Genomic DNA, 70814 nt, shown 5'->3' with positions numbered 1-70814 from the left:
TTTTTTTACATAGCGCCATATCACAAAAGCAGTTGCCCCAGGGTGCTTTTATTGTAAGGTAAAGACCCTGCAGTAATACAGGGAAAAGCCAGAGTTAGGGGAGGGAGATAGGACAAAAAACACAAAACATAGTCACAGTTTCAGACTTCCGTTAAAACAATACCCACATCCACTCTGTGCTGGGGTGAATGACAGAAAGCACAGTGTTTGCTAGTTCCATTGTTTCAAGCTGCAGACCCTGAAGAAAGAGTGCACATTTACCTTGTTTGCAGGTAACCAGTTTCCACTGATTGAGTATAAATGCTGCTATTAGCAGCCTTTGTATACCCGCAGTCATGTGGAGTTTGACTCTCAAAAGAAGGCTTATCTCTAATGTCTTTGGTGGACTAAAAACACCCTACGAACCTGACATATGCTGATATTCCAAAAGAAGACACCCATCTTTTGTTATTCTCCTGTCGCAGTTTGGGGATTTGCTTTCTTTGCCTTCTTCTATAGTGCTTCAGTTTCTTGCTGACACACATTTGACTGCCACAGAACTGCAGTATGCTGCTATTTGTTAATGTTTATGCCCATGGGAGTGCAGAGGGTCTGCGAGAGATTTAATGAGTGTTTCCACAGATGAACAGAGTGACAGCTGTTGCAAAGCATTGTGAAGAGCAGTATCCTCCAAGCAGAGTAACAGAAGTTGATTGGATTCACCTCTCCTTGACATGCTGTTGCTGTGAGTCAACCTAATAAAAAGTCATTAATGAAAATGCTTAAAAATATATACGTTTTATTCATACTGCATCTCTTAGATTCTGAATGACACTTTTGAACTTTACTTCTCCAGTTGTCTTTTCCCTTTGGACGGGTATAGTTAAAGTAAAGCTTGCATGTTTTATTAAACAAAAACCAGCTAAATGCATTTGGAACACAAAGCAAGCCTGGTTTTAAAAGGAAACTCTACCAAGTTTTCAATGTCAGTCGGGTTTAGAAAGAAGTGAGCTTTTCCAGCTCCACCAAGGCTCACAGACTGAAGCTACATTGGCTGCTACTAGAGCGGTCTTGCTTTAAAGACTTGAGCATTTTAGCTGTCATCGTCATGTTTTTCTAAACCATGCATCTTTTTGCAGCCCCTTGCAAATCACACAATAGCCAATGATATCCATAGCCCATTAGCTACCACTTGAACTAGCAACTGAGACCAACTCATTAAACTCATTAGGAGAGGAAAGACTTCAGTACAGCTGGACTTCTACTTGCAAGAAGAGCAGTTTCCCCCTGCTGGCCATTAAAAAGAATGCAGTTTTAAAGCTTGGAAAGGGTGATAGCAATGCAATGCATCACAGAAACTCAAGCAGGGATCATTCTAAGGGTAAGGATTGATTTGGAAACTTGCATATAAAAGAATGCGAGAGAGAGAAAGAGGAGGCCTACTGAGCAAACTGGAGCTCTAACACATTAAGCTGTTTTAGAAATACCTTAACCTTTGCAGGCTTTAAAGGAGAGCCCTCACTTCACCTTATATCACCCAGAAAAGCTTTACTGCCAGCAGTACAGATGTCTATGCTGCTGATCTCAGACTGTGCACTCCTTCTTTTGAACAGCTTTTGTGCTTCTGGAAATGAAAGAGTATCCTATTGTCATGGTCAGCCGGATCACAACTCAAATAACAGTGACCTGAAGGTTGGGCAGTAACCTATTTCTTGGCTCACTCCTAGACGATTTAAGACCGGTCTCTGTAAATCTCATTGTGTTCTTGCAAAAGAATATGAGAGGAATGAAATATGAGAAATACAATATTTAAAATGAGGCCAAAGGGGGATATTGCAAGGGAATAGTGGAGATAGTGGAGATGTTGGCTATGGGAGCTGTTGAAGAGTCTCACAGCAGATGGGCTTGCTTGGTTTCTAATGCAGACGCTTTAATAATGTTTTCGCAAGACTTCAAGAGTTAAGAGTTGATCAGTCTGATCATCGTAGATAGGCATAATATAATACTGCGGGATTTTGGAAGGAATGCCTTGTCTAAACTCCTAAAATCCCAAGGCATGACCTTGTTGATTCGAACAGTGCAGACACAAATTGTACTGGTGACTCTGCAGGTGAAACTTTTCTAATTTTGTCTTCTTTTTCTTTTTAAGAAGAAAAAAAAACGTTCTAGACTTCAGTGCGGTGCTGTAGCTGCAACTTTGCACTAAAGATGACATCCATATCCAGTCTTTGTCTTGTTTGCCCGTATTCACAAAATATAATCTAACACTAACACCGATGTGGCAGCCAGAAATCACAAACTGTCAACGAAATTCAGCGGTATGACGGTTTGACAGCCAAAATAACAGAGATATGAAGTGCGTAGGTTAAACTTTCCTCATCTTAGAGGCAAGTGATTTAAGTGACTATCAATTGGAGCAACGGACAGAGTTGACTGACAAGGAAGTGGTGTTAAAGACATTTGACAATGTCCACTGTCAGATACAAATCTCAGTAGAACTCAATATAATAAACAGATCTCACCCTGAGAGCTGGTGTAGAAATTTTACATAAGAGCAGCAAAGGTAAGATGCAACATGTAATACTACATGCATCAGCAGGGACCTAATTTTGATGGCCCAGAAGGAAGGACCATTGACAAGAATGTCGCAGGAAACCCTACAGTACTAACTCCTGGATTGCCAATTCCCTCTTGACACTGATGGCGCTCCAGCAGCCTTGGTGTCAGCAAACAAACAGACAACTGCAGATTGGGAGCCAGACATAATCCGTGTCCCAGAGGGACGTGGCTGAGCTTGTTAGCTAGGGCTTACTGGTATGAGTGTGGAATGAAGAGGATGTCAGTGCTTTATAGGAATTGCTTTATATCTTCTTGAACCTGTCTTGACTTCAGCTGAGCTCTAATGCTGGTTCATCATTGAAGCTGCATACTTATCCAAAGTTATGTAAAAAAGCACAAAAACGGAAGCTTTTTGTTGTTGTTTTAAACATCTTACACCATGCTCATTTTTGCAGTTACCCTGTGACTTTAATTTATTTAGCTAATAATGCTTTAGATGTTTTATTACTGCACGATGATCTTACAGCAATATTACATTAACTCACTCATGTTGTTCTCATCTGTTTCAAGGTTTCAGCGGCAGTCGCTCAAGATGCTCAAACGTTCTGCATTATTTCCTTTCCTTGCTACTATTAAGCTTGCATTCTTTTTAATTAGCTAATGTGGGAGATAAATGGAGACATAATGTCTGTGCGTAGGTGTGAGAGATTTACTTCAGGAGTGGATTTAAGCGGAGCATTATCAAAGACAAATTTGCTGCAGAGCAAATCTACTGTAGGTAGCATAACATCTGTTTGAGATGAGCTATTTATTCTGGAGTGGTAGTAATCACTGTGATGTGGCTCAAATTACTGAGGTGCTGCTCCAGAATGGAATAAAATTACATTTCGCCAACCAATTTAGCGTGGCTGTTTTACAATTAGAACAGGAGGATATCACTGACACAGTTGTTCTATATGGAGGTCGATAGTAAATACATTCTATAGCAGCCACTTAATAAAACTAATACAATTACAAAAACGTATATGTGCATACTGAGGAATTTGTGCAACTTGGAGAGATTAAGTTTTTGGCCTTTCTTTATGAAAAACACCCTGCTTAATAGGGACTGGACCTGATGTGGGCAGGTGCAGGCAGGCAGTCAGACTATATTTGCCTGAGTGTGTGAGCCAGTGCACTGGATTTTGTTTTAAGTGCACAAATGAAGAAAACCTTTATATTTTTTCAAAATTTCTAGGAAACTGGGATTTTTATATATTTTTTTTGTAGCAAGGATGCTATTGTGTGATTCACTATATCCTTTACAGGATGAGCTTTGTTCCCCCCAAAAATGACAATTATTTTGAAAATGACACTTAAAACTCAGCAGTCAGAGGTCATTGTTGATGAAATTCAAGGTGAGTAAATGACGCTTTCATTGTTTTAGCTTGTTTGATGGCCATTTTAGCATCTATTAGTGTTCAGTCATCTGTAGCATATTAGCAGCAATGCTCCTGAAATATTACAGAATCCTCAGCGGTTCTTTCTGTTCTAACATGCTAAACTAAGATTGTAAGTAAGGGCTTGTATTGAGTTATGCTATACATCAGCATGCTAGCACTGTACTTATGCATGTTAGCATGCTGTTAGGATTTAGCCCAAAGGCTCCTGGCTGGTGACCACAAACTGGTAATTGTGGTCACATCACTGTTTAATCTTAATGACAGCTGGGAAAGTGAATTTTTCCTAAAGTTGCAATGTAGCTGAACTGATGCTAACAAGCAGTGAATTTTTGACCTTTCAGACTCACCACCACCATCATCACAGTATAACATTAGTCTTGTTAAAAGATAGCTGCTTTCCTCTGTAGCTTACTAAGTTATTATTATAGACATCTTCTATATGCTCAGTCATTTATTGTTTTTTCATCTCTAATTTCTGTCACATTGTTTATGTGATTTCTTGATATTGCTTGTGTTGGCTTCTACAGAATAATTAATTTCTCTGCTAATCTCATTAAGACAGGTGACTTAAAATCTGCTTCATTAATGACCAATGAATGCCAGGGATGTAAGCACAGAAATTAAAAACAAACCATTTTTCAATTTTATAATTTAAATTATTTTTTATTTATTAAATGACAACTTTAGGAAGCACATTTTCTATTTGATGGCCTGAATATATATCAAAGAAACCTGTGATGGAACCACGTAAATATTCCCTTTTTCAACAACAATCTGTAAATTTCTGGAAACTCAGGAGAGCAGCTTCTGGAGATTTCGGAGAGGAATGTTGTCCCATTCCTGTCTGATATAGGACTCTAGCTGCTCAACAGTCTGGGGTCTTCTTTTGCCATATTTTTCATTTCATGATGTGATAAAACTTTTCAGTTGGTGAAAAGGTTGTGACTGCAGACATGCCAACTTCTGCACATTATTCCAGCCCCAGACTCTGAATGAGAGTATATATTGCTTGGAAACCTGTATATACCTTTCACACCTTCATGTATCTTTAAACACTGATGGTGCCTTTCCAGCTGCCAGTACCACAGGCACTGATGCACCCCCATACCATCAAAGATGCTGGGTTTTCAGCTGAATGCTGATAACAAGCCAGATGGTCCCTCTCTTCTTTAGTCCAGAGCCGTATGGCTACAGAACAGTTTTCCACTGTGCCACAATCCATTTTAAATGAGCTTTGGCCCAGGGAAGACAACAGCCTTTCTGGATCACATACACATATGGCTTCTTCTTTGCATCACAGAGCTTTAACCTTCATTTGTGGATGGCACTGCGAGCTGTGTTCACAGACAGTGATGCAGTGATTTCAGTGACAGAATCATTCCTGTTTTTAAAGCAGTGCCACCAGAGGCCTGAAGATTACAGGTGTCCAATATTGATCTTTGGCTCTGTCGCTTGTGAATGTAGATTTCTCCAGATTCTTTGAATCTTTTGATCATATTATGCGCTGTAGATGATGAGATATTAAATTTCACAATTTTACATTGAGGAGCATTATTCTGAAACTCTTCCACAATTTGTAGACACAGTTTTTTGCAGTTTGGTAAATCCCAGCCTGTCTTTACTTCTGGGATGCTCTTTTTATACCCAATCGTGTTACTGACCCCAAAAAGTTGATTCTGTTCATCTGGATGTAGCGTTTTCAGTGGGAGAAACATTTCATTGCGGATCCAAGTGACTTTGTCAAAAGTGACTTCAAAAAAGTCACTTCGAAGTTTATTTTCATAAAATAGGGAAATGTCTTATTTTAAACTTTTGTTAGCTTTCTATGTTCTACATTTGAATTCTATTTTTATTTACATTTCACACAGCATCCCAGCTTTATTGGAATTGCTGGACTCCAATTGTATGCCCCTAAAGAGCAGATGGTTTCTCTCAAATCCCAGTCCTGGTCTGATCCCAGACCAGGACTGGGATTTGAGATATTATGAAGCTGAAAAGGCGGAAAGAGAGACTCAGATGCAGTTCCCTCATGGCTTTTACTGAAGGCCATAGAGACAAATCTGTCATACTGAATGAGTGACTTGTACCTTGGCTGAAACTGGTATTAACAATCTACTAGTGTAATAAAGTTGATGTGTCGTAGTGTCTTCCTTAGTGTACCTTAGTGTTTGAACTCAAAGGCCATGTGATGCAGTTTGCTCAGTAGCTATCAATAGTTATTTTTCTTGACTTATGACATTCAGCTCATCCCTTAACACTTTTATAGCTCAAATAAAAGGCAAATGTTATTTTGATACAACACATAGTGTCACACAAACAGGAAGTAACTCTTTTGCTAAACAAATGAATTGTGTCCCCACAAAAAAAGAGTTCTTTTGCCCATCCTTAATGTCAGTTTCTACAGTATAGCCTCCCAGTTGCTTTCACAGTGATGGACATTTCCATGTCAGCCCAGCTCTTAACACCATTCTGTTCCCTTTAACCATTAAGTTCCTCATTATACACTCACGTGTAAATATCTACTTTCTCTCTTGCTACATACATTTGATATAATTCATGTTTGGCTGTCACATTTATATTTAAAGATACAGCCGTAACAAAGAGTGTAGTGTGGGCTGAAACATGTTGGCAGTGGGTGTTTCTCTGCTGTGGTAAGAATAAAAGTATGATAGCCTCAGGAGCTGAAAAGCTTTATCTGGTTCTTTAGACGGCCTTACCAACATTTAGGAAGGTCTGTCTGTCAGTTTTATCTTTTGGCCATGAGTCAGAGAAACAGTTGTGACAAATTGACAGTGACTACTTACCTTTTTTATCATGAGTTATTATCAATCCATGACACATCCTGGGGAGTGTTCAGTTTTAATTATTTGAGACTTGACTGGTGCCCTGATATTGTCAACAAAGCCATTCTGATCAAGCACCTCGAAGATGGGTGATACTGACACATCACTTTAATGATTCACCTAATTCTGCTCTGAATGAACATATCCATTATACTCATTAAATCACTGACACCAGCTGTGCAAAAGGAAAAAAAAGAAAAACTCTCTCTTCTCAGGTTTGACTCGTATCCATTAGTCTTTATTTTTCTCATCAACAGAAGGTGTGGCTGGTGATTGTTAACTGTGCTTTCACATCGAACGGTTAAGTGCAATTTGATATTGATTACAGTAAGTCACAGATGCCTCATCAACTCACAGACATACACTGGTAATACACTACGCTGTGATGTATTGAAATCGTGAAGCACTCAAAGGATTCCTCTGCTCAACCAGGCACATGCACAGGCCCGTCTTACATTTGCCAGTGAGCATCTAAATGATTCAGAGTAGGTTTGGGAGAAAGTGTTGTGGCCAGATAAAATCAAAATCGAGCTCTTTGTGAGTATAACCCAAAGACCACTATCCCAACAGTCTAGCACAGAGGTGGAAACATAATGCTTTGAGGCTGTTTTTCTGCCAGGGATACAGGATGACTTCACCGCATTGAGGTGCCAAAGGACGGACTTGGATGTACTGTACTTGAAGCTCTTTCCTTCAGCCAGAACACTGAAGATTGGTTGTTGATGGGTCTTCCAGTATAACAGTGATACCAAATATACGGCCAAGACCACAAAGAAGTGGCTAAAGAAGAAGCACATTAAGGTCATGGAGTGGCCTAGACTCCAGACCTCAGTCTTATAGAAAATCTGTGGAGGGAGCTGAAGCTTCAAGCAGCAGCCAAGAAACTTACAGACTTTAGAGAGTTTCTGTAAAGAGGAGTGGACTAAAATCTGTCCTGAGACGTGTGCAAACCAACATCTGAAACATCTCCAGCCTGGGGATCAAATACATACTTCACTCAATGAAGTGCAAATCAGTTCATAAGTTTTATGTATTGAGTTTTTAAAAACTTTTTGGTTGATATTCTGTGTCTCCCTATTAGAATAAAACTACAATAAAACATTAGAGACTATTCATGTCTTTTTAAGAGAGAGAAAACTCTTCAGCAGAGGATCAGATAATGAATTCCTTCATTCATTTCCTCCACAGTATGTTTTTGGCACTTCTGTGTTGGCTTCATTTTTCAGGTCTGGAGGTTGATGCTAAGTCATAACATGAATCAAAATCCCGCATTCTCCTCCTATCTCAAAATATGATCAGTGTAACAGCAACACTCTGCTTCTTCTCCAAGCATAAACAACATTTGTGGTGCAGGATTTGGTAGACTGGGTTCAAACATTCAGCCCAGTGGTGAGCAGAGGATGCTAATCGCAGGTCAAGCACACAAGTTTCCAGAGAATGAGGCAGCACAGCCCTTAGGCAACAGTATAATCAGACATCACTGAGTAATTCTGTCTCAGTAAAAAGGACGGCCATCTGTCTGTCTCAGTGGAAAAGGAAAAAATGGCTGAACAAAGGATTTCAAAGCCAACTTTTAATGGCATTCTTCAAAGATATATTCACTGCATTTTATGGTGCAAAAAAATCTTTGGAAAAAGTGATGGACTTCTTAACCAGAGTTCTAGCAACATAAGATACTCTTTTCAACTTCAGTCGTCAACAGCTAGATACAGAGATATGATATGTGAGTCATCTGGCCTGGCGTAGGAACTCTGGTCTGTTTTTCTAAGCTTCTGTACACCCTGTGTTCTCTGTGGGCCTCAACTTGTATAACTCCAGTGTGAAAATACTAAAAATCAAGTACCTTACTGTCAATTCTTGCCGGGTAAGTTGCTTGATGTGTCACAGACATCGGTGTGGTGATGAGCTGCCGATTTATCATCATGCCATAATCAGGTCTTTGTGACATTTTGTGACATCCTGCTCAAGGTCTCTAGCATTTCTTGTCCATCACAAGAGCCTCAAGCTTTATCGCATACTCACCAGGATCTCCCACCGAGGAGTGTCAATTTAATTTACTGTCTCATAAAGCTGAGCCCTTTGAGACTTTAATGGTGATTACAGGCTATTCAGAGAACCAATAACAGCTGAGAGCCAGGATGGGGAGGGTACCTTGGTCCTCTCCACACCTCCACTCCCCTTCAGCCAGGGCATTTAATCTTTACACGCTCTCTGTCTTCACGGCTGAAGCCAAACATCAGCCTTTACTTCATCAGATCCAGTTTGCTTTCCTGGTGTCTTATCTTGATTTCACAGAGTTTCTCTGTATTTACCTGTAGAGCCAACATCTCTGCTTTTATCTGCTATTTGAAGAGATCTGCATAATGTGGTGCAATGTGCTAATGTTGCACTCTGGATTTGCGTAGTGCTGGCGTTCCTTTAATTGGTTGAAGATGAGTTTTTTTTTTCTCCTAAACACTGCTGGTGATGGTGGGGGTAATAATAGTGCTGATGAGAGATTCCTTGGTGAAATACATTGCTTTTTTAGCTGATACATGGAACTCTGAGGAATTTGCTGCCGCTCAGAGCAGTATAGAGAATGCAGCAGGCATCTGTCAAAAAAGATTACTCCTTGGAAAATGTCTTTTCTCTGTCAGCCTCTGTGTGTTTTCTTCACTGTGAGCGAGTGGGAGAGAATGTCGAGCAGCCAGACAAAGAAAAAGAGAATCACACAATATTAAACCGTCCATTTTTATTTGTTCTTTGCAATGATTTTGCCCAATAAAGTGTGCTCTATTTGCTAAACCGCATTAAACACATGGGAAGGATTTGTGCAACCAGTCTTAGTATATGCATTGCATGCCTGACCTGAGTCATTTTTGCAGCAGTGATGTTCTATGTTTCCTACTTTCCTCACTCAGCTCAGTGATGAGAACAGTCTAAGTGCTCGGGACCTCTCCGTCTTTTATAAGATTATGGGGTCCAAAATTAAATAGAGGCATGTGCAAAGGTTAAAGGGCCGGGGAAGAGTCAGGCAGGGTTGAGGTAATGTCACTGTCGCTCTGTTGCTTTATTGAGAAGAGCACAGACAGAACCTCCATCCCCTCCCTCCAAACAGCACACACACACATTCAAACACATGCATTTCCCTGTATTGATTAGTTGGGGGGGGGGGGAAGAAGGTTTAAGGTCAGCAGGCATATGTCTAAATTTCTTTGTCTCTCACACTCCATTTGTCTCTGTCAGGTTCAATCCTCTCCTTCCCTCATCAGGGGCCCGTGCTTCATCCATATATCTGCGACTCCCCTCCCCCGACCCGCTCCCTCACACTCTGCGGTTTCTTTGTGTCCATCTCTTTGCCCTTCACTTGACATACATAAATCAATCAGTCAGTCCAATTTCATTCAGAGCAAAGCCTGATGGATTTGCTTCTGAGCCGCCGTCCTGATAAAGTAACAGTATCCAGAGTGTAATTATGTTCTGAATTAGATGACGTGATTATGTGACCATGGATTCGATTTTGCGTCATTTTCACTAATCACGCGCACATAGAGAAAATACAAGCACATGCAAACAGATACACAGCATTGGGAAATGCAAACATATAGCTCAAATTCAGAAATGGGATAAACAGGATTGTTTTTATCCTGGATTCACTGGAATGCTTCAAGAGGAACAAAAACAACAACTGAACGCATTGACACAAAATTGAATTCAATTCAGTAAAGTTAAATTTGCTCAGCCAATAATGTTTGCATTCTTTTTATTCACGAGCTTAAATCTATGTTCTCAAATGGATGGCAGTTTGCAGTAGTTTATATCATCTGTTATACAACATATTCATATATTCACATGTACAAACATTTACCTTTAAATACCCTAAATGTCCAACTTCACATCACTGGAAGGATTTCATTTGCATGTCTTTCATAAACAGAGCCTATGGGAAATTGTTTCCTAATGGAAAAGGTTTTACATAAGATTACAGCCCTGTGTTGAGTCACCTCTCATTTCTTTATATTTTTTTCCTTCAGACTTTCTTGTAATGTTTTAAAGTGGCCTTCAGCAATAGTTCTTCAGGCTTTCTGAAGTTTGGACATTGGTTGCTTTTTCACGCTTTTTCAGTCCTGTCTTTTTACCTGAACATTTGCAGAAGAATGTTGTTTTTGTATAGGCTCCAGCGCTCCCCGCGATCCTGAAAAGGATAAGTGGAAGCGAATGGATGGAGGGTTGGATGTTGTTTTTGTTTGTTAAGCCACTAAAGATTGATCTATAAATCTTTCAAAAAGGCACCTAAGTCAAGGGATGAACCAGTGTTGCTTCTACACCTAATAGACATCTTAGCTAAGAATCCATTTTAAATGGTATCTTTAGGCATTTTGTTACCAGCAGCCTGTCACAGAAACATATTATTTGTACTAATTCCTTTAGTCAAATCTATAAAAAATGCCAACATTTAACAGGCAAGAAAAAGCATTTTTGCACCAGGTCTAAATAACTGATCTACAGCAGATTAACAGCATCTGAAAGTCATGCCCATAAGAAACAAAATGACAAAGATCAAGCAAAGACCTTAGAGGTGCATGTGGGCCTCGTCAGAAATGGTCCCAGTGGAAGGGTGGCTGTCAAGAAGTTTAAGTAGCCAAATTACACAAGAACTGGACTGTACAGGATGTACAGCAATGTGTACACCACCACAGGAGACTGTCCTTTTTTTGTGGCTGCAGTTCAGCCAGTGGAATTGGGAATCTTAACAAAATTGATGGTATTATGAATGTAGGAAAGTGCCATTTTATTTGATCCACCATGCAATGCCATCTGAAAAGTGTCTGATTGCAAAGCCTGAATGGCTCATTTTCCTGCATGACAATGAACCCAAACACATACCTTAATAGAAAAACACACTGTGGAACACTATTAGTCATGGGCTGACTTCCCCAGAGGTCTGAACTTCATTTTACTGAAGCAGTGTGGGATCATACTGACAGAGAACGGAACAAAAGGAAGCCAACATCCAAAGAAGAGCTTTGAATTTCCTTCAAGAAGCCTGGAGAAATATTCCTGAAGCCTAGTATCCTGATGCATGCTCAACAATCATCCTGAAGCCTACTTAAAGAAATGACAAGAAAGCTACTGAAGACAGTTCAGACTGTACTGAAGAATAAAAGTGGTCATATTAAATATTGACTTTCAAGTTCATTAGAATTGCACAAACTCTGTTTTTATCGTATATATTACGTTTCCATATTTGCTTTTCACATGTTTTAATAAATAGCTGCATATTTTTTCATTTCTTTGCAAAATATAAAGAAATGAGGGGTGGCTCGAAACTTTTGCACAGTACAGTACTTGATTCTGCTTAATAAAGTGTTTTATACTTATACTGTTAAACAATGGTGTATTTATTTTGGTTCATTTTGTTGAAAAATAAGGCTAGTACCCCCATGTGAGGACATGCTTTTATTTTTTAAATTACTTTTTAAAACTTATTCTTAGTTTTTATACTTATCAAATACAACTAATCCCAATGAAGAGAAATTAACAATGCAAACAACAAACAACAATTGGCTTGGTTCTCAGGAGGATAGGGCAAGAGGTGGGGTACACCCCGGATAGATCAAGATTCATGGGGCTAATACACAGAGACAGACAACCATTCACACTGACACCTACAGACGGTGCAGAACCTGCAATTAACCTAACATGCAAGTCTTTGAACAGTGGGAGGAAGTCGGAGCCATGCAGGCTCAGGATAAACATGAAAACTCTACACAGAAAGGCTCCTGCCCACCAGTGGATTTGAAGCCAAGACCTTCTTGCTGTGAGGTGACAGTGCTAACCACTGCACCACTGTGCAATCGGCCACACAGTGTGTTATTCACAATCTAAAAATAAACTCTTTGTGATCTGCAGGGACAAGAAACAAATCCACATATTCCACAGTGCAGCTGCAAGACTTGCAATTAAGGTTAGATTTATAGTCCACTCATAATTTGGTGTACAGGAAATTGTTGTCTAGGGTCCAAGAAACTGTGACAAATCTCGAGCTCTGATGATTAAATCTTCTCTTCCACGTTACAGACCTGAACCTGCCATGCATGCTGCAGAAACAAAGCTATTTGTTCATTTAAATGGTGTTTGGATGTCTTATTGATTAGTACTTCTTTAGTAATGTAAATGTAGTAATATTTAAAATAACACAAAAGTTCACAGTGACACAGATAAATCAAACAAGCCATGCCTGAGTCTTAACACTTTCCCTCAAAGATAGGACTGATAACTGATCAATAACTGCCAGACTCGATCAATCAATGTCCCCCAGCCTCGCCCAACTAAACGCTCTTTCGCTGTTTCAGACCGAGCTGCATCAGCTCCAGGGGTGATTTGTCCTCCAGTGCCTCTGTCATTTGTCTTTAGATTTCCCTTCCATCTGATAGCTCCAATCTTTTCAAATGCCCTTTCCACATGCCCTCATACCCCCTGTCAGTGATTTATACTCGTCCCTGGTTGTCAGCAAGGGCACTACAAGTCCATACTCATTTGCACAAAGTCATTAAATCTAATTTTCATATTTTTATTTTGAAGAAATTAAGCAGCTTGCCACTCGCGGTGATACAGTCCCACATGTATCCAAAGTTGTTTAATCATGCTGCTTCAGAAAACCGCCTAGACACACAAGTGTGTGGATGAGAGTGAACTGGTCCACTTTTTTAATCTCCTTGTTGATGCAATTTCACTAAAATTAATTAGAAGAACTAAAGTTGTAAGTGAGAATTTAAAGAAAAAAGACATTTCAATTTTATGAGGAATTGTGGCTTGAGCCTTATACAGCACATGCCAGTCTCTTTCCTTGACATTTTTTACATTGTGTTTGTTTTTGGGGGGTTTTATTTTTGACTTTTCATTTTCTCATTTTACTCTCAACGCTTCCCTCTGCAGGCAATTCACATGTGCAGTGAACTGTGAAGGAAACAATTTGTATCCTCATTCTCAAATACATCCATGCCCATTTACACACGCAAGCATACATGCATTCTGTAAAGACAAAAAGTCATTATTATGCATGAGCAGGCAGCATCATGCCCGCAGAGATGTCATTACCATGCATTTAAAAGCTGCTTGTCAGGGCAGGATTGAGATCTGTCATGGTGGCCAATGTGGAAGATGTGAAGTCGCTGTACTTTTTAAAGCAGAAGCTCTGATTTTTTTTTCTTTTATTGTTATTTTTTGTTCGCAACTGATGTCCATCTGAAATTGTCAAGTATTCCACGCACGTTTGTTATTGCTGTATTTCTTTACTCCAATTTGCATTCATGATATATTACTGAACCAAACTGAAACTCAAGCTGCTGGGATCTGCAAGAGTAAATGATCACAGACATTCATTGATCAGCTATTCAGCTATTAATTGACAGAAAATGCAGGAAATCTATCTATCTATCTATCTATCTATCTATCTATCTATCATCGATGGAATACTTATATAATTAGTTGAATTGTGCAGTCAGTATTATGAAAATAGAAAAAAAGGGAAGACAAATTTAGCTCATCAGTCAGACACAAACCCCTGGAGAGCAGACTAGGAGAAAAGGGGAAAGAGAAACAAAAGGGAGGTGTGTGTGTGTGTGTGTGTGTGTGTGTGTGTGTGTGTGTGTGTGTGGGTGGGGGGTATAATGGTGTTATCGTTTCATGAAAAACATGAAAGTTGATGCTTTTAATTTACATCTCAGGTGCCGTACTCCAAGTATTCTGTATAATTCATGTGTAATTTTTGAAGAAGGAAAAAAACATGTTGGCTAGTGCCAACATTTGGCCCAGGGTCTGTAACTTATGTCTGTTTGGCATAAGCGCCAAAGAGGGTTGTGATTAGAAACAGATTTACAAAACAAAGCCTGGCTCATGCTAAGGTTTATACTTATCACTTTTATACATTTAATTACCGATAATGACAACATTCCCCTTTTTACAAATCATTCTAACGGGGTAGTCCTGTGCGCTTCGACGCAGCAGATGGCAGCATACGCCAATTGGTTTGTTTACCAAAACACACGAAGAAGAAAGAGAAGCGGAAGAGACGTGGCACATAAACAGAAGGAGGAAGGAACCAGTTTTACTGATGACAACCTCTGGAGCCGCCTTCCATGTGAATTCAGCAAGAAAGCTTAAATGACAGGCGTACCACATCACCTAAAGCGAAAGCGACTCGATTAATGTCTGTCTGACAGGTAACGTCTGTAATTATTATCTATATTTGAACTTCGTCAACTCCAACAGCTAGCTAGTTTAGCTCGCTAACGCTGCTTTACCCGATAACTTCCAGTTGAGCTAGCAGCTAGCCGCTGTTAGCTGAGTTAAATGTTGGAATTACGCTGTGGCCAGGTGTTACAGCTGTCAAGACGTGTTAGTTGATATTTAAAAAGACGTAGATGCTGAGCAGCTCGGTTTTCGAATTACTTATGGGAAGTTCCCACATCCAAACACTGCGTGCAACTATTACAGATAAAGAAATAAAAAGTAGTGACAGTAAATACAATGAGTAGCACCTATTGTCGTGTTTGAGTGGTATATTGCTCATATCTGAATTATGGCACGTTGACATAAGGTGGCGATGATTTGAAACCCCAGCCTTTAAACTGCGTTATAATATCCAAAGAGTGTTAGGTTTGTTTGGGACAGTTCATTTGCTGACTGTGACATGACAACAGGGTGACATCAGCGAAGTAGTTACGAAGACCACCCATGCTTCGGCCTTTGTACTTACTATCACCTAGCTAGGGCAAAACGCTCAGCAAACGTCACTTATATTTAACAGAATTCTAAATTCAGAAAAGCTGAAGTCAAGTTGACATCATTTGTAACTCTGTATGGAATTATGTATGAAGTACTGTAACATATCAAGATAAGATCTGTTCTTTGGAGAAATATGTGAAGAATGTGTGTTAGGTGAAAGCAGAAAATGAAATGCCTGCTATATATATATATATATACATATATATATATATATATATATATATATATATATATATATATATATATATATGTACACACACACCATTATAAACATGTAAATTTTGTCTGTTTTCAAAGCCACATACTGGCTTCATTGTGTGGTGGTTTACATTTGCCTGACCAGCAAAAGATCCACAGTTCGATCCCAAAAGGAAACAAAGATTCCTTGGGGAATATATTTGGTTCAAACCAAATGTATGTGTTTCTCTTTGTGAATAAGAGAGCAGACAAAGCTAGCTCTTTATATCATCACATACCATTATCATATTGCTGTATACTGACATATCAAGTTTCCAAGCCAAAAAAATTTAATTTGTATTAAAACCATTAAATATTTTTCATGCCAGATGTTTAATATGTTTATTTTCTTGAGCACAGCATAAGTTAAGTTAAAACTTAACTAGATTAAATGTGAGCCTTTAAAAGTCTCATGTTTTACATGCATGCTTCATGTTTGTAGCTTCTGCTCATAGTAAAATGGAATGTAGGCTTGAATTTACAGAATAATGACAATTGTGATCCTCAGTCTGAGCTCATGCTGTTTTAGCAGTCCAACACAAACTACTTGTTTGTCCTCAGCAGATCGCAGGTGGCCATGGGTCTCTGCAAGTGTCCAAAGAGAAAAGTAACCAATTTATTCTGCTTCGAACACCGTGTGAACGTGTGCGAGCATTGCCTTGTCTCCAACCACAACAAGGTTAGTGGGTGAATGCATGGTGTCGCACATATTTGTACAAAACTTGTAGCATCACAGTAACCTTTTGTGTTTTTAACATTTTCTCCTTCAGTGTATCGTGCAATCATATCTGCAATGGCTTCAGGACAGTGATTACAACCCAAACTGTACTCTGTGCAATAATCCGCTCACTGCACAGGACACTGTCAGACTGATCTGCTACGGTGAGATTCAGGTTTCTTTTCCTGTACAAGTCAACAGTTCGTTGTAAGCAGACAGCAAGGATTAATGGGCTACTTAATTTTTGTTTGTGCTCATAGCTTAAATAAATAAGATTCTGATCCTATCTCTGCAAAGTGAAACTTTTTTTTCCCCCCACAGATGTGTTTCACTGGGCATGTCTTAATAACCTGGCATCTCGACTGCCCCTCCATACGGCCCCAGCAGGATACCAGTGTCCTACCTGCCAGGGTCCAGTTTTCCCCCCTACCAACATGGCCAGCCCAGTTGCTGATGTGCTGAAAGAACAGCTGTCATCTGTTAACTGGGCTAGAGCTGGTTTGGGGCTGCCACTGGTAAGTCTTTGTTGTGTAATCTCCCTGTCGCCGTTGTATCCTGAAAACTAATCAAGTAAAAAAAAGCATACATAGTCATTCTTAGCATTTTCTGGTTGTATTTAAAAATCAAGTTTACACGTGTGATGCTGTGAGATAATGAAACGAGTGATGTTTGACTATCTCAGATTGAGGAGCCTGTCCAGGTCCTTGATGAGACTGCATCTAATGATGTCACAGATTATGCAGACTGGTCAACATTTGATTGTAAGCCTTACTCTGTTTTCTTCTCCGTTCTGTCTGGTGAAGTGTTTTCATTTATAATAAAAGTAGCAAACATCAGAGAAGATCATCTGTCTCTCTTTTTTTTTTTTTTTTTTTGTGTGTGTTTCTACAGCACAAGAACAAAGCAACATGTACCCCAGCCATTCTTACACCAGCAGCGCACCATCTAATTACATCTCACCTCCACAACAGGGAGACATTGGAGGTCCTCATAAGAATGGGGATCCAAACATGCAGGAGCACTCTATGATCAACTTTACTACTGCCACCGCCGGTGACACTATCACAATACACACAGGTACAGTGCTCAGAAAGCCCTCCCAATCTGCTCCCACTCTGTGCTGAGACCGATTTCATGAAACCTTCCACCCTTTTTGCCAAACAAAGCTAAACTTTTCATAAGCATTCTCATAAACGCCAAAATGCATTCAGAGGATGAAACATAAGTCCTTTTACCATCACTTGATTTTTTATACTCAACCTCTTCAACCCCAAGCTTCCCCAAGTGCTGTCCTAAAATGTCTTTGTACAGACAATGATTAAGATTCTAGTGGTGACAGTCCACGATGTTGTGGAGCAGTGCGTCAACCTTGATGTCCAAATTGGGCCAAGAAATTGAAATTTACAAAATTGGGCCAAGATGCCTGTCTGTTATTTCTCCCCCATTTGTCTCTGTGCTGCGTCCTCAGGGACAGCCATGATAGCAGCTGGAGGACGTGTCATAAATTTCTGCTGTCAAAACTCTATCCATCCATTTTCTTCCAGCTGTCCAATTCAGGGTCGCATGGGGGGGGGGGCTGAAGCCTGTGTTGGTTGTCAGGGTGAAATGAGTGGGTACACCTTGAACAGGTCACTAGTCCATGGCAGCGCTAAAGTAGAGAGACAGCCAACTATTCACACTCGCATTCACACCTACAGCCAGTTTAGAATCACCAGTTTACCTGGAGAGAACCTGCACACTCCACATAAAAAGATCTTAGCTGGCTAATGGGTTTGAGCCCAGAACCTTCTTGAACTCTGTAGCTCAAAATATAATATAGAAACCGTTTTCCTTTCTTGCTGAGACATGATCCTTTTCTTTCCTCCGCCAGCGTCATCACCGAGAAAGGTGTATGACACACGGGACGGTGGTCACAGCTCTGTGACACAGATCGACTTTGATGACGACAAGTATCGGCGGCGACCAGCGTTAAGTTGGTTTGCTCAAATACTCAAGTTAGTATTATATGACAGCATTTTGGAACAGACTTCTTTAATTACTGTGACAGAAAACAATATGGGAATGTTCTTATGATCTTTCCAGGAACCGCACTGGTGGAAAGCGGAGCTCTCTTTCCTGGAAACAGCGCGTCTTCATGCTTCTGCTGGTCGGAGTTCTGGGATTCTTTACGTTGATTATCATCATGGCTAAACTTGGACGCGCGTCGGCTGGCTCAGACCCAAATTTAGATCCTCTTCTTAATCCCAACATCCGTGTGGGGAAAAACTGATGACATGCAATGACCCCTTCTTTTTCTCATGCGTTACACAACGTATGCCTGTGTAGAAAAGAGCTGAAAATGGACTACTATTATAGGGTTAGCTCACCAGAGGGCGCTGTTTACCCACTGGGAAGAGGCTGTACTTTATAGTGGAGGCAATCCCTGATTTCTCTCTGTTACACAGGGCCGTGGACCTGGGGACGTGACCAAGGCTTGGTGTGTTTTGGCAAAGGATTTGGTAACTGTTGCTTTGATAAAGAGGGGGCAGTATTTGTATAATATTTGTCAGTGATCTCTCTAATTTGATTTTCTCTTTTTTTTTCTTTTTCCTCAAGTTCACTAGAAACTAAACACTGTTGATGTTGAAAGAACATCTTAAGCTGGCAGAAATGCCAGAATGTAACAAAAAAGCCACTTTTATGCAGATGTAAACAGATTCCAGTTACAGGTTTGTTTTTGAGGGTTGTGAATTTCTCATTGAGAAAATGTTGCCTTCATAACTGGAGTTGTACCCCATACATAATACACAACTATTTATAAGTGTCTGCATTACACCTGAAAACTGATTGCTTTGCTTTTAGATTTTCCATACATACTGTGTGTACATTTTTCCTGATGTTTTTGACTGGCCATTAAATAGAAATGCTCCAGAAATGCAGTATTTTTTTAATTTTATGGTGACGTATTCTTCTGCTGTGCGCAGCAAAAATCATGCGTGAGCTATGTTTGAAATTCCATTTGTATAGCTTCAGCGGGGATATGTTATATTGCACTTTATAGTGTCGTATATCAAACATATTTATTATCTTATTGCCCAGTTTTAATGAAGCTCCTGCTGACTGCTGGTGATGCAGACCAGTGATTTTAAGAGTAAATAACATCCCACATAAATGACAACATTTCTGGATGATTTCTCCAGCCTTCAAAGAGCAGGAAGAAAGGAAAAAAAACAACTGCTGTCACTCCTGCACTCCTGCAGTCTGCAGGAGTGCGTCTTCTCTTCTACAGTATCTCACTGTGACAAAACACTACATATACAGTACATCAGTTCTAATAAATGGTGACTTTGAAAGGTTTTGGAGTTTGTATCTTATTTCAGTAGGTTTTCACATTTTTCAAACAGGATTTATTTCAAAATCATGCTGGTTTTTTTTTAGTTTTTTTTTTTATTCTTCCACAGGGAGTATACATGGGCTTTAAAATGATATGTTTTGAAGGAGCTGCATGCTCGGACTTGATACATTAGGAAAAAGATACAGACAGGCCTACATGGTGTAAACAAAGCCTGATAAATAACGCGGTGCTAAACCATGTGACTGCAAGCAACTCTAACTCAACTCCCCCTGCTGGTCTCACTCAGCTCTTAAAGATCAGAGTCTGACCTCTGAACAGACTCCCAGCTCCTCTGTTTTAAAATTTATTATTATTAATTAAACACTTTATGTAGGGTTTTCCTGCATAGTTATGTACATATGACAGTAGTCAATGTTCAAAAGCATAATAGTTACAATTTGGGGCTTAAAGAACCAGAATCATATTAACTAAACCTTTTAGTCTCTTCTCGTCACACACTCACTGGCCACTTTGTTAGGAACACATTGCTAGTACTACGTTCCTCTGGTTTTGTGATATTTGGCCCATATTTACTTCATAGATCAGCAACAATGCAGCCATTAGGACATGGGTACACTGTGGTCATAAAGGACACTGACATGTCAGCAACAATACTCATGCAGGCTGTGACCTTTAAACAATACATCACCCTGAACTGTTGATACAAGGCAGGATGGATCCATGCTTTCATTTTTCAAAATTCTCACCCTACCATGTAAATGTTGCAGAAGACATTAGAACAGGCAACGTTTTCCCACTCTCCTATTATCCAATTTTGGTGAACTTGTGCAAGTTGTAGCTTCAGTTTCTTCTTCTTAGCGGAAAGAAGTGTCACCCGCTGTGGTCTTCTGTAGCCCATCTGCTACAAGGTTCAATGTGCTCTCCATTCAGAGATGCTGTTCTGCATACTTTGATTGTAATGCGTGGTTATCTGAGTTACTGTTGCTTCCTATCAACTTAAAGCAGTCTAACATTTTGTTCTGGCAACAACATTGCATTTTCTCCCAGAGATCTGCCACTCACTGGATATTCTCTCTTTTTTCCAGAACATCCTCTGTAAACCCCAGAGATGGCTGGGTGGGGAAATGCCAGTGTGGAAATGAATAACAATGAAATATTTATGTGAAAATGGCAATAGGATGCAGGAGCTTCAATTAACAGACCACAACTGGCCATTTATTAGAAACTTACAAACATACAAAGAAATTATATGACCGCAAAAGTCAGTGAACTCCTTGTATGGCAACAACTCCCGTGACTGGAGGCAACCACCAGCTGCAGTCCTAGAAGCAAACAAGGAATTAAAAGTCTACACTAAATACAGCCGCTAGAATTACTAAACAAGTCAGTGCTGTGAATGGCGTCTAAAACAATCCTTAAATAAAAGGCAGCCAGTGTTCTGCTCATTTTCTGCCTACAATTAAAAGTAACATATAAATTAGTAAATAAAAAATACACCAATACAGAAATAATAAAGCTTTACAGTTATTAAATCTACTAATAAAATATCTGTCATTTCATTTTATCTGGCAAAAGTATTAGTCAGTCCAAAGCACATGGGCAACACAGCACAGGCCAGGAAAATGACAGGAAGCAGTCCCCACAGCTGGCAGCAATCACCTGTGTGACTCACTTGTGATTGGCTCTTCCCTTGCTTGGTGTTCCCAAGCTACACTCAGACCAGCACACCTGGCACCAAGAACTGTACCACATTTAAAGTCTCTTTATTACTTCTGTTAGTTTATTATTAAAATGCCAGAGGCCCAAACAGTTGGTCTGAGATTTAGTAAGTGACCTTAAGGCATGCTTTGAATTGCTCATGTGACATACCAAGTGAACCTGCAGCACATGATAGGGCAACATACCCATACAGCAGTCATATTTTCCCCGCATAAAAAGTTTACTTAAAAGTTGTAACAATTAAATGTATCTGAAAAAGGACAATCACAGTCTTTTAGCGTGGAAAGGACAGCATTCATTACTGCCTGCGATGACTTATTGCGTGATGTAACTTTGCCACAACCTGCTTTATTGAGTCCTGTGTAGATATTAGTGTTATAAATATCCACCAATGCGCATGAGCATTATCTGACTCTCCCAGCTTTCCATTGTGCATGCTATTGATTGTCTGTGGTTCTGAGCCAGGTTACATTGATGAGGGGAGACCTGCCAGCAGTTATCAACATGCACATGTTGCAAAAATTACAAAGCAGATCACAGGTCTGCGGTATACACCAGAATACTTTCATTGTATTCTCCGACATGTTACTCGATGCATGAAAATTATATGTGGTGTTTTAACATAATCGCTTGACTGCTTTGTGAAGTCTAATGGTTTTTGTCACTCTATTGGAGTTCAATGTATTTCTCAGTAACTCTGAGTTATTAGATTGTCCATTGCACTGACATAATAGGGACATCCTGATCAATACGTCCACACTTTCTTGTTAACACGCTGCACACTTTTCCTGCACCTCGCTGCACTCCTGATGCCAATCGTAGGCGGTAAAAATGTCTTTGTAATGCACTTTTACATCTGGAGTGAGTTTTATAGGCTAGCTTGGCCTTTTTAACAGAAGAATTTTCATTTTCCCATCTCTAACACATTAACAGACAAAAAAGAGCATTTTGTGAAATGTATAATACAAGAAGATAACATCTGATACCCACCCACCACCATGCCTTGCAGTCATACAGACTCGCTTCAAAAACAGAGTTTACCTCACATTTTTTTCCCTTTGCTGTTCCTATTTTTGATGAGCCCAGCTGTACGTGCCCCTGTGCACACTGAGCAATGAATGCTGGAAGCCATTGTGTTTTTTGGCTGGCATAGCAGCTCACATCAGTGACATTATGGCTTCATTCTATCGCTGTGTCTTCAGGCCATTTCCAAAATAAAGATAGATTCTTGTGATTTTTGAGATTTCTTTGGTGATATATTGAGACAGGCAGACAAAGTTCAAATAATGCAGTGCTGCTTCGATGTCTTGCAGCTTCAGCAGAACAAAACTAGTACAAAAATCCAGAAATATATATTTTTTTTAAATGAAAGTTAATGAAAACTGCAATGAAAATTAATGTTTCAGGCTTTTTTTTAATGTACACTACAGAAATGTGTGCATGTGGCTTGAATTGATTTTGGAGTTATACTGTACATGCACAGACCAATACATTCCTCATTCAGCTGGTTATTTTTAAATTCAAAAGGTGTCATACAGAGTATTCAATAGAGTTTAATAGAGTTCAAAGTAGCTGCTCACGGCAGCTTTCCTTTCTGTCATTGGACGGTGCAGGAGTATAAATTGAAATGGGAGTGTGTGTGCTTCACATGTGCCTCCCAGTTCAATTAGAAGGCGCATCACGCAAGGGGAGCTTCTGTGAACGTCAGGGCCCGTGGAAGACTGTGAGTACAGCTCTTGTCTCTATGGCAGCTTAGTTAGTCACAAAAAAGCAACTGGAACAGTTTTTCATCCTCTCGAAAACTGCTGTTGCTTATTACATGTGAGAAATGACACTGATGTTAATGTTAATGCAATAATCTTATTAAGTTTAAGTAAGTTATTTGTTTTCATTCTGGATCTAGATTGTAGTAATCTAGAATAGATCTATGAATTTGTAATCACTGAATGTATATTATAACAGGCATTTTCAGATTTTATAGATGCAAATTTGAAGTATTGCTGTGTTCCTGTTATTATGCACACTTTGAATATGATAGAAAAATAAGCAAGACTCTGAAAGCACAAACCTCCACCAAGGCAGCTGACTCTCTTGGGGTCAGCTTCAAAGACAGGCAGATGCGAAATGTAAACGTGAGGTCGGAGGTCAAATGTGACATGATATTTGGATACAAATTATAATGTGATAGTAAGAATCGCTATCATATACCAGTTTCATTTCCTTTATTCTGCCAATGCAAACAAAGGCAACAGAATTTTAAGCATAGTTTAAGTTTAAGATGAAGTTTTATCAAAGTTTTACCTTATTTGACCTTGAAGAAGTCAGAGGTCCAAAGTAATGTGATATTTAGAATCTTCATATATCATTCACTATATACCAATATCATATCAATACAAAAATGACGATAAGAAATATAGTTTTAAATCGATCTATATATCATTATAATCACATTGAAGCAAAGGTCAGAGGTTAAATGTGACATAATATTTTAAATCTTTCTATGGTACAATAAACACCACAACTTTGTTTCTAAGTCATAAGGCATTTTGTCAATTCTTGACTAAATCATTACGTTGACCTTGAAGAATTGGTGGATGTAAGTGGATGAACTGAGTTTGTGCAAGTTTCTGAGGACTCTTGATTGCATTACCAGCTGATGGAAAAAAAAATTCAGACCTGTACATCCTCATCAGAACACCAGGGAGATCATAAGTCACAAGGCAGAAATGTGTGATCATCAAGAAAAAGAGCACAAGCACAGAAGACCACCTGGCTCAAAAGCTCCACATGTGAAGCACCACCATCAAAATCAAGGCCATCATCGTCACAATAATAAACAAAGGTCGGATGGCAACGATAGTCATGAGTAAGTCCATCCTTTTTCTAACTGTATGTTAACAGTAATTATTTAAGCAAAATCTATAGATTTTTGGGGGGGTTTACAAAATGAGGATTAATCATGTGTGGTTGGTAGTTAGGCTAACCGAGTATCAGAATTCATTCACTGTTGACAGTGTGCACTTTAACACCCATGTTTTCTTTTTGAAATAGCACTCATTCAACAGCAGAGGAGAGCATTTTGAGTGATCATCATACCAACCATCAACATCAGTCCGAATCTCACCATTACCACCACAAGCAAAACCATCGTCATGTTTCTCTTTCACAAACTTCCTCAAGTTCCTCAAGCCATTCTTCTTCATCCTCTTCATCTTCATCGACATCCTCATCTTCCTCCTTGTCCTCCTCCTCCTCCTCCTCCTCCTCTTCTTCTTCCTCCTCCCCTTCCTCTTCCTCTTCCTCTTCTACAACATCTTCCTCTTCTTCTAGTCTGTCTTCTCAGAACAGCAGCAACAGTGACACTTCAGATAGCAATCCTTTCAGGAAGCCACAGCATTCACAATCCTGGACCGATATCTCTGGAAAACACAAGTACTTTGATGAAGGAGATGACATGGCTCCTTTGATAAATAAACCAGCTAATTCAAATGAGCTACCCAACAAACAGAAACAAGAGAAAAGCAAGTCCTCTCGTTGTGGCCCCAAAAATGGAAGCTCAAAAAGCCCTAAGAAAATTACAAGAAGCTTTGAAAATGATGGAAGTTTCCGCAAAGCCAAATCAATGGAGGCTCTCACCACACCCAAAGACAAAGGAAATGGAAATGAGGATGAAAATGAATTGGAGAAGAGGGAAAATGAAGCCAGGAAGAATTTAATGAAAGAAAAAATGAAGTTCTCTGCTTTTCTTAATGAGATTACTCGGCAAGTGCTCAGCCCAATGAGGCTAACCACTCTTGGCGTGACAGATGCGCAACGACCCTGCAGTCCAGGGCAGGCCTCTCTTAGATCCAGGAAGGCAGACAGCAGGACTGACAAACCTAGACAGCAAAGTCGCCCCACCAGTGCAGACTCAATTAGCTCCAGCAAATATTCACACTCTTCGCAGTTGTCTCAGTCTAAATCTTTCCACGGTGAAAGTCGCTATTTTGAAGAGTCATCCCATCACATGCATCATAGGCCAAAAAGCTGCACAGAATTCAGTTGTTTTAGAAGACGTCATTCATGGTCTCAATCTCCTGAGCGTCACTCCCATTCTTTTAAGCACTGCCATAACCACCACAAAGGAGCCCATGAGACTTCTAGTCACCATCACCATCATCATTACCATGAAAATAGCCCAAGTCATCGCCATCATCACAGAAAGGACCACAGTCCTGTTTATCCCCATGGAGATTCACACAGCCATACTTACCACAACAAAGATCACCACACTGCATCACATCACCATCACCATGGGCAACATCGACATAGAGAACCCTATAGCCCATCCCATCATCATAGTAATGCACACCATCACCACCATGGCAAGCACTACGGTCATGTTCATCACCATCACCATCATCATGTAGACCACAATAGCCAAGGCCATCACCAAGGAGACCATGATAGTCCAGACCATCACCATCATCACAAAGACCACCATAGTCCAGACCATCACCATCATCACAAAGCCCACCATAGTCCAGACCATCACCATCATCACAAAGACCACCATAGTCCAGACCATCACCATCATCACAGAGAACACCATAGCCCAGGTCACCACCATCACCATGGAGACAACAATAGTCTAGAGCATCACCATCATCGTGGAGACCACCACAGTCCAGACCATCACCATCATCATGGAGACCACCACAGTCCAGACCATCACCATCATCATGGAGATCGCCATAGCCAAGACCATCACCATCACCATGGGGGCCACCATAGTCCAAACCATCACCATGACCATCACCATGGGGACCACAATAGCCCAGAACACCACCATCATCATGACCACCACAGTCCAGTGCATCAGCATCATGGAGACCACCACAATCTGGGGCATCCCCATCATCATCATGGAGACCACCACAGTCAAGATCATCATCACCATCATCATAGAGATCACCACCTTTCAGACCATCATCGTCATGATGGAGACCATCACAGTCCAGACCATCACTATCGTCACCGTGACCATCATAGTTCGAACATTCACCATCAACATGACCACCACAGTCTAGATCATCATCATGATGACCATCATAGTTCAGGCCATCATCACCATGAAGATCAACATAGGGAATCTCATCACCATCATGGAGACCAACACAATCCAGGCCATTGCGTACAACATGGAGACCACTACAGATCAGGTCATCACCACCATGAATCACATCCCAACCAGCACCACTCAAGAAACAATGATCTTGACCATGATGACCACCACACTCATTTGAAGGGGCATTCTGCTGGCAGTCCACCGGCACATGGGAAGACAGAGTCTCTTTCCATTAAACCAGAGTCTTCCGGGACAACAGCAAGCAAGCCCAGCAGCCACGAAGAGGAACGAACAAGTTTCATTGGTCCATCATTACATCAAGTATGGCATTATTATACTACTGAAAATGTTTTCTATTATGGTGTGCATACATACAAGTAACTACCAGGCCATTGTTTTATGTGTTTCATTAACTGGTTATGTAATGATGTTCATCTAATTTCCATTCATATTGATTTGGGGCAAAAGCTTGCACGTCATGGCAGACAATAGATCTGCAAATGACATTCACGTGTTAAAGAACAATAGATTAGTTACAGAACAATAGATTAGCTACTAAATACAAACTAATAGCAATCAATTTGACATCCTAGACTAATATTCTGTGTTCATCTTTCATTTCATTTCATTTCATTTTTCACTTTAGATAATAGAGTACCTGTTGAATGCTGTTTTTCTCATTAAATTTATGTATTTATTTCTTTAATACAGGAGAAGAAACAGGAGCTGGGTAGAATCATGTAAGTGTCATGTTATTTGTTTGGGTATTTGGATGTGAATAACATGGAAAATATGGAACTGTTCATTTAAAAAGAAAAAGAACTATGCATCTAAGCTTGAGAAAACTTGCTTTTTGTCTGTCTGTATTATAGGATAATACAGGAACAAAATGAAGGTCTGCACCACAGTTTGCTGAAGACAGCTGTGAGGATGGAGTGTTTGGGAGAGGAATTCATGAGTAGCCAAAAGCTGTTGGAGGCAGAACTTCAGAGGACACGCACAGAGCTCAGCAACCTCACGGAGAGGTTTAAGAGGTGAAGAATGCCATTTCCAGAGACTAACTGCAAATAGTGATAACAGTTATAATGTTTGCTGAGTAACTCTGTCTCTGCCTTATTTCAGACTACATGATAACTGCTCCTCCACACAGCAGACTAATAATGTTCTGGAGCAAAAGCTTCACTCAGTGGTGAGAAAGCAAGCATCGCTGTACATCTGATATAAGACATCCATTACTATAAACATATATGTGAGCTATTACATCTTGTTCCCCCATTTTCCTTCTGTTTCAGACTCAAAATATGGAAGAAGAACGACAAAGGTTGAACCGTCGTATTTCGGAGCTGACACAGCAGCTTGGTAATGTGAAATTTGCCAACTCTGGCGAAGTGTTCAGTGTAAGCTCTTTGGCATTCTTTCATTTCTAGGTCTGGAAAATATTAGTAACATTTAATTCTGGTATTCCTTGCAAATATCAAAGTAGCGGCTGCTCAGGTTGCAGAAAAAAATCTGATTGTTTAGATCAGTGATTCCCTAAGTGTAGAAGGTATCTCTAGGTGCTGCAGGTGAGCTGCAGTAATAACAGAAATTCATTTTGAAATTACTCCCTAGTCACATACAGTTAGATATTATATAAATCTATTTAATTATATAAAAAATAAGTTTAAACTGGTAACAGGAGGGGGTTAGTGTGTGATATTAATCATTACTCTCACCTAAATGTACCACTCTTATATTGAAGTTTGTGTCCTAGAGGCAAGTGGGTCACACATTGGCCTAAACACTTATGTCTGAGTAGCATTAGCAATTTATAACCAACAGTCTGTGTAGTTTATGTTTTTTAAATACAGTTTTCAAGGAAATGCATCTCTCTTTCTTGTATTTTGATTAGAGTGAGATTTATGATTCGGCAGCCCTGGAATTTTTGGTTTTTAAGGAGGCCCACAGCACTCTTGACATCAGGAATGGCTTATTTAAAAGTTTATGGAAAAATACCTAAATTCTCACTGGATTCAATACCTCAATAATAATTTGATGTTCTAGTTGTAAATTTGTTAAATAGATGACAAACCACATGATTTATGGTGTTTCTAGCTTGTGATTGACAAGTAGCAAATGCATGTGGCGTGTCATTAGTTTCTCAGTCGGATCCGTTCATCCCTTGTGATTTCTGATGTCTGTGAAGATGATATTGACCAAAATGTCAAATTTGAGGTTTCAGAGTTCACAAACCAGTGGGTAATGACATGCAGGCTATATTAATCTTTTCATACAGCATGAAATATAAATGTGTTTTTCCTATGTTTTAAATAGAGGACAATGTTCCACTTGGCATTAGTATAATTTTGCTCATACAAAACCTTTGTTTTCCTTTCTATCATATTTCGTATTTATTATTTCCAAATTCCATTGAACTGATCAGTTTTTCTTCTCATTTCAGGTGACTTCTGCGATACACAAAAACAACCATCATTTTCAGTCAGATGATACCATCAATCAGGTGGTTCTCCCAATCGCTCCTCCTCCAGTTCAGTTTATGGACAACGATAATTATGGAAAGGTTAAAGCTGCTGAGCAGGAGCAACCTCTAGGGTCAGTCCCAGAGGAGGAGGAATCTGACTGGTCTGAAATGGGAGAAGAGACCCCACGGTTTATGCTGACAGGATCAAGCAGGGGTCAGACCTGGAGACACCGGGAGGCAGACCTGGACAGAGACAGCGAGTCAGGAAGTGAGGAAATTCCCAGACAACACTCTCCACGCCCACTGCAAATACCTCATCTTCAGTTCACCTCCCACAGTGACAATTTACCCGCACCACAAACTAGTTCTCGCTCTTCTGGCATGAAGAATCTGTCTGATGGCATGACAGGTGAGGGAAGTTACAGGTCCTCTAGTCCAAACCACGGATCTGCCATTCTTATCCGGTCAGCAAGCCTGGAGGAAATTCCTCTGGCATGCCATCACATGCAAAAAGAGCTGAGAGGCACAGAGGCCATGATGGACCTCCGCCATCGAGGGAATGAAGCTACTGAGGATTTAGATAATGAGATCATTCATCATTGGAACACAAGCAACCACAGGGATATGATTACTGGGAGGCCAATTGATAGCAGTATGTCAGAGGCAGATAGCAGCTTGGCCAGCCTGCAGTCAGCCGAGCGGATGCTAAACCACTTCATATGTGATTCATACACTACAGAGGGAAGAGAGCAGGACAGGGCTGAAGTACATGCCTGGATGGGAGGGATTCCAGATGAGGTGCTGAAAGGAGAGCGAACAAAGCTGTGACAGTAACATGACTGCACTAAAATCCTAATTTAATGTAGCTATAGTAGAAAGTTTAATGAATAAGCTCATTTTAGTGGTTTATGGATTCAGCCACATTCATTTGATGTTTGATGTAATTTAATTTCTGAATTTGAAAAGTAGATTTTATGGATTTACTTTGATAAACTGATGCTGTCACTTTCCTACTGTCTCATTGGTGTATCCAATAAAAGCGATGAGTTTCTAGCTTTAAATTATTATAGCTAACATTTGCTGAAAGTGATTGTTGGTCGATGAATACTATATATATAAATGTGCACCTTGGAAAATCCTGTACGGCTTAGATAAACTGATTAATTCATCGTAAAATGTAAATGTGTATTTTTGTTGCATAGATACAAATAGAATGGTCAGCCAAAACCACTGACAGGTGAGCCTCCAAGGCTCCACCACAGAGCCCACAGGATCCAAAGGTTCCACTGCTGAAACAACAAAATAGCCACAGTTCATACTCTGACAGGTCAAATGTGGTTTTGTGGCTAAAGGACGACATACACAATGTTAGGCAGGTGGTTTTAATGTTGTGGCTGATCAGTGCAGTTCCTTTTCTTTTTTCATCATTGCAGAATTTTAAAAAGTCATCATATAAGTTATACTTATTAACATAGCTAGCTACAGTTAGATACTCTTGAATGCTATAAACAACATCAAGCACAATTTAAAACAGTTAAAAAGATCATATTGAACCTGATTTCCTTTCACATTATAGTAAAATGTAATTATGATAGGCTTGCCTTACATGCTACTGATAATATATATACTTATAAATACGGTATTGCTATAGCTTTTAAAATGTGAAAATTATCTTATGTTTGCTGTTTTCCTCATATTACAATATCCTGCCAAAATAAAAGCTTGCAAATGAACAGATTTTACAGTTGTGTTTCTGTCCATGTCACATCTAACTGAAATGAAAAAACAAACAAACCCACAACAAAACAGTGAGACACAGTTTCAGCTGTGAATAGAATAGAATAGAATTCAACTTTATTGTCATTGCACATGTCACAAGTACAAGGCAACGAAATGCAGTTTGCATCCATCCAGAAAGTGCTTTAGCAATAATATAGATATATTACAGAATATAGATCTATTATAGGTATGTTACAATGAATGAAGGTATGAAGGTATGTTATGAATATACTATAACTATAAGTATGTACAGGCTATAGCTGTAGTGAGTGTACAAGCTATGTACAGGCTATGAACAGGTTATACATATGGTTAAAAATATGAAAACTATACAGATTGTAGATAGCAAGTATTAATAAACAGTTGTACACAGTTCTGAACAGTTGTAAATTTTTTGTATGTACAGTATGATTGTCTATACAGCATTTACAGTAGTGCAGTTGAGATCAGTGAGATATATGGATAAATTATACAGTAGTTATATAAAGTGCCAGTGGTTGTAAGTTCAGTGGTTCAGTGTTATTATTGTCTGTATGAGGGTACAGCCGGCCATTTGTTTGTTTTGTCCATTGTCTGTGTGTTCAGTTATGGGTGGTTGTGTGTGTGTGTATGTTCAGTCCATGAGTTTAATGTGGGTGAGATGTCAGGAGGCAGAGTTCAGGAGTCTGACAGCTGTAGGGAAGAAGCTGTTCCGGTACCTTGTGGCGCCTCTCAGAGGGCAGGAGGGTGAAGAGTCCGTGTGCTGGGTAACTGGGGTTTTTGATGATTTTCCCAGCCTTTTTCAGACACCGCTTCCTGTAGATGTCTTGTATGGCAGGAAGTGGTGCTCCGACGATGTGCAACCCTCTGCAACGCCTTCCGGTCCGAGGCAGAGCAGCTCCCATACCAGACTGTTATACAGTTGGTCAGGATGCTCTCAATGGTGCAGCAGTAGAAGTTCACCAGGTGGTTCTTCCTCAGAGTCCTCACAAAGAAGAGGCGCTGATGAGCCTTCTTGACCAGCTTGGAGCAGTTGGTCGTCCAGGTGAGATCCTCTGAGATGTGCACTCCCAGGAACTTGAAGCTGTTCACACGCTCCACAGCCGTCCCTTTAATGTAGATGGGTGGATGTGGGTCAGCATTCCTCCTGTAGTCTACGATGAGCTCCTTGGTGTTCTCGGTGTTGAGCAGCACGTTGTTGGTGTCGCACCACTCAGCCAGATGATCCACCTCCTCCCTGCAGGCAGCCTCATCGTTGTCTTTGATGAGGCCAATCACCGTGGTGTCATCTGCAAACTTAATGATTGTGTTGGAACCATTGGCAGGTCTGCAGTCATGGGTGGAGAGGGAGCAGAGGAAAGGGCTCATCACATAGCCTTGTGGTACACCGGTGTTCATTGTGATGATAGATGAGCAGTGGTTATCCAGCCAGACATGTCTGGGCCGGTTGGTCAGGAAGTCGAGTAACCATTTGCACATGAGGGAACTGATGCCTAGGTCTGTCAGTTTCCTGATGAGTTGTGAGGGGTGGATTGTACTGAACACTGAACTGAAGTCTATAAACAGCATTCTGGCGTAGGTGTTTTTATTGTCCAGGTGTGAGAGGACAGAGTGCAGCGCAATGGAGACTGCATCCTCTGTGCTCCTGTATGCGAATTGGTGGGGGTCCAGGGTGGGGCGGAGACAGGATTGCACTGACTTATAATTGTGGAAAGCAAAAATGTCAATACTTACCCTGTATTTACTTGATACTGGATTGATACCAAAAGTAGTACAACAGTAGTGATACACTTTCAGATGCCTTTTGTGAACTGTAATAAATCAACATCTCACTGTATACATGTTCTGATTAAGAAGGTGGAGACAAATATTAATGATGTAGATTGATTGTAGATTTGTTTGCTTACATATGAGAGGAGTTCTGCAAAGTCAGGGCAAATGACAGAGATCATATTGACCAGAAATATTAATGGAAAATTGGTACCAGTATGGAGGAGGAGGTGAGAATGTTTCCCACATTGGGACCATGGTACTTGGATTCAGAGTATTAGTCAGGCAGTAATGAGAGTTGGCTACTCTTCCCCTCATATATTACTACACAGAGTTGAGGGCCAGTGACTCTGGGTCACATACAGGACTTGGGCTGTCTCTCAACCTGTAGAGTTGAATCTCATGTCATTTTCTTGTACCTTGTAATTTTTTCCAGTAGATGTGTCCCAAGTGTCTGCGTTACACAGATAATGACTTGTGTATTAATAATACCTCCCTGTCAAGTTCAATTTGGCTTGTCATCCATGTCCCTCTGTATGAGTGACGGATGCTGAGCAGACAATGGCCTGGATCCACAAACCAGTTTAATAGGATAGGTAGGTATTAGTGGTAAGACGCCCCCCTGCATCCAGGTTTACCAAATCCAGTGTGCCAAATCCACTGTGTGGCACACTGGACGGTACACAGTGGTTGCTGGAGATAACTGGACTTTTTTTCAGAATCTTTTAGGAAAAAATAAGGTAAAATTTGACCCACCAACATCAGTTTAATTGAAGATGCACCACTTGTGATGTAAAGCTATAAAACTCAGAAGTTTCCAGGGACTTTCTGCTAACCTCTCTACTTCTAAGTTTGGTTGTTTGTTTCTCACAAAACTATTGTCTTTGTGTCTGAACTGTCCTCACACTGTTTATACAGGTGTGTTTCTGTTCTGCCGTCTTCATCTTTAAGCCTTTGGAGTCCTCCCTCTCATCTCTTCTCCTCTCTCACAGCCAGAGCACAGCATCGTCCCTCGCAGCCTCGTCGCTCTCCTTCCCCTACTCCCCCGGTGAGACCTGGTAAGATTCCCCCACTGCAACCATGGTGGTGATGAAGATGAAGTTCCCCTTTCAGAAAAGGGTGAAGCTAGCCCAGGGACTGTGGCTCCTGTCTTGGTGTGCCACAGTTGCTGGGGCCACGACCTTCACCCTGGGGTGCATCCTAAAGACGGAGCTCCGCAGGAGGGCAGAGGTACTTAAAATTTGATCTCCTGGAGCGAATACTTTCTTATACTTTTTGAATGTACCCATTTTTGTCATGTAGGAAGCCTGAAAATTACTACTGGGTAATTACTATTTGCACGCAGTGTAGGATTAACAGTATGCATAGTTACTGTAACTGTTTGTAATAGGAAGAAATTCATTAAAATTATTGTTGTCTGCAATGATAATTATTACAAATAATGTCAAATAATAAACCACTAATAAGTGCTAATATTTCTAGTCTCACATCAAATTGTGCATTAAATATAAGGGATGATATATTTATTTGCCTGAAGAATCTGATTATACACTATAATACCAGGTGTGAATATTCCTGGGTACACTCAGCAAATGCCATCTGTGTTGGGTTTCAACTGTAGACACTAGATTTTCAGGGAAAATGCAAAAGGAAAAAGTCTTAGAGGATAAATGAAATCTCCGTGCTAATCGGCAATCAACACACCTGTGACCCACTTTGGATCCTGACTCATCATTTCATAAATTAGGCTCCGTCAGTCTTAATTACCCTAATCCCTACTGCTACTTAAAGCTGTCACCATAGCTTTGTATGATCAGTTTTATTATAACACTGAAACACTTGGAATGATTGAAAAATGCAAAGAAAATATTATCTTATTATGTAGATTACAGCAAAGGTTTAATCCCATCATCAGAGAACTCTGTTTGACTGAACACAAGACTTTGTTGTGTTTTCAAAATTGAACCAAATTTTACCAAAATGAATCTCTGCAGATGTTAGTTTGCTTGACATATAGCTTCAGGACATGTGCTCTACAAACATGATCCATTGGAATCACATTGGTTTACCAAATTTGTAAGCCAAAGACAAACCAAAGACAAACAGTAGAACATTCAGTAGAACCTCACTACCATATTTAAAAGGGAAGTGGCTAATTTCATGCAGTTTTGGTGTTTGTATCTGTTCTGTATAGTAGAAGTGGATAACAAACTGAGGTCTGAGTTACTAAATGTATGACAGGTATCCTTGAACGATACGTTTAAGCGCCAGCTGCTTGTGGCTCATACATTCTGGTCTAGCTCTTCATTATGAGATTTAGCATCTGACAGTAATGCTGACAATATGTGGATTTCTATATATATTTACACACATTTACAAATTGACCTCTCTTCATAAATAAAGGTGGAATCCTTTTAAGCCTTCTACGCCTCATCAACGCATGTTGTGATGTCAAAAATGTTAACTTTCATTTCAGGACTGTACTCTCGGCATTAGTGTCTATATATTTAAAATAGTAGGCATTGGAGAAGAACAGTCTGACTTATTAGAGGAGAAACAAATTGGTTAAAAAATTTACATATACATGTAATTGTGTTTATGGCTGTGAACATAAGCTCTCTGGACATTTTATTAGACATACACCTGACACAACTGGGTTGGACCCCTTTTTGCTTTTAAGAACTGCCTTATTTATTCATGGCATAGTTTCAACATGGTGCTGGAAACATTCCTTAGAGAGCTTGGTCCATATTGATATGATAGCATCACACAGTTATTGCAGATTTGTTGGCTGCACATCCATTGACTTGAATTTTGGTGTTGCATCACTCCCAAAGCTGCCAGATTAAGATCTGGCGGCTGTGGAGACTGTTTGTGGACAGTGAACATTATCATGTTCAAGAAACCAGTTTGGGATTATCTAAGCTTTGTGACATGGTGTGTTGTCCTGCACAAGGCCACAGCCATCAGAAGATGGGTACACTGTGATTATAAAGGGATGGACATGGTCAGGAGCATGTAAGCTTTGGGGTTTAAACCATGCTCAGTTGGTACTGAGGGGCCCAAAGTGTGCCAAGAAAATATCCCCACATCAAACAACAAAGTAAGTCATTGATACAAGGCAATAAACGAGACTCACTCAACCAACATTTTTCTAGTCTTCTGGTGTTCAATTTTGCAGAGGCCATGCAAATTGTAGCCACAATTTCCTGTTCTTAGCTGACAGGAGTGGTACCTGATGTGGTCTTCTGCTGCTGTAGCCCATTGCTTAAATGTGTTGTGCACTCAGAGATGCTCTTCTGCATACCCTGTTTGTAACAAGTGTTTTTTTTTTCAGTTACCATTCCTTACCTATCAGACTGAAGTAGTCAGGCCTTTCTACTTAAACCTTTAGTATCACAGAGACATTTTCACTCAGAGAGCTGAAGCTCACTGGATACGAGCAATTTTCTGCAAACCCTAGTCATGGTTGTGTAGGAAAAAAAACCCCAGTATATCAGCAGTTTCTGAAATACTCAGACCAGGCACCAACAGCCAAGTCACTTAAGTCACCTTTCTTCTGATGCTCAATTTGAACTTGAGCAAGTCATCTTGACCATGTCTACATGCCTAAATGAACTCAGTTCTTGCCATGTGACTGGCTACTTCATTATTTCTGTTAACAAGTAGTTGAACAGGTGTACCTCACAAAGTGGCTGGTGAGTGTGATTTTCATACAATTTCATACTTCACTAATTTTGTTTATTTGTTCTGCATAATTTTAATGAGATAAATTTGAATGGTTTAATATTCCATACATTGCTGTGTGACTCACTTTCAGGTAATGGATAACCAAGACATTCATATTGTGCCGAACACCCTCATGATTGTTGGTCTCGCCTCCCTGGGCATCAACTACTTTGCATCAAAGATCTGTCAGGATGCCCTGGACGCTGGGCGATTCCCTCGCTGGAAGAACTTCTTGAAGCCCTACTTCGCTGTCTCTTGCTTCTTCACCGTGCTCATGCTGCTAGCTGTCATCATGAGCTACGCAATGAAGGGCAGTCTGGAGTCTTCTCTAAAGGCTGGCCTGAGGAATGGCATCCGCTTCTACAAGGATACAGACACACCAGGCCGCTGCTTCCAGAAGCAGAACATCGATCGCCTGCAGATGGAGTTTCAGTGTTGTGGGAACAATGACTTCAGGGATTGGTTCGAGGTCCAGTGGATCAGCAACCGCTACCTTGATTTCAGCTCTAAGGAAGTGAAAGAGTAAGGGTCTGGAGGGTAGTGGCTTTCACATTTGTGCATATTCTTGAAAAATTAAAGAGTTTGGATTGAAAAAGTGTGACTAAAGAAAACAATCATGTGGTAACAGTGTTAGTAATCCCTCATTTGTTTCTATAGCCGCATCAAGAGCAACGTGGATGGCCGTTACTTGGTAGACGGAGTCCCATTCAGTTGCTGTAACCCCAGTTCTCCACGGCCGTGCATCCAGTATCAGCTTACCAACAATTCAGCTCACTATAACTATGATTACCAAACTGAGGAGCTCAACATCTACCTCCGAGGGTGCAGAGAGGCTCTAGTCAACTACTACATGGGCCTGATGAACACAATTGGGGCTGGAGTTCTGTCAATCTTCCTCTTACAGGTAAGCCCGACAATGATTTCAGGCAGAGATTGTGGTGCCACAGCGAGCTTGTAATTTATCAAATGAGAGACATACAACACTAGGTTTTAAAGAGCTTACCCTTGTCTAACTTGTTCCTCAATGGCTCTCACTTTTGCAGGGCTCTGTGCTTGTGAGTTTGCGCCTCCTGCAGACTGCCATGGAGGCAGTGGCAGGAAAGGAAAACACTGAAATTGAGACAGAAGGGTACTTGCTAGAGAAGGGAGTGAAAGAAACCATCATGGAGTACCTCAACCCTGTGCTGAAGTTCTTCCTGCTCAAGAACCAGGTCGAAGAAGGGAGTGCTGCAGCCACAACAGCTGCTACACCAACTCCCACCTAAACCACATTTTACATTTAAAAACATCACGTGTAAATAACTTGTACAAGACGGCAACTAAGGAATGATTTCAATTTTTAAAAAAGAACACAATAACGAATTTCTGTGAATTTCACAAATTTAGGGATAGTGTTTTTGTTTTTTTATTGTCAGATGACTATCACAAGTAAAGTTTATCTATACAGTGTTACTCTAATTCCCAGTCAAATTCTATCTTGGTGTCTTTATTGCCAGTAAATGTACCCATAGCAGCTATGATTAATCCAGATTTCAGACACTTGTACCCCTTAAAATGAATAAGATGCTTAAAATAATGAGATCTTTTTTATTGTTTATCACTTTTATTTTGCCTGTTATTCACTGCACAAGATTAACAAATCCTTGATTGTTATATGTTTACAGTCCTACAAATATATGCAACTGATGCACCCATCAATCAGAGGATAAACATTAATCGAAGAGCAAGTGTACAAAAATTATATATTTTTTGGAAGATGTAAAGCTGACTGTAGAGAGACATGAGGCACAATGCTCTGCTGCGCAACAGGATTATGACAATAATAATATATAAAAGATGATTTATTAAAGTTTGAGGTTACTAAATGCCTCATGGAGTGGAGTTGTTTTCTTATTTTCTTTGTGATGTAAATACAGCACACAGAGACATTAAAATACTTCACTTGTCACCTTCCATGACAGTGGCTGTGAGATAGCACTTTCTCCTTGCCTCTCTCTTATCTCACTCAGTGAAAGGAATCAGATTACAAAGGCTGATTAATCGATGTCAGTAATGCAGTGAAAGCCATCAAGTGTGTCCTCTGTTCTGGCACCTTAGCTGCTAAATCCCATTAGTTAATACCCAGCCTGCTGCCTTTGCAGTTAGACGCCTGCGTCAGGTGGCTGGCAGATGCATGGTGAACCATATGAAGGCTTGGTCTCCTTATACAAATTTGAAAAGGTGAAAAATAATAATACTGAGACTGGTAAAACGGAATACTGGTAAAGCTGAGAGATAATCATTCGAACACAAAGTTATATAGGCATGCCAATATGTAATGTAATGTATTTCCCTAAAACTGTACAAGGAAGTTTATTTTAAAAAAATCACTTTACTGTTTACATACATGCCTTTTTTGCACATAACAAAGTGCAGTATTTCCATCATGTTATTTACACCTATCAGACATAAATGATTATCTCTTCAGCTTGGCAAGAGTTAGTGTGTGGGATATATTAGGGAGCAAGTGAACATTTTGTCCTCAAAGTTGATGTATTAGAAGCAGGGAAATTGGGCCAGAGTAAGGATTTGAGAGAGTTTGATACGGTTTGATCAGGTCCCCGGGTCTCAGTCCAGTTGAGCATCTGTGTGACGTTCAGGACAAACAAGTTCGATCCATGGAGGCCCCATGTCGCACCTTACAGGACTTAAAGGATCTGTTGCTAACATCTGGGTGCCAGATACCACAACACACCTCCAGGGGTCTAGTGGAGTCCATGCCTCCATGGGTCAGCAAAAGGGTGACATGTGACAAACACAACATTAGGCAGGTGGTCATAATGTTATGCCTGGTCGGTGTATATTTAGAGTCACTGTTTTTAAATCTGTTGAAAAGATTCATGACTCTTTATTGTCATTATGCAAGGATAACATAATTATGGCAATACTCCCTGACATGGTGCATTAAACTTAAATAACAGGTCAATATACTGCCAAGAATATTAACATATACAATTTAAGAAGTCTATAAATATGGGAAAATACAATGGGTGATATTAAACTGTGAGTAAATGCAATCCAATAAATACCACTTTGTGAGACATGGGTTGAGACTGTATCAGATCAAAGTTGATTCATGAGGACGTCTGAAGCTGTGACTGCGTGGAATCGACTGTATTACCGTGGCTGTAATCTGTTTTTCGCAGGTAAATTTAATGACAGTCAACATTTAAACAGAATTAATCCGCTGCCTGCTGAAATACAACTGCGATTACGTTTCAGTCACGTGACGGAACGACGCGCTCTCTGACGTTTGCCTCATTTTTTCCCCGTCATTCTGAGGATCAAGTATTTTTGACCCGATCTCATGTGAACGACTTCAAAGTGTACACTCTGTGTCAGTCAGTGAACTTTCAAAGTACCTCCAGATGGAACATGTATGGATATTCGCTTCCAGTGTCCTCCGCGACTGTTTAATTTAGAAATATTTGAATTGCTGTGGTTAGAAAAATCTTCTAGCTTGGCTGTCACACCCAAATAATGAGGAACGGTTTAGAATAATCAAGTCGTTCGGGAGTCGCAAAATTTGAAACTGTTGCAGCTGCTAGAAGAGCTAGTTCAGGGTAGCTGGGAAGCTGTGGTGAGGGCAATAACAGCGGGTTTTTAATTAGTCAGTGTACTTGGCCACAGTACTTACAAAATCAGCAGGCTCCCATCTAGAGAAGCAAGTGGACGGAAACTTACAGGAACTGGCAGGTAGGTGGACAACAGAGACATTGGAACATAGTAGTTTCATCACTTGCTATTAATAGTGGGTCACTCTGTTAAACAAAACACACACAAAGTTAGCCAATGGGCCAGATAGCTTCGGCATCTAAATTGTTTCCTACTGGCAGATAAATGAAGCGCATTAACACGTCTAAAATGATCGCAGTGACGTCCAGTGTTGGTAATATTTCCGATGCCTAGCTAATTTAGCTAGCATGGTGTTTTCAACTGCCTGTTAGCTAACGTTAGTCAACGCATTTCACTTTTTGTGTGTTGAGTTATTCTCTGTAATGTCTACCTTTAATCCCCGGCTGAGTTTGGGTATGTAAGGGGCAGCCCTGTTAAAACTAAGGAGCTAGCTATTGTTTTATCCACGGGCGGCGAGATGTTGCCCGTTTCAACGACGCCCGTGTTTGTTATCTCTCTGTAACGGTATGAAGGCTGTTCTAGAAATGTTCGAAGCCACGTTAAAAACCATAACAGTTACATGTTGGTGCTCAGGGAGCACTGCAGTTGAACAGGGTGAGGTCAGCAGTCGACTGACTGGGATGTAGTGATTGTATAGGATCATTCTCGGGTTAAAAACACGAGGTGGCGCTGGGTTATGTATTGAACCCTGACTTTTGTTTTGAACAAAATATAATAGAAAGAGCACCAAGTGGAATAAAGTGATAAAGATACACCCCCTGTTATTGTAGGGTCTACCTTACAATATAAAGCGCCTTGAGGCGACTGTTCTTGTGATTTGGCGCTATATAATTAAATTGAATTGAATTCCTACTGGTCTAGTTATCTCTGAAGGGGCTACTTAGCTGTAATGCTTTATTTAGAGATATATAGTATGTGGCTATTCCCAAGCTATTACACACATGTGTAAGAATGTCAGTATAAGCAGCACACACGCCTACACCGCTTTGCTGGCATTTCCTTTTAGCATACTGTTGATGAATAACTTGAGAGTCCATTAGGGTTGGGAGTGGGACTCTAATATATTGCAGGTGTGCTGCCTCTGTTGCCATTTCTGTGTTCAACTGCGACGTGTTTGTGTTCCTCAAGTGCAGTTTACAGTATTGTTTTGGTTTTCACTCCTGGTGATTGTTTTGTCTCACCCATCAGACACTTGGGTACATTTCTAGCCATCCCTTCCGGTTGCATTGCTCCTCCCTCTAAAGTATCTTGTCTTGAGTCTGTGTTGTTACTGGTCTGAATTTTTGGTGTTTTGATTTCAGATTAGAGATGGAAGGAGATGAGTGCAGTTTTCCTCCAGATTCATCAGATGATCACTCACTAAGAGGAAGTGTGGCTTCTTCTGCAACACTATCCCGTGGTATGATGCCAAACAGTCTCACCTAGATTATTTTATCATGCAAAAACCCCCCAAAGTAGTTAATCTATTATTATTGTTTTTGTTATTAATCTTTTTGCTTTTTTTAAAATTATGTTTTTTCACACAGCTCAAGATGTGCTTATATACTTGTTTGGTGACAGTGCAGTACACTTAACTCTAGAAGGGCTCGGCACTGTCACCGTGCAAGAGCTGGGCCGCAACGTTCGTGAAGCTCTCCATATTCCTGAGTCTGTACAGGATGTTTTTGCCTTCTGGCTTTGCTCTCCACTGCTCGGTTAGAACTCTTTCCCCCCCTCATATTTCTATCACTTAACTGTAATATGTGATATTACTTGATATGAGTAAAACATATTGCTGTATAACTTTTTTCCTCACTCCCTATCTTCAGAACTGCAGTTAAAGACAAGGCATCAACCATACAAGTTGTGTCGGCAGTGGCACGACTTGCTTTATCGCTTTACCGAGGCTTCAGAGGAAGACATTTCACAAGGTCAGAGTTTTGACTTGCGTGCGCCACCAAACACTGGACTAAAGAAAAGCTGTCAATGCAAGAAATCTAGTTTCTGTAATGAAAGCATGAGAGGAACTTCATACAGGAAAAGGGTGGTTGCAGTGTACAAAGAGATGAAAGGAAAGATAATGGCTTCTGCTGCTGAGTGGTAGATTATTCTTGTAAATCCTTCCTAATAAGATAAAGTAAAGCTTTTTGCTTACAGAGTATGCTCTCTTATGTTGCCATAAATCTAATAATTAAACAGCTGCAATCCTCTACAGACCGAAGAATATTATTCTATAGTTTCTAAAACACTGTATTTAGCAATGAGCTGCACGTAAACATCTGTCCAGTCTAGTAATTGGCACTCTCTGTTTGCCTTAAGCTGACTTCTGTCATCAGCCTGGTTTTCTGCCTCCAAACAAAGCATTTTTGCGTGCTGACAACAGCTTGTTTCTTTTTCTGCAGCTGTTTCCTCTTTATTTCTAGCTTACTTATAAGTTAATGCTGGTTGCTGGCTTACTCGAGGTAAATAATGGATAAAAGGGCTGTCAGGTTTGCTTGGATGAGATAAAAGAGAAACAAGGAAAAGGAGGCATTGACATGAACTGCTGTTGTTGAACAGGAAAGGAAACGACTGAAACAGGTAGAAAATCAAAGTGAATATAGAACAACCATTTGGAGGAAGAGAAAAAGAGACGTTATATTCCACTCTTTGAGAGATTATGTGATCCTTTTAGGATTACAGCAGTTCTTATGAGCTAATTCATTAGCATCCCTTAGCATGGATTATGCAGAACAGAATAGCAAAAGTTTTTACTGTTAGTTACTGCTTGTGTTAGACTTAAGGTTAAGTACAGCACATTTTAAATGAGTTGTAAGTGGGGTAAGAGGCGCTGACTCAGTCTGCTGTTTTTTGTTTCTTTTTCTGTTTGTTTTTTTGTCCTAAAACCTCCCCCTCAGAGACGATCAGCCCACACGTTTGCAGTGTGGCAGGTGCTTTTAGTCTACAGTGACAGCTTTCCACCAATAAAGCATAAAAAGTATCACACAGGTATTGTATAATCCCTTAAAAGCTGTTACTTTTCCTGTGGAGTAAATTCCACCCACGCCACAGGACTGAGAGCCACAGCAGAGTGGGCTTGAGGGGACTCGCATTGTCTTTCTACCCTACCTCCTCCACACTGGATGATGAGGCTGAATGTCATCCAATGTGGACTTGAATACTTCGCCAAACAGTAAAGCATGATTGTCCTCTGCCTTTTTACAGATGAACCATGTCTCCAGTACAGACGCAGTGTGTTTTATCCGAAATCTAAAGAGCTGCAGGTATTCTTAACTCTGCTACAACTTTCACTAATCTTAGAATGGTGAAAACGGTGTTATACTCCAGGGGTAACAGAGGCCTGCATTTCATTTTTCTGAAGATTTTGTCTAATTTATTGACTTCACATGGCTCGTGGAACTAACAGTGTTTCCTTGTGTTACACACATAGCAGCAAATTAAAGTTGACTTTAATTTGCTGCTTTTAATATTAATGATTTTTATTGTGAAATATGTCAAATCAAATCAAACAAAGCAAAATGAAATACAGATTTTGACTTAACTAGACAAAACTCTTTTTCAATTTTAAATTTAATGTGCTTACTGGGAGTTACTGTCTCACTCCTGTGCAGATACAAGAGGAAGGAGTGTTGCGACTTCTTTATGAGGAAGCCAGGAGCAACATCCTCACCGGTCGATACCCCTGCGACCCTGAGCATTGGACTAGTCTTGGAGCTTTGTCTATTGCTCTCGATGAGGGAACTAGTCTGGACAGCAAACAGTTTACTACAACTATAAGGTGAGAAGCAACTGCTCATAAATAACTACACATGATGATGTTAGGGGGAATTTGTTTATGTTTCATGTGCCTGAAAGAAAAAAGTATTGGCCAATATGTCTTAAGTCTTGCTTCTTTCTACTTCACTTATATCTTCCTCCATACATAATAGAAAAGGAAGAAATCGGTCCCCAGACCCTACTGATGTTTATTTTATGTGTTTTGTTAGTGGTCTGGCAACATTCAGTCATTCCCTTATTCAGCGGTCCCCAACCTTTTTTGCCTCACGGACCGGTTTATGCCCGACAATATTTTCACGGACCGGCCTTTAAGGTGTTGCGGATAAATACAACAAAATAAAACTAGTACCGGTACCAAAAAAAAGAAGATTTATTCATAACACACGTGAAAAGACCCAGGAAAACCGAGTTAACGATAAAAACGATAACAAAATAACGCTGAAAACCGATAAAAACCCTGAAAACCATACATTTCACACCTGAGCCTCAACTCTCGCGGCCCGGTACCGGTCCGAGGCCCGGGGTTGGGGACCGCTGTCCTTATTCACATTATGTACCCTCCACCTAAAGTATTTAAAATAATTTTTTGTTTAAGGCGTTGGTAATTTAGTGGGATTCTTTTTTTATTGAAGAGCATATCTTAAAGCATAGATGGAAGAGAAGGAAACTGCAGAGTCAGTGAAGTTAATATATATATCTGTGAAAGTGAGCCAGTTGCGTGCCATTTCAGAAAAGTAATCCTTGCTTAATCTGACTAAGTTTTTCCCAGTATTCTGCTCTGTTTGTTTACTCTTGCACTTAGAGAATGTGCTCATACACGTTCACACAGACTTTGCAGTTTGTGCAAAATGAAACAGTATCTCTCTTCCATTTATTTATAAATAAATGGTGGTTCTGCCTTTCATAAATCTGTCAGACTTGGAGAGGATGCCTTTCTACAGCACAGCCTAATGTAGTAGAAAAAATAAACAATGAAAAAAAGCACCACCCAAACCATTTCCCACAGCCTCCATATTCCTCAATTAGGGATCTGATAGATGGAGTAGCTTTTAATGCTTCACTACAGTCTATGACGATGTGATACAGTCCTGTAAAAGGTACACAGATATTGTGAAAAAGGTCAGTAGTCCATTTTTTTTTTATTAACAGTTGCCTGAACACTGCAGTGTATTTCTAAGTACTTGTTGGTGTGCAGGTGGGATAAGGCATTTCTAATGACAACATTCATCATAGGTTTCTTCTCTGTCAGGTTGTCTAAGAGCCACTGCAAGTACTAAAAATTGACACTGTACATACAATGCAGCATTAGGTGTATTATCATTATTATTAGTGTAACCTACTCTTAGAAGAATCTTACAGGCACCCACAGCTACACAAAAACATGCATATTTATAGACTTTTTAAGGAAGTCTTTGCTTATGGTGTTGCAAAATCCTACTCTGTGTTTTTATCTGCTGTCTGAACTTCCTCCCTGCTGTTTCAAAGCAATTTACTGACTGATCCATAAGTATTATACTGCGAAAGATAATCTGATGTTCTTACTGCATGAACATAAACAATAATGCTGCACCTCAACTAGTTTAAAAACATTAACTGTCCAAAGTAGAATAAAATAGATTCCTATGATGGCCGATGACGAGACAAAGCTGGGCAATTCTTTGAAGCGTGTTTATGGGTTATTTTAAATATAGCTGCTGTCATCAGAAGATTTCTACATAATTATATGAAATAGATTCTGTAAAGTAAGTAGTTCTCTCGCACTTAAGGAGCGTGTTTATCTAAGAATGTGAGTGGTAGCATTAAAGGAGGAAAGGTCAAAAACTAGAGCTACACTCTAAACAATTTAATTGGGAGATGAGTGCATTTTGTCCTTTGGTCTCACAAAAAGTCACAGTAAGACGCGCTGCGAAGAACATTTAAATGAGACAAACATGAAAGGAAGAAAGATTGACAGTTGGGTAAATTAGGAAAGAGGAGCAGACGAGAGGAAATACTTCACAGATCTGATGCAAACCTCTGTCCTCTGTTTTCCACAGGGAGAAGAAGCTGTCTTCTTATCTGCCTGCACATGTCACCATGGGGAGCGGAGGCTTGTTCTCTACTTTGCGAGGGAAGTCAAGCCGTCAGGTCGGGCTGGAGCAGAACCTTTTTAAGGAGTACAGTAAGATCTGCACATCTGCTGGAAGCTCTCCCGAGCCCACGCAGCTCCTACACCAGTACCTCAACACGTGTCACACGCTGCCTTATTATGGGTATGAATTAGCATAATGACACATTTTTGAATTGTATTTTTCCACAGAAGGCAAATGATTAATTTTAAATGTGAAAACAGGTGTGCTTTCTTCTTTGGGGAGATTGACAAACCAGCGCAGGGGATCCTGCAAAGGGGAAAACGTAAAGCTGTCAACATTGGGATCTGCCTGGAAGGTGTTTATGTGATGGATGTCAAAGAGAAGGTGAGCATTGCTTCACACCTTTAGTAAAACAGCAGCTGCACATGCCGTGGTTCTCACTCTGCGATTCTGTTCCTGTTATGGAAATGTTTTCCCGCAGCACGTGCTGCTTGGCCTGCGCTTCAGTGAGCTCTCCTGGGACCACAGCTACCCGGAGGAGGAGGGGGATTCACACATCCTGTGGCTGGAGTTTGATGGAGATGAAGACGGCACTCCTGTCAACAAGTTGCTAAAGATCTACTCAAAACAGGTAAGAAACTTTTTCCATCCATCCGTCCATCCGCTCATCCAGGGCTGGGGCATTGTGGCAGCAGCCTTAGCAGAGAAGTCCAAACCTCCTTTGTGTTCCCCTCACTACCTCCTTGACTGCAGGGCATTCAGAATGCTGCTGCTAGGCTTCTGACAAAGCATCACAAACACTCCCATGCCACTCCCCTGCTGATTCAGCTGCACTGGCTCCCTGTCAAGTTCAGGGTCCAATTTAAGGTCATAATCATGACTTATAGGGCCCTGCACAGTGTAGCTCCAACTTACTTAAGTGATCTTCTTCTTTCTTATCACCCCAGCAGGTCCCTGAGGTCTTGTGACCAGGGTTGCTGGTTGTCCCGCATACAAGGTTAAAAACAAAAGGTGACAGAGCGTTTGTATCAGTGGCTCCCAGACTCTGGAACTCGCTCCCTTTGAGTTTGAGATCTGTGGACTCGGGTTTTTAACTGCTTTTTAAAAGACATGACTATCTGTTTAAACTTGCTTTTGGTTAATTTTGTTTTGTTTTGGATTTTAATGTCTGTTCTCTGCCTCTGTAAAGCACTTTGTGATTTTATCTTGAAAGGTGCTATATAAATAAAATTTTACTTTACTTTACTTTACTTACTCCTTCAGCTCACCCAAGGGAAACACTGAGGGATTCCCAGGCTTTGGGGAATCTTCTTGGTAGGACATGCTCAGAACATCTCAGTTTCCTGTAGACATCCTTGTTAGCTGGCTCCTTTTGATACAGTGGAGTAGCAGCTCAACTCTGAGCCCTGAACTCCTCACCCTATCTTTAAGGGAGAGGCCTACGCCCATTTGGAGAAAGCCTCTATCCACTACCCTCAGTACTCAACTATTGACGCCAGCTGTTTGAAAACTTTTTATGAAATTAAAAAAAATAATATGGTGTGAATATCTCCACTTTCTTTGCTCTATTCAAGCATGTCTTATGGCTGTCAGCTGTAGTCCTCTGACGCACTTTCAAATGAGATGTTTTCAACTTGGACAAAAGATGCAGTCACTTCTCAAGAGCACCTGCTGTTTGTGAGATTTCCAGGATTGAATGAAGCAGCTGTGCATATTTGTGTTTAGATGAGTGTTACAATTGATATAGGTGCTGAAGCCTAAAAAATATCAAGTCATTTTTGTGCTTCAGGTGTATCATCCTCATTCGGTAAACGTGGCACCAAAAAGTTGTTACCTAATAGTAAAAGCATTATTACCATAATCACCAGGCTCTAAGCCTTAGTAGGGCTGTAGGATATGACGAAATATATCGGAAGATGGAATTAAAATGCCTGTTGTTTCATATTATATCGTCGTTTATTTTGTGCTGTCACACACACACTGTTTACTGCAAAACAAATCAAAGAACTTGTTCCTAAACAAGGGGCTACTTCTGTAGCATATATATAGTTGTGTTGTAAAAAGTCTGATATGAACCAGAAAACTATACTTTGCAAAATTATACCACAAACCAGTCCCCACCACAGATTCTGACACAACAAACCTGTTCTAGCACCTACGCAAGGATCACATGAAAGAGTATGGAGAGGGTTCACGAATGAGAAGCAAAAAAAGAACCGTTAGGTGCTCAAAATACAACAGAGTCAAGTGTTAGAACAGCCTTTACCCTCGGCGCGCCATATAATAGACTCACAAAGATGGAAGGAGATAATAGCAGCTATTGCAGCTTTTATCTATAAAGACACGGTCCTAACTTAGAATGTCGAGAAACAGGGATTTCTAAATTGGTCAAAACACTTGACATGTCCAGCCGAAAACACTTCACGCAAGTCCAGTTGCCTCATTTATATTATGAGTGTCGGGCCAAAACATTGGAGGAAATCTACAATGTAGCATGCTACACTGCAGCATCAAATGTATGCACAGTGCACTTCACCCGAGACCAGACACACTGCAGTCAGTGTTTGCAGACGTGCTGTCTTCCTGATGACCATGCAGGGGAAATGTTAGCCAGAGCCCTCAAGGAGGCTCTCGAGTCATGGGGACTGTGTGAGGGTCATCTAGTATGTGCCACAAAGGATGATGCCACACAAGACCATATTTATTTTGTTTAAAGTGTTTTTTAGCCTTGTATCGTTTTTAGTGTGCATTTGCATTTCATATATGTTGTGAGTATTTTATGTTGGGTCTTTAGTTATTTGATATTGAAAAGTGTCTTAGTCAAACATATGTCAAGATGTTATACATAAAAGCTCAAAAATAATCACGTATGAATGAGTACTGTTCATTTTTTATTAATTAATTAGTGTAAAAAAGAATTTGTATTTTACGTGTGGCGATTATATAAACTATTCATTGAATTTACACTGAATTTTTTTTTTTTGTCCCCTCCAACAAGGCGGAGCTCATGAGCGGCTTCATCGAGTTCTGCGTGGAGCTTAAGTCTGCGTCCGAGGGGGCAGCTGCAGCCGAGATGGACGGCGAGGTGAGTTTGTCACAGCAGCCCGGCGGACAGGAAGAAAGGAGCAAGAATGGGCGTGGCGGAAGGCGCGGGATGCTGCACAGGCAAGGCAGCGTTGTGTGCAGCAGAGTCCAATCGCTTAACACCATCAGCTACGTCGATGACGGTGAGGGCCAAACTTGTTTAACAGCAGGGTTATCCTTTCTGGAGGTAGCTCCTTCTGTGCCGTTTCACAGTATCAGAGATTTTTTTTTTTTTTTTCAGCATTTGTTCATTTTTGTTTTTTGTTTTTTAGGAAAAGAAATCAAACGCTTGAAGCCCAAGAGAGCCGCGTCTTTCTTCGCCCGACAGGCGTCTGCAGTGTCCTACTCTGCAGTGCAAACAGAGAGTCTGGAGCAGGGTTAAAGTCGCCCATCAGATCTGACCTGATCCTCTCAGAGACCAAATCTGAACATTTTACACTGAGATTTAAAACAAAAAAAATGGAGAGATGTACTTTGAGCTTGAGACATTTATCTGCTAATATATGAACATGTAAAGGACCAAATGACAGCAATCCAAGTGTGAGTGACAATATTTATCTTCTGAAGTTGTGTACATTAAGCGAGTACAGTAATGTGAAAAAAGATCTAGCAGCTATGCTTCCAAGGTTCAACTGAAGTGGGTGTTCCTTAAACAGCCTATTGTAAAGATCATATGATGAATAAGTGTGAGACAAGCCTTATAATAATCCTCAAACAGTGACTCCAGTCAATAACTGTTTTTGACCTTTCTGCAGCGCTCTGGAAGCGGATTTACTGCTATTATTCAAACATGTTGCACCTCAAATGAGTATAACCACTGCATTACCTCTACTCATCTTATCGGGGATTGAGCATTAAGAATATTTAAAGCTTTCGTAACTCCACCTCAGACTTTAAACGATACCACAAACGGCAACAGTCAGCATGACAAACATTTTTCAGGGGACTATCTAAGGGTGCATTTCCGCTATTCTGCTTTTTTCAAACTGCCAGTGCCTTGATCTCTACAAAGGGTGAAGCCACTTCAGAAAAAGTAGAAACGTGTCGCGTCCGGCTATCCTGACCATAAACAATCCTTATGGGAGCACATTGGCTATGTTGTGGAGGACTTTTGTAAGTACAGGAGTTTTTGACAAAGTCAATATTAAGCGATATCTGCAGCTAGTTTGAAAGAGGTGGCACGATGACCTGCTTTAAAAATGTGAGTTTTAAAACTTCTTGTTAAAGAAGCTGCAGTTCTGTGGTCACAGTATCAAGTGTTTAAATGGATTTGCACTAATAAAAGAATTGAATTAAAGCTATAAAACTGTAGAACCTGTGTAGGAAAAAATATATTCATCTAAAGATCATCCAGCACTGCCGCACCATGCTTGTATTCAAATGTTAAATTTCAAAGCATGGACGATTAGTACAAGCGATCTGTCGGCACACAGTCTAACCTGACTGTTGGACCTGATGAGCAAGAAAACTGATGCAATACTGTTCTTGTGCAACTTCTGACATGACAGAAGGTAAATTGAAAGTGTAGACATTAAAGAAACTAACAGTGTTGTTTTTCTGCAAACACGGTCACTGTTGACATCATTGGGGAAAAAAGGCCTCGTTTTCAGCTTTACGACGATTCATTTACCAATGCAAAGAATTTCATTACTTGATTATTAGATTTATATATCATTAAAACAATTTCCGCTTCACTTTATCTCCAAAAGCTAACCAATCTGTTGACCCGGTTGTCACTAGAGAGCGACTGTGTGTTCTGAACACAAAACAAGGACCAAGTTGTGGCCACACTGTTGAAAATCTTAAGTCTTTCCACCAAAGCAAGCCTGTCTGACATGCTGCAACCAAGTGTATGCTACCTTAACGCTGCAGAGACAGATTTTAGCCTCCAGCACTTGGCAGAGTCCCCCGGGTGTCACTCTGAACCCCACACTAATGCTAAGGGAGGCAGTTTCTGTCTCCACATCTCTGTAATAGCGCCTTCCACTTGAACACGTGCCCTCGTTGGAGATGTGGCGGCACATGCGGTCTATTCTTCTCGATTTTCCTCAGCATGCAAACGGCAGAATGTCCTTACTTTTCTATGCTTCAACTTGTGTATCAGCTGCTGTCTGTATACTAACGCCAGCAGCTCAGTATGTTGTTGCCAACAAACACTATGCATGTCACGTTGTAGAATAGGCATTCCGACAGTCTACACATCATGTGATGCTGCACTTGTTAATACTAATACACTGTTTCTAAACATTTTACAGCAGGAGATTTGTTTTGTATTGTTTGTTAGCTTATATGAGAGAACACTTTTACTTTCTTTTGGTTTGTTTTCATGTACTTTGTTTGTATATGTGAATGAAGAAATAGGTCTCAAACACTTTACAGAAGCTTAAAGTGCCTTTTTTGTTTCTACTGGGTTGGCGTCTAAATTACTGTTTTCGTGCATTGAAACCAGAAAATGGACAGTTGTGGTATTGCTATGGTTTAAAATGATGTATTTCCTTTATGTTATGTGATGTGAGTATATTTGAGTAACTGGATGGCGGATGTTGAACAGTGTACTGTAATTCCTCTCGGTTGTCAGCTCGGCCTTCATTAAAATTATGAGATGATGGAAAGTGGCCCCGTTTTTCTGAACATACCTGTCATCAAATATTCCTTCCTCAGTCTGCTACCTGCTGCTTAAGTGTACTAAAGCCATATTTTAACCACTATGTTATTCTGCATATGATTTAATAACATAACTTCATGCAAACTTCTCATCAGTATTTCTGTGGCATTTTGTTTTACTTAAACACTTGCAGTTGTAGAATAATGTTAGAGTCGAGCCAACAATTTCTTAACTGAGGTGCCATCTTAGCTAGATCCATTTCAAATTGTTTGGGGAAATAAGTTCATTGTTAAATGTTTATGTTTTAATATATGGCAGGTATGATAAGAGTTGATATATATGTAGAAAGCTTGGTGAGTGCTCCTGTGGAAATGATTTAACATGCACCTAAAACCTCTGATTTTCTGCTTTCACAAATGATTTTCAAATACCTGAACTATATCCCAGATTATTATTCCTCTATGATTTTTATGTTCATGATAAAATATAGACTTTTGTCACATTTTAAATCTTATAATAAAAGTGTTTTTTTTCCTCTGATCACTCAAGGGATGAGCATTTCTTTGTGTTTTTTCTTGATTTCAACATTGTAGGATTTGCTATGATCACAGATTATCATACACATTTAATCCATTTTGGTGTCATTTAATTTTTCCCTACAACCCCCCAAAATGGAAGAATCCTTCAATCTAAGCACTTTAATAGGGCGTTACGTGCCAATTAGGACATGCGCAGTTGTGCGCATAACTAGAACACTTACCTGAACAATTATGAGCTTTGTCTCTGTCTATACTTTGCCAAAAACATACATTCTTACATAAAATACATAAATTTTGAAGCCTATAGTGAATAAAAAGATCAACAAAGAGAAACTGCTCTAATTGGCTGTTTAGATTACGTGCACTGGTGGGCGACGTAACACCGGATAGGCTAGAAACCCGGAAACAACACCGCTTCCACCTAGCTGCTTCTGCCTCAGAGAAAATATGACATTTTCTGAATATTTATCCTGAATGATTTTGTTGTTTCCAGTTGGCAGCGAGGCTAAACACACAGCGGTCACACAGGAGCTTTGTGTTGCCGTTTCCCAGCTAGAGGCTGTCGTTTGTCTCCTGTCAGCTGGTTTGTCGTCGCCTTTGTTTATCGTTATTTTACTTTAAACGTTTCACAGCTGGCCGCCGTTCATTATGGACGAGGGCTCGGTGCCAGTGGCTGAGGACCCGGGAAGGAGGCGGAGAGTGCACGGCATGTTGAAGCTGTACTACGGGCTGAATGAGGAAGGAAAGGCCCCGGAGCAGCCGGAGTCCCTGGATCCCTGCGACATCAATGGGCCTCATTTTGACCCGGAGCTCTATCTCAACAAGGTGCGAAACTGCTATTGTCATTGTAATCCGTTCAGTGGCTCACAAAGCTGGACTGCTTCAGAATTTTAGCGTAAGCTTGATGCCAGATAATAGAACATGAAATGCTGAAATCGACAATACTATACACAGTGCACAGTGCAGATTGCAGTGATGTTACATGAACTGAAGAAAACACCAGAGTACTTCCTTCATTTGTCCCAGTTGTAATGTCACTACAAGTAAAGATGTAGATGGCTGTGAATTTTAAAACACAAATCTGCTCCTGTCTTTGCCAAACAGTGAGAAATGAACCAGTGCTAATACTACATCACACTATATATAGAAGACACAAATGACCACTAAGCATATGTACAGTAACTTCTTTTTTTAAATATCCAAATCCAGCTCAGGAGGGAGTGCTCTCTCACGGAGCTGATGGACCAGGAGACCTGTATGGTCAGGCAGATCCGCTCTTTGGACAGCGACATGCAGACCCTGGTGTATGAAAACTACAACAAGTTTATATCAGCTACAGGTGAAGGGAACATCACAAACACACACACACGCTGCTGCTGTAACGTAAGCTGACATTAAATTGTGCAAACCTGGATAGCTGAAACAGCCTTCCTTTTTCTTTCCTTCTGCCAGACACCATAAGAAAGATGAAGAATGACTTCAAGAAGATGGAAGATGAAATGGATTGTCTGTCTGCTAACATGGCTGCGATCACAGAGTTCAGCGCTCGGATCAGCGGCACTCTTCAAGACCAGCATGCGCAGATAACCAAACTCTCTGGTGAGACCTAACCTGACTGTTTATTTGAATGAAACTTTTTAATTGTGATTTGTATTTTATTTATTTTTTTGGGTCTTACCATGTTTCACTCCAGGTGTTCACACTCTGTTGAGGAAGCTGCAGTTTCTGTTTGAACTCCCTGCAAGGTTGAATAAATGTTTGGAGCTGCAGGCCTACGCTCAGGCAGTGAACACCCACCGCCGTGCTCGCTGCGTACTGCAGCAGTACAGCCACCTGCCCTCCTTCAAGGGAATTCAGGATGACTGTCACGCCATCATGGACAAGCTGGCACAGGAGCTTCGACAGAAGTTCAGGTGACAATGACTAGTTATTACAATATATAACAAAAATAATTTTAATTAGCATAAACAGCATGTTTGACACAACTGCATAGATATTAAAATTAAAAATAAAAAAAAACAGCAATTGAGTTGACTCATAGACAATAAACAAATGGACATCAACCTCATCAGAGAGGTTTTATTGACAAATTTTATACATATATACTATTTTTGCTTTGTTTTGTTTTATTTTGGGTAGTTTTGTTTTATACTGTTTCAGTAAGTTTTTTTTTTCCAAAGTCTAGTTTAAATAGTGTAGTTTTATTTAAGTTGACTAGGATGTGCTTTCACACCTAGTTTTAGTTTTTAGTGTAGTTTTAGATGCCAACTCAAAAACTTTTCCTTTTATAAGAGGCTGATGCGTGAGCCAAAACTGACCAAACTTCAGGAAAAAAAATCACACGTTTCATTAAATTTCTGCTTCTGTCTTTTCTTCTTGTGATCATAGGGATGGTGGGTCAAGTGCCAAAGATTTATCAGAGTGTGTGGAGCTTCTGTTGCAGTTGGATGAGCCAGCAGAAGAGCTCTGTGATAAATTCCTGAGCCACGCGCGGTCTCGCCTTGAGTCAGATCTTCAGGGCCTGGAAGCAGAGATAAGGCCGTACCCGTCCACCTCAGCCACAAAAGATGCTTCCGTGCATGGGTTGTCGTCTACAACAGCCCCCGGATCGCCGGCCGATGGCTCTCCCAAAAACAGCTCTCTGCCTTCCCCCGCATCAAACACTGACATTCTGGAATTCATCGACAGAGGCTGCAATGAGTTTGTGAGCAGTTTATGTTTGGTAATCACGTCCTATCAAGAACTGTTTATCAACCATGCTCAAAAGGGTGAGCTGGCATCCAAAAATATTCCTCAGATGGCAAATGGCAAGCTGCATGTCTTTGTGGATGATCTGGCTGCTCGATATTTCATGCTTGTCGAGCGGAGGATACAAGAGGAGAAAGGGGTCGGGGATAACTCCCTACTTGTACGTGCGCTGGACCGCTTCCACCGCAGACTCCAGGCTGTGGCCAAACTTCTGCCTGGCTCAGCTGTGCCAAACAAGGGGACGGAGATTGTGATACGGGCGGCAACGGAGCGAGTCAAGCAGTACCTTTCCGCTCTGCAGAGCTTCTACATGGACAGCTTGACAGACGTGAGGCAGGCTCTGGCAACTCCTCGTCTCTCTGTGGCTGGCACTTCTGTGGCTGGGCCAGCCTCTGGCAGAGACGCTCCAACCAGCCTACCAGAGCTGCTCTCCTCCCTGTCAGCCTCAATTCTCAATCAGATTAAGTCGGTGCTGGCGTCAGTGCATCTCTTTACAGCTAAGGACATCACATTCTCCAACAAGCCGTACTTCAAGGTGAACATTTTCTGGGGTTTTTTGCTCCCAAACTACCTTTTATAGTTTTCATATGAGTTTGAACTAATGTGTGACATCATGTGTTACTGTAACCCTGCGTGTTGTCTCTACATTGTGCGAGTGATACCGGTTTGTGTGTGTCTCCCCTCCCTTTTAGGGTGAATTCTGCAGCCAGGGTGTACGTGAGAGCCTGGTGGTGAGCTTTATCAAGTTTGTGTGCCAGTCTTCTCGGCAGTTTTGTGAGACCGCCGGAGACAAAGGAGGTTCAACTCCCCCAGCCCTTCTGTTGCTGCTGTCTCGTCTTTGCTTGGACTACGAAACCTCTACCATCTCCTACATACTTACTCTCACAGATGAACAGTTCCTTGTACAGGTATCACAAAACAAGGAGAGTTAGCTGTCATTATGTGTTTGATCTCTCTAATCAGCCAGTCACCCTGCCAAAGACAATGACAAGAATGTGCTTTTTGCTCTCTCTCAGCACCACAGTCCCGTAACACCTGTTACAACTTTATGTGCAGAAGCCAGGGAGGCAGCACAGAAACTACTCAACCATTATGTCAAGGTAGGCTTTTTATCAACAACCTTTAAAAGTCACAGAAGTGAAACAGCCTTTTTATTTAGTTGCTTTATTTTTGTTTTGCTTCAGGTTCAAGGTCTGATTATCTCCCAAATGTTAAGAAAAAGCGTTGAAACCAGAGACTGGGTTAACACCATCGAGCCAAGAAATGTCCGCGCTGTCATGAAGAGAGTGGTAGAGGACACCACATCCATTGATGTGCAGGTGAGAGTTTTTGCAACTGTCCCACTGTCCTCACGCACTCATGATCCCACATGAATGGGCTGTTTTATGAAACTTCTGCACAATAGGTTGGTCTCTTGTATGAAGAGGGCGTGAGGAAAGCACACAGCAGCGACTCCAGCAAAAGGACTTTCTCTGTCTACAGCAGCTCCAGGCAGCAAGCCCGCTATGCTGCCAGCTACACCCCAAGGTACCATAGCTCTACACACACCGCTCAGCTGGTGGCAGTCGTGGTTTTTTTTTTGGTTCTGTTCACACCAGGCTTGGCCAACTACAGGCCTTGAGGGCCGGTGTCCTGCAGGTTTTAGATAACACCCTGGGTCAACACACTTGAATCAAATGATTAGTTCATTAGCAGGCCTCTGGAGAACTTCAAGACATGTTGAGGAGGTAATTTAGCTTTTAAATCTGCTGTGATGGATCAAGGACACATCTAAAACCTGCAGGACACCGGCCCTTGAGGCCTGGGTTTGGACACCATGGGTTTACACCATTGCGCAAAAGTAGAGTAAGTAGAGTCTAATGTGCAGAAAATGAAACAATAGAAGGGCCTTTATAAATCTGTCCAATGTTTCCCTTCAAGATTTTCAATCGGCGTTTGGATGTTCTTGAACATCTGTGATTTCAAACTTCCATAGAGAACAAATACTAACTCCCAAACAGGAGTTTTCAGTGGAAAAGGTTGGAGTGTTCAAGCTCAGAGGCTGTGCATTAGGTCAAAGGTGAAAATGCAGAATTCGTGCAGTTTACTTGCAACATTTACACAGTTTTCTGCTGTGAGTTTGTCTCCAAGGGCATAACGGTCTATGTCCGGCGGTATCTGAAGATAAACATTTCTGTAGAAATTAACTGACTGGTGTGTAAGCATGCAGCAACCTGTTTACAAGTTATGGCTCTCTGGCTTGTAACTTTGTCCTCTTAACCACACAGCATGTGATCCAGTGTGCATTGCAAACACACACATGCAAGTGGTGAGAATGGGATTTTCAAAGATTGACCTTAAAATAGTTAATAATAGTGGTAGCAGTGGTGCAGAGCTACCTACAAATTTTAAATCAGGAATGTCAAACTTGTTTATATTGTGGGCCACATGCAGCCTATTTTGACCGTAAGTGGCCCGGAAGTTTAACCAAACATTTAATCCCTATGGCTAATATATCCCAATATAAGAAAAAGAAGTGTAATTTCAACACTACGTCTCGGTTTTTCTACGTGATGAAGAAATGCTGCTGCAGTTAATGAAAGAAAACTGTCAGCATGACTCATTGGGCTTAAGCTGTAAGAAATAAATGTGTAAAATTACACAGAAAGATCTGGTAGCTTATTACCTACCATACTGTCCTATAATTATAAAACTGAAAATTTGTTGACTCACAGTAAAAAATACAATATACAGTGAAAAAACAGGAATCTTTCTGTAATTCCTTCTTAATTATTTTACTTTGCTATGAATGGCCACAGGGAAGCTCTTTATAAGTAAGAAAAGCTGTAAAACTTCTGAAAACACAATTAAAATTCAAAAATGTATGCTTGCCTTCACATTTTTCTATGCCAGTCAGTGGGCCAGATTGGAGCCTTTGTCAGGCCGATTTTGGACCTTGGGCCTTATGTTTGGCACCCCGTTTTTGATTTTGATTCATTTATTTATTTATTTTGGTAGAGTACAGTGAGTGATTTTGGAAATGTCAGCATAAAGAAATTACATTGTAATGACATTTTAATAACCACTGAGTGGTTATTAAAATATTATAAATAAAAGGCACATAGATATAGTGTTATATTACCACTTCAAAGTACGATGTCAGTTGTTTCATAGGCATTTTTAATCACACTTTAACTTTTTTAATTTATTTTTAAACACATTTTCTTAAGCACTTGTCTTCTGTTTACCTTCAGTGCTCCCATGGATACCAATCTGCTGAGCAACATACACAAGCTGTTCTCTGAAAGGATTGACATCTTTAGCTCAGTGGAGTTCAACAAGGTGGGTGCAGATCTGCAGATGGTCCTCATTTAACAAAATGAAAAAGGAAAAATCTTACATTTTCACTTGCACATCTTTCTGCTTCCTCAGGTGTCCGTGATGACGGGAATTATCAAAATCAGCTTAAAAACATTCCTGGAGTGCGTCCGCCTGCGCACTTTTGGCCGATACGGGCTGCAGCAGATCCAGGTGGACTGCCACTACCTGCAGATGTACTTGTGGCGCTTTGTTTCCGACGAGAATCTCGTGCACTTCCTGCTAGATGAGATCGTTGGAAGCGCCGCCCACCGCTGCCTGGATCCTGCACCGATGGAGCAGAGTGTGATAGAAGTTATCTGTGAAAGAGGCTAAGGCTCGGGGGGATGGAAAGAATTACACTGAAATCATGAATCCAAATTTAAACACTTCTTTTCTGTTCAACACTTGCTGTTCAGTCTGTTGATCCAGATTGAACGAGTCAGGAATTATTAATTTTTCAACACTAAATCAAACAGTAGTAGCTGTTAACTGACGTCAAATTTGTGGCAGATTTAAATTGAAGTGCTTGTCATTAAAGTGCAAATGAGCCTGTACCACTTTGGTTTGATATTGCAACTGTTACAAACTAACAAAATCTTCTCCATCTCCTCCTTATACAAAGATAGAGTTGAATAATCCACTGTACAAGCTGAAGCTTTTAGCACCTGTTTCACTTGAAGGATAAAATATTGACCTTACGTACATAATATTAATGACTAAAGAGAGAACCTGTGTCCTGTGAAAATCACATGTATTAATAAATAATTTTTAAGAGTGCTTTGCTGAATAATAATTTTCTGATTATGTAATCCATGTGTGTCTACCTGCTACCTTCATGTCGTTTGAGTCTCTGTTTTCTGGGCTTGTTTCCATGTAAGGAATGTTTAAATGTAGCTTGTCTGCAATAAAAGTGTATGAATGTGGGATTCAGAGGTTCTTGCTGCCCCTGTTGAAATCAGCTGGTACATATAGCATTGTGCTCCTGCACTGATCTAACTTGTCAGCATGATGGTGACTGAGGCGAATTTCACAACATTTTCTACTGTCTGGAGAGTACACTGACTCGCCACCTGACGATCGCATTTGATTGGCTAAGCCCTTTTCTCCCACCCTCTTCTGATGACCGCGGAGACTCCTGATTGGCGCGGGGAGGATTTCGTGCTGCGGTAACGTAGTTGGGGGCGTGTCCGTGTGCAGGTTGCTGGATGGACGCTGTCGAGCTGCCTTGATGCAAACATCCCATTTTGCAGGAACTGGTAAGAAGCTAAACAGGACTACAGATTTGCACTCTTCGTGTTTGCGGTGTTTTCGGAAAGCCTTCAGTTCGTTCACAGGTAACTGGTCCAACCCGTGTGTCACTGTCCACAGCAGAACTGCTCAGGAACTGACAGCAGCTTGACCTGAACTTTGCCTTATTTATTTATGGCACCCATCGCAACAGTCCAGCAGGGGTGTGCAGAAATAAGCAGCAATTTAAAATTTTATAAGAAAAAGGTTTTTAAATCGAACCATAATGACTTTTTGATGACCCTTAATAGTCTCGTTGACCATTTCTCTTGCTTTTTGTCAAGTTTGATTATTAACCCACATTTAGAATTCCCTTTGAGTATTTGAATGCATCATTATTATGGCCTCGCCATTCAGTGTGAGGGGTTTACATCAAATATAGTCCGACAAGTATGCACCTGTAGAAGAAGTGCTTGGATCTACTCGCGTAAAAGTACAAATAGAATCATTTAAAAAAAATACTCTACTGCAAGCGGAAGCCCTCAGCTTTAGATTTTACTGAAAGAGGAGAGATGCCTTTGAAGTCAACTTCACTTTCCTGACAGCTTTGTTACAGAAAGAGTTCAAACGCTGACAGTCTTGTTGGTACAGTCTGGTGGAAATCTCAGTTTGTCTACCCTGAGGAGGGACTCTGTGGGTTTACAGGGTTTAATAAATCAGTTATAAGTGTATTGCAGTGTGTATGCTCTTTAAATCTCCGGTTTTAGATAATAATTACTGATTGCTGGTAGTTGGTAAAAAAAAGTATCTTCAAGCTTCAAGATCTTAATAAGAATGAAGTCTCTGAGGGGTTTGTGTTGTCATTTTTACAACCTTTTAACTTATTGTATATATTGTCTTCTTTTTAAACAGGAGCACAATAATGAGACCAAACAGTCAAGCACTCAAACACAAACTGTCACATGACTCAGAGAGGGAATTTGGAGGAACCCTGGGTAAGTCACAGCAGTGTGTCTTCATGATGTCACGTTGCCATGATCACAGTGCTGGGCATTGCTGCACTAAACTAGAAAAACAACAGCAACTTTTCTTTCCTTTGATTCATTCATGCACTCTGATGCTCAAGCTGCTGTCTGCAAATGCAGTGCTATCGCATTTCCCTGCAGCTAAATGCTATTTTTATATACAAATTAGATAGAAGCTAAGAGGATCCTGATTTTATAAAAGGAAGAAATAAGTGGTGGTGATATTATTAGCTGACATACAAAAGAACGTTTACACTAATGCGCTATTTATGATGCTGACACTGCCAAGAGATGTGTTGTTTTATTAAATTGAGCAGTTGTTCGGTGGACCATAAGATTGATGCCTCAGTAAAACTAATAGGATGTAGGATGTTGCACTGTAGTAATGATCGCTGGCATCACAGCATCATCTCCATCATTACACCTCTAATCGAGAATCAAGGCAGCCTCCTATGTCAGATTCATCATTGCTGAAGTGAAAAGTGCATGATGCTTCATATCTTGCTTTTCCAGTTCAGCTAACCACAGATTTCACATCCGTTACTACTGATGTTTACAGTCAGCTGACTGAATTGTTTTGCTACTCTGCAGTTATTAGAGTTACCACAGTTTACCTGCATATGCATTATTAATATGCTGCAATGCCAAATCTCCACGGATGCTGTTTCACTTCTTTACATGTTGTCTCAGCCATGCTGTCTTAACACGCACCTCACCTGTCATCATGCTTTTGTCTGACTCTTTAATTGTATTCATCTTTCAGGTGCCGTGTGCATTCCCGTCTTTCTTCCATTAACGGTGCTGTTCCTGATCTGTTTGAGCCGATCTCCTGAGGCCAGTTTGTTCCAATGGCCACCCCCCCTCCCCTCAACTGACCAGCTGTGGGACCCGCTGGCCCCCGTGCTTCTTCTCGGGTGGTTTGCTTTGCATGCAGTCATCTATTTGATGCCATTAGGAAAGGTACGGCATGTTCATCAGCCCAATTCAATGTGAAACTTACAGTGAAACCTGCTGTGGGTTTGTGATCTAGCTTATGTGTATAATGAAGCTGTAAACATAGCTTTATAACATGCTGTGTGTAATAATTAATACTAATAAATCAGCAGATAATTATTGTCTGTTAAGTTCCAGTCAGTGTGATCATCATCTTGGTTAAATGAGTGTACTCTGCAATTAGAGTTCTTTCAGAGCTACATGCCTCAACACTTCTCCTTTGCTACATACTGAAAAGTTTATAAAATACAGCGACCTGTATAATACAGTTCATCTGTGGCTATAGGCGCTCTCTGCCTAGAGTCCAGCATTTTTACAGATGAACTTTCTAAGCTGCACAGTTATGCTGGTATTTTTTTAAAGTTTGCTAACATTAGTTGAGAAATAGAGAAATGAGAAAGAATGGGTTGAGTTATTGACCTTATGACACTGTAATAGGTATGCAGCATATGATTTGTGTTGTTTTCTGCTTATTGCCTGCAGGTGTCTGAAGGGCTGGTGCTCAGAGATGGAACACGCCTCAAGTATCCCATAAATGGTATCGTTGAGCAGGGCAGAAAGCATTTCTGTTTAGGACAGAATCTGTGCGCCTTCAAGAAACAGATTTAAATGTTAAACCTAAGTGTGAAATAATTTCTAATCCTGCAGCACTATCTGCAATGTTTCACAGCTATTCTTTAGTATTATACATGTTTTGACTGCAAATGTATTGTTCACAGTTGTGTTGCTGACTGTAGTAAATTTGATTTAAAAAAAAAAGAAAAAGAAAATCTAAAATCCACCGGTCTGATCTAAAAGTTGAAGTTACATATTTCTCAGCTCTTCCAACTTTTACCTTTTTCTCCATGCAAGCCTCTGTCAGCCTGCTCATCTCGCTCCTCCAGGCGACAACATTTAGTGTTGTTTGTTTCCCTCCCTCAGGTTTTCATGGCCTGTGCATCAGCGGTGTGTTCCTGATGTTGTTACTGGGGCTTGGGGCTCCTCTGGGGTATCTGTTTGAGCTGCTGTTGCCTTTGGCAGTATGTGCAATAGCTGTTTCGTTCCTGTTCTCCATCTACCTCTACATCCGCTCCTTCTGGGCTCCTTCCTATGCGCTTGCTTTGGGGGGAAACACAGGTGAGATGTTGAGGATCATTAATAAAGGTTCAATCCATGCTAAAACACGGTTTAAACCCAGCAGCTGGCAGCATTCAGTGCATCCACAGGCTTGTTGTATTGTTTGCTGGAGGATTTAGGTGTTCCTGTGGGTAATTATCTAACAGCCACGCTCAACAGGAGCTTGTAGGCATTATGTATGAGACAAACTGTTAAGTAAGATAGCGCTCCTGTACTTGCTACGCTGCTACCTTTATGTCAGCATGTAATTATAGCATTTGATTTTTGTGATTTAACCCATTTTTCTCTTTGATATGATTTAGGAAACCCGCTCTATGACTTCTTCATCGGGCGGGAGCTAAACCCCCGGATTGGAGATTTTGACCTGAAATATTTCTGCGAGCTCAGACCGGGTCTGATTGGCTGGGTGAGTTTACCCAGAGGAGCAAACTACTTGGCTCACCTTAACACTGTTCAGAAGTGTTTTTTTAAAGATTTATAGATACAGTACTCTATAAGAGATAAATTTGAAAACTGTCTCTAACTAGATGACAAGATCCTTTTTACTTTAGTGGTCATCCATTCATTCTCTTCCACTTATCTAAGTGGCTCCACTATCCTATCCCTATAGGCAGGGTACACCCTGGACAGGTCACCACTATGTCTCAGCGTTAACACAGAGACAAACAAACGTTCACGTTAAGCTAACCCCATTAACAACATGTCTTTGGATTCTGTGAGGAAGTCAGAGTACTCGGACAGAATCGACACAGCCGCAGGGAGAGCATGACTCTGCACAGAAAGGCCCGGCAAGATAATAAAGTCTTACCCGGATGTATTTGTAAGTGTGCAAAACACCTTCAGATTCACGTTAAATGCATTAAATAACATTAATGGTCATTTCTGTCCAAGAGCCCAACATGACCAACAGGTGGCGGTATTGCTCTCCTCTGAGCTTCCATAATAATTTGCAGTCTGTGAGTTTGACACAGTCACAATCAAAAGCTTTTCTCCCTGATGACCTGACACAGTAAGACATTTGCTGGAGGACTGGGGAGCGTGCAGCTATCCGTGTCTGAGTCATCAGACTAAATTAGACTAAATGTGCTGTAGAACCTCAAACAAGATCCCTAAAATGACCATGAGGTTCTCAATGTCATCGCCGGTCACAAAAACGGCAGCACCGAGACAGCAGAAGGTTAAAGCGTCTCCGTAAAGCACTGATGCGAGGAGCCGTTTTCCTTTGGTATTTACAGTGTACAAAGGAAAAACCTTTGCACATGTGAATGTTTTAAAGCCACGTGCGTGGGAGAGCCCAGAAAAAGCCTCCACCAACTGGCTACAGACACTGTGTGGGATATTTTCATTTCCTGTTCAACGTCCAAACTACTTTCTTTTAGCGTTCAGCATTTTACAGTTACTGATAAAGTCTCAAATACTAAAGCACAATGGGCTTTCTTAATAATTTAATGGATTCCTTGTACTTTGGTATAATAGTGCCAAATATTACTTCTTAGATATAAATCAGCTTCATATTTAATAACTCAGTTTGAGTTATGGGAGTGTTTATAGCTCGAGTGTGAAATATTTATTTTGTTTCTGCATTCTCGTGTGTCATCAAGTCGGAAAAATGTACACGATGTATGGATTTTTTTCCCACTGGGAACATAAATGACAACAGTCTGGGGAATGAATGCAGCTGCAGAGTATCCTTCACTCAGAACGCATTTGGAGTGTGATAATACATTTATTAATCATTCATTCGATTAGTCCAAATGGCAGACAATTGATTGGCGTGTACGCTGTAATTATTTGCACATTTTTTTGTTCTCTAGACTCTGCACTCCAGCTCATTCCATTTGACATAAAATGATGGATCACAGCGCCTAGTCTGGGCTTTCATTCGAGCACTGAAAAGACTCCGTGTGAGATACGGTTAAACACATCGCCCTGAATCACAAATGGTTAAAATGTAAATTGGACATTTGCGCAAAAGACCTCACATGTGACCCAGATTTGACTGCAAGCTGTCATTCAGATTGAGGTGATTCAGAGGAGGTGAAGAAGATATCAAGGACTTGTTTGACGACATGGCCGGTTTGCCAAAAGTTAGATTCATTCTTAATTTTCACTCAAGAAAACTGGAACAAGACCTGCAAATGATCTCATGGATGGATAAGGCTGAGACTTGACTTTTAATGAAGTCTATGCTGTTTCATATTAGATTAGATTAGATGTACTTAAATACAGTTTTTACTGTATGTTTATAATCACTTCATCACAGGAGGAATTTTCTTATTTAGAAAGACAGAAAATGTGACATTTGTCTTATATTTCACTCACAATCAAAAGACTCGATTAAGTGAGACATTATTTGGCAGATTATTAATCCTAAAAACAGTGGCTCTGTAGTTTAGTGGTTGATTTGCCTAACACATGAAAGAGCCCCTGTTTGAGTTTGGGAGGAGATGAAAATCCCTGGGAGGGTAGCATCAGGTAGGGCATCATCTGTAAAAATTGCATATGTGGATCCATCCACATGAGAATAAGAGACCAGCCAAAAGAAGCTTTTTATTTACTACAAAATAAAGAGTAGGATAATGACAGCATCCATTTATTTTAGTTGGCAATCTCATGATCACAGAAGGAATTTGTCTGCCTGTGCAAATGAACACACGCAGCCCCACTTGTGTTAATCATTTTTCACGACCCCCTCAGGTGGTCATTAACCTCGGCATGCTGATGAAGGAGGTGGAGCTCCGAGGGTCCCCCTCCCTTGCCATGATTCTGGTCAACAGTTTCCAGCTGCTGTATGTGGCGGACGCTCTGTGGAATGAGGTGAGAGTCACGCTTTTTTTTTTTAACTTTATTTGATCGCTGCTTTTATTTAATGTCTGCTTCATTTTGCTGTAACAGGAGGCTGTCCTGACCACCATGGACATTGTGCACGATGGTTTTGGTTTCATGCTGGTCTTCGGTGATCTGGCCTGGGTACCCTTCACGTACGGCCTGCAGGCAGCCTTCCTGGTTGTGCACCCCCAGACCCTAAGTTCACTCAAGGCTGCAGTCATAATAGCACTGAATGGTAATCGCTTGTCAGCTGTTTTCTGCTGTTCTGCTGAAAAGTGGCTGAAAATGAATAATGAACCTATTTTTTGTTTTGTTTTGGTTTTTGGGGGGTTTTACCATCAGGTATTGGATATTACATTTTCAGACAATCCAACTCACAGAAGAATCAGTTCAGGCGGGACCCCACTCATCCAAGTGTCGCTAGTCAGTTTGTCTCCCTCCTTTTTTATCTTTTAACGCATTCAGATAAAGTCTTGTTTTTTTTTGATTTCCTCCTCACATCAAAGTGGGGAGGGAGACAGAGAGTTGGTAAATCTTATTCAGAAATATCGGTGTGTTTTACGACTCCCTACAGGACTGGAGACCATTGCCACAGCAACAGGGAAGCGGCTGCTGGTGTCCGGCTGGTGGGGTCTCGTTCGTCATCCCAATTACCTTGGTGACCTCCTCATGGCCCTCGCCTGGTCCCTTCCGTGTGGTAAGACATCTTAAAAGCCCACTGCCCTTTTTTTTTCCTTTTTTTTTGCTAGAAAAGAAGGCCACGCTGACATAACAGTTGTTTTAGCATATGTGGGTGAAGTCATGGATAAGAGATTAATGTCAGGCTGAGTATTAATCATCTTCAGCCTTGTTTATTTTTAGAATGGATAATGATGGCTGCTTGTGTTAATGATCCACTGTGAAATCCAGGTTCTTTTTTTTTCTCGGAAACTTTACTTGGATGTATGTATGAAAGTGTTGACCTCCTCGTTATGAATGTCACTAATGCCAGGATGCACACATGGATGTGCAGACAAAGTAACTCTTAGCAAAACTCATAATCTTTCATTTTTGGTGTGATTATACCTTGAAATGGTCTTTTAAACAAATCTTTAAGTTCGTATTTAGCAGCAAGGACCCCAACTCCAAATTCAAATGAGAAACATTTATTGATAATGAAGCAACAAGCTGCGTTTTGAGGAACCTTTATCGGATCAGGGGTGACTCGCGAGCCTGGCATATCCAACTGATAGCTTTGAGAAAGGCTGACAAACAGAAGAAACAGGGGAGGGAGAATGAATGGGTGTGTCACACAAGTAGACATTTACAGATCTATGACCAGTAGGGGAGTGTTTGCGGCATGCTCCAACTTTGAGTTTATCTACCTTTATAATATGATTGGAAAGATGTGTTTTTGGTCTTTAAATAGCGTTTTGTATGGGTTACTGATCCAAGGATTTCCAAATATTTCAAACTAAACCATGAAAACCTGGCCAAGTCCAACACCCACCAGGAGCAAATAATTGCCAGTAAGTCCAAGCTCTCACTGCAGATGAGGGCCAAATGGATCATAGCAATGGGTCAGATACCCCACACTCCTGAAGCACATACCAGAGGATCCACTGAGGGTTACAGTTAGATCCCTTCTTCAAGTCCACAAAGAACATGACTGGTTGTGCAAACTCCCACACACCCTCAAACATGCTCAACAGGATAAAGAAGCAGTCCAGTATTCCACAACCAGGACGAAAACTAGATTTTACTACATACACTACATACAACTTCTTTAACTGAGCTGCAGGAGGACCAATGTGGACAAACTTCTTCTCTAGTACATCTAGTAGCTTAATATTTCCAGCGAGGCTTAAAAGTGTGATCATTGTGTAATTGGTCCTGGAGAACATCAAGAGCCTTAAGATACTTCTAGAGAATCTGATCCACCCCAGGGGCTCTGTGACCAAGGAGCTGTTAAACTACCTCAGGGACCTCACCCCCAGTGATGGGCCGGTCATCCCCCTCACTTCTTCTCTTCCTCTGGGTGTGACAATACGATTGAGTGAGTCCTCAGTGGAAGTATTCCTTCCACTGCTGGTTATATTAAGTTGAGGTCAGCTGCTTTCCCATTCTAAGTCACATGACAGTATGTCTGATTCGTTTCAAGGCTGTCCAAAAGTCTTGTTTCTTGGTTTCACCCAGTCCTCCGTGACCTTCCTTCAGCTACTAACAAGGCTGCACTCTGCTTGGCTTGCTGGTACTTGTCAGCTGCTAGCTGAGTCAAACAGGCTAACCAAGCCTGATTGGACTCCTTCAGCTTGACGGCTTCACCACCCAGTTCGGGCATTGCTGCCAGAACTGACACCAGCCACTTTGCAGCTGCAGATTCGTGCAGGCGCCTCAGGCGTTAAACATGTTTCTTTTTTTAACCCAACCTTCCTTTGAATGCTTCAGAGGTTCTGCTGGAAGTTGGGATGAAAATCTCACTCACAGGCTGGGGGCTCTGCAAAATGGTCCTCACTATACATTTGAGCACACGAGACCTGTCCAGGACCCCGCTTATGAACACCCTTCTTCTTAAACATGGTGTTTGTTTTTGACAAACTGTACTTAGCACAGAAGTCCAATAGATAAACAACACTCTGGTTCAGATCAGGCAGGTCATTCATCCTGATCAACCCCCACCTGGTCTCACCTGTTCGGTGCCCACGATGGAGTCTTAATGGCAGGGTACCCTGAACTGTTGCTCAGGACATAAGGAACAAACAACAGTTAAGACCTGTTCCCTGGGGAGTTGTTTTCTAGTAAATTTGTAACAGTTTTGTTGAAAATTCAGAGGTTTTCTTTATCTGAATTTTACCCCTCCTCACTGAGCAGCTATTGTTTTTCTTTTTTCTTTTTTGGGAGTAAATACCAGATGGAAAACAGCCTCAATCTAACTAAGCATTTAATGCCACATTTTCTGGGCTCTCAGTACATTTTGATGTGGTTTTGGTTATATAAGGTATTAATGGCCTTGTGCACTGTGATTTTTTTTCAGACTACCTCCATGTCCTTATGAAGTATTTGCATTACATTTGCAACTGGTGTGCTTCCAACAAAGGCAGCAGGAGACTGTTCTCTTTGTTCTTCTGTAAATTGCCCTATTCTCTCAAAAACCCACTTCCTGAAATAGTGACTGTCAGACTTTTGTATAGCTGACACTCTCTCATTGGTATTCAACATTATGTGACTCATTTGTCTCTCTGCTTTTGTAATTGAGATGCATTCTTTAGTTTCTGCTTTTTATCCTTTTTTATCGCTGTAGCACAAGTCACAAACTGCAAAATTATGCACTCCCCCCAAAAAAGTGATGACAGATGAAAGCTGCCCTAACAAACAAGCTCAGTGGTCCCCTGTAAACCTGGACTGAGGAAGCGCTGACTAAAGGGACAAGGGGTACTGCTCTGAAACACTAAGTGCAGTCTCAAAAAACAGATTACTGTTAAGAGCTTAATCAGACTGGTATTCACTGCAGGGCTTTTGTACAATAAAGACTGAATAGAAAGTAAACTGCTATTTGCAGAGGAGGATGTACACTTGATTGCAGCTTGTTTTATACAAATCACAAATGCTGATGTCAGTGGCAAACGAAGGTACTAGTTTTTTTTCACCATTCATTACTGAATCATATAATATTGTCTTGTGTTTTTTGTCTTATGTGCCTCTTTATTTATAGGATTCTCGCATCTTCTGCCTTATTTCTACGTCATATACTTCACCGTTTTACTGATTCACCGAGAGGCCCGTGATGAGAGACAGTGTAGAGCCAAATACGGGCTGGCTTGGGACACATACTGCCGACGGGTGCCTTACAGGATTTTCCCTTATATATACTAAGAAGAAAAGAAGATGTGGAGGAGAGGGATCTGAACTGCCATACAACTTATTGAACACAAACCTAGCAATAATTTCATGTAAATCTATTTTCAGTGAAACAAAGATGACTAGTGTTTAAATCTTTGCATTTTGACCGTGAAGTCAGTCTGCGCTCCAGATCTCTTTGAAAAAGCAAATATGACTTAAATACTGATTGGACGGTAGAAACAAACCCATAAAAATCAGTGCCTTTGTTCAAAGAAAGTGTGCGTAAAAGCGTTTTTTACACTGTCTTGTTTTGTTGTTGTTTTTTGTTTTTTTAAATGTAGTGCTGCAGCATACTACATTGAAAATAAACAACTACAAAACACCAAGTATTCGAAATATGAAGATAAAACGTGATGATGTTTTACATCGTCGCATTATGTATGTAGAAGTCAAGCCCAATCTTTTGTGAAAATTCTCATGTGAAAATGTGACACATACACTCACTGGACACTTTGTCAAATATGCCTTCCTTGTACTGGGTCCCAAAGGTTCTGTATTGGCCTGAGTTTGGTAATTGTGGAGGCCATTCAAGCACAGTGAACTCATTGTCACATTCAAGAAACCAGTTTGACATGATCTTGGCTCTGTGACGTTGCAGCATAGAAGTAGCCTTCAGAAGATTGGTGCACTGCGGTCATAAGAGGATGGACATGGTCGGCAACAATACCCAAGGAGGCTGTGCGCCATGAACCCCCCACCACCACCAGAGTGGATCCACATTGTTTCACACCAAATTCAGATGCTACAATCCAAGTGTAGCAGCAGAAATCCAGACTCTTCAGACAAGACAACATTTTTCCAATGTTTTTGCAATCTTCTGTTCACCTTTGATCAGCCTGTGTAAACTGTAGCCTCTGTTTCCTGTTCTCAACTGAACGGAGTGGTGCTCGGTGTGATCTTCTGCTGCTGTAGTCCATTTGCATCAATCTGGCCCTTCTTCTCAGACCTTCCTCCACATTTTCTTCCGGAGAATTGCTGCTCGCTGGAGATTTTCTGACCATTGTTTGCAAACCACGGAGATGATTGTGTGGGGAAAATCAAAGCAGATCAGTGCTAAAATACTCAGACCAGCCCGTCTGTCACCAACAACCTTTCTTCACCATTCCAATGCTCAGTTTGAATTTCACCAGCTCTTCTTAATCATGTCTAAATGCACTTAATTGGGGCCAAGTGATTGGTTGATGAGATATTTGTGTTGATGCGCAGTTGTAGATGTGTACCTAATGAAGTGGCCTGGGAGTGTAATTTTTAGTAGTAAAACCACAGCAGCTATTAGGAGCCACTTGCTATGAACATGTCTGTTTTTAGCTGTATCGCATTCTGCTAACCTTTTAGAACCTGTTATCATCTTGTTCAAATGGATTCCCTTTCCAGGCTTCCAAGCTACAATAGCAGATGTTCGCCAAGCCTCTAGGCTTTTTAAACATTTGTTAGGCTTCATCTCTGAGCTCGCTCTGTTTCAAATTATTCTAAAGGAACAACAAGTACACAGCAGATATTAG

General features: G+C 40.7%; 5 protein-coding genes across 7 annotated transcripts; all 5 read left to right on the top strand.

Moving 5' to 3' along the window:
- The first annotated feature begins 14865 nt into the window (after positions 1–14865).
- Positions 14866–19882, top strand: zfpl1 (zinc finger protein-like 1). Of its 2 annotated transcripts, none has more exons than XM_031743531.2 (8): positions 14866–15027; positions 16394–16508; positions 16600–16711; positions 16869–17062; positions 17230–17308; positions 17439–17624; positions 18418–18541; positions 18630–19882. In XM_031743531.2, the coding sequence occupies exons 2-8, from the start codon at positions 16407–16409 to the stop codon at positions 18814–18816; spliced, it is 984 nt and encodes a 327-aa protein (XP_031599391.1). In that variant the 5' UTR covers positions 14866–15027; positions 16394–16406; the 3' UTR covers positions 18817–19882. The 2 variants fall into 2 exon arrangements, with proteins under 2 accessions (XP_031599391.1, XP_031599400.1); XM_031743540.2 differs by having other exon boundaries at positions 16391–16508.
- A 13480-nt stretch (positions 19883–33362) lies between these two features.
- rom1a (retinal outer segment membrane protein 1a) lies at positions 33363–38330 on the top strand. Its single transcript, XM_031744784.2, has 5 exons — positions 33363–33436; positions 33689–33926; positions 36517–36947; positions 37083–37329; positions 37469–38330. Exons 2-5 carry the CDS (start codon positions 33777–33779, stop codon positions 37688–37690), a joined length of 1050 nt encoding a protein of 349 aa, XP_031600644.2. The 5' UTR covers positions 33363–33436; positions 33689–33776; the 3' UTR covers positions 37691–38330.
- A 1388-nt stretch (positions 38331–39718) lies between these two features.
- frmd8 (FERM domain containing 8) lies at positions 39719–51624 on the top strand. The gene is made up of 11 exons (XM_031743520.2): positions 39719–40160; positions 41402–41499; positions 41627–41794; positions 41909–42010; positions 43284–43342; positions 43691–43857; positions 45893–46108; positions 46189–46312; positions 46410–46559; positions 48927–49155; positions 49285–51624. The coding sequence occupies exons 2-11, from the start codon at positions 41409–41411 to the stop codon at positions 49392–49394; spliced, it is 1416 nt and encodes a 471-aa protein (XP_031599380.1). The 5' UTR covers positions 39719–40160; positions 41402–41408; the 3' UTR covers positions 49395–51624.
- Positions 50004–59169, top strand: vps51 (VPS51 subunit of GARP complex). The gene is made up of 12 exons (XM_031743509.2): positions 50004–50125; positions 52789–52981; positions 53366–53495; positions 53609–53755; positions 53850–54069; positions 54545–55439; positions 55597–55812; positions 55921–56004; positions 56089–56223; positions 56310–56431; positions 58138–58225; positions 58316–59169. The coding sequence occupies exons 1-12, from the start codon at positions 50091–50093 to the stop codon at positions 58574–58576; spliced, it is 2526 nt and encodes an 841-aa protein (XP_031599369.2). The 5' UTR covers positions 50004–50090; the 3' UTR covers positions 58577–59169.
- A 256-nt stretch (positions 59170–59425) lies between these two features.
- Positions 59426–69638, top strand: tm7sf2 (transmembrane 7 superfamily member 2). Of its 2 annotated transcripts, none has more exons than XM_031743498.2 (11): positions 59426–59499; positions 60383–60465; positions 61259–61455; positions 61972–62026; positions 62410–62604; positions 62907–63010; positions 65302–65421; positions 65500–65668; positions 65776–65856; positions 66008–66130; positions 69125–69638. In XM_031743498.2, exons 2-11 carry the CDS (start codon positions 60393–60395, stop codon positions 69283–69285), a joined length of 1278 nt encoding a protein of 425 aa, XP_031599358.1. In that variant the 5' UTR covers positions 59426–59499; positions 60383–60392; the 3' UTR covers positions 69286–69638. The 2 variants fall into 2 exon arrangements, with proteins under 2 accessions (XP_031599358.1, XP_031599350.1); XM_031743490.2 differs by having other exon boundaries at positions 59426–59577.
- Positions 69639–70814: the final 1176 nt, after the last annotated feature.

Source organism: Oreochromis aureus, linkage group 10 (genome assembly GCF_013358895.1).
Source record: "Oreochromis aureus strain Israel breed Guangdong linkage group 10, ZZ_aureus, whole genome shotgun sequence".
NCBI classification, from domain to species: domain Eukaryota; kingdom Metazoa; phylum Chordata; class Actinopteri; order Cichliformes; family Cichlidae; genus Oreochromis; species Oreochromis aureus.
The sequence above is the reverse complement of the archived record's forward strand: the minus strand, read 5'-3'. Positions and strand labels throughout refer to the sequence as shown.

Excerpts from the sequence above, each read along its gene's own strand:
- zfpl1 (XM_031743531.2), top strand. The coding sequence starts at position 16,407 with ATGGGTCTCTGCAAGTGTCCAAAGAGAAAAGTAACCAATTTATTCTGC. Across the intron at positions 17,625-18,417 it reads CACTATCACAATACACACAG|CGTCATCACCGAGAAAGGTG; the intron begins GTACAGTGCTCA and ends TTCCTCCGCCAG. Across the intron at positions 18,542-18,629 it reads TGGTTTGCTCAAATACTCAA|GAACCGCACTGGTGGAAAGC; the intron begins GTTAGTATTATA and ends TGATCTTTCCAG.
- rom1a (XM_031744784.2), top strand. The coding sequence starts at position 33,777 with ATGGTGGTGATGAAGATGAAGTTCCCCTTTCAGAAAAGGGTGAAGCTA. Across the intron at positions 36,948-37,082 it reads AGCTCTAAGGAAGTGAAAGA|CCGCATCAAGAGCAACGTGG; the intron begins GTAAGGGTCTGG and ends TTGTTTCTATAG. Across the intron at positions 37,330-37,468 it reads TGTCAATCTTCCTCTTACAG|GGCTCTGTGCTTGTGAGTTT; the intron begins GTAAGCCCGACA and ends TCACTTTTGCAG.
- frmd8 (XM_031743520.2), top strand. The coding sequence starts at position 41,409 with ATGGAAGGAGATGAGTGCAGTTTTCCTCCAGATTCATCAGATGATCAC. Across the intron at positions 43,343-43,690 it reads CGAAATCTAAAGAGCTGCAG|ATACAAGAGGAAGGAGTGTT; the intron begins GTATTCTTAACT and ends ACTCCTGTGCAG. Across the intron at positions 49,156-49,284 it reads CATCAGCTACGTCGATGACG|GAAAAGAAATCAAACGCTTG; the intron begins GTGAGGGCCAAA and ends TTTGTTTTTTAG.
- vps51 (XM_031743509.2), top strand. The coding sequence starts at position 50,091 with ATGGGAGCACATTGGCTATGTTGTGGAGGACTTTT. Across the intron at positions 55,813-55,920 it reads ATGAACAGTTCCTTGTACAG|CACCACAGTCCCGTAACACC; the intron begins GTATCACAAAAC and ends GCTCTCTCTCAG. Across the intron at positions 56,432-58,137 it reads GCTGCCAGCTACACCCCAAG|TGCTCCCATGGATACCAATC; the intron begins GTACCATAGCTC and ends GTTTACCTTCAG.
- tm7sf2 (XM_031743498.2), top strand. The coding sequence starts at position 60,393 with ATGAGACCAAACAGTCAAGCACTCAAACACAAACTGTCACATGACTCA. Across the intron at positions 61,456-61,971 it reads ATTTGATGCCATTAGGAAAG|GTGTCTGAAGGGCTGGTGCT; the intron begins GTACGGCATGTT and ends TATTGCCTGCAG. Across the intron at positions 62,605-62,906 it reads TGCTTTGGGGGGAAACACAG|GAAACCCGCTCTATGACTTC; the intron begins GTGAGATGTTGA and ends GATATGATTTAG.